Here is a 60,948-nt window from a genome sequence, read left to right as displayed (position 1 = left end):
CTGGTGTGTCGTGTCCGTGCAGAATCGGCCAGACGTGCTGCTTTCTCCTTCAGGTCCACGCCATAAAGGGTTAGCCAGTTTAGGGTCCCCCACTTCTGCCTCTTATCATAGGAAGGAGACTTTCCCCCTCTGTATCTCCTGTTATTCATTTCTTAGTTCAACAGATATGAACTGAGAAAAGAATGTATGTCATAGCTGGAAGGTCTAAAGGTCATGTTGGCATCGACATTTTTACATGAGATATTTGTTCTGATTAAAATAGTGAAGTGTATTTCATACAAATGAGCAAATAATAGATACTAACTTAAACTTAGGCTAATAATGGAGTCACCACCAAGTTTTTGCTTTACTCTGGTGAAGAGACACAACCATAGAGGTTTAGCTACTTCATCAAGAGAACATGAAAGACTGACCCATTTATTTTATATACGTACTACAGGGCAATAGCGCCTATGCATCATTTAAAAATCAGTGGTTTGCTTTTTTCCTTTCTCGTTTGGTTCTAGAGGAAAGAATTTAAAGTTGGCAAGGAAGGGCCAGCTCTGCTCACGGTGTTTGCTGGACACTCCAGACATCCACTCTGTGATGTGACATCTCCAGGCAAAAGCAGCCTGTGAGAGTGCCAAGGTCAGCGGGACAGAGGACCTGTGAACTCAGAAGCCTAGGTGGAAGGATTCTCTTTGAGACGTGACATCTTGGAGCCACACGGCCCAAAGGAGCTTGCCTGGTTAGAACTTCTTAGTTCTCTTAAGAATTCCCTCTCATTTTACAAGTGATCTTGTTTGTGACACCAAGGCAAACTCATTTGTATCCTCAGTTTCTCAAATTTGAAACAAGAATTACAAATACAAGCAGAAAATTGACTCCAAATGGACCTGGAGAATAAATACATAGACACACACGCACACACACACACACACAACGCTGTTTATATGTAAAACGTTTGACTCAAGACAACACACAGCTGCATACAAACATACACAGTGACTATGTACACTCGTGATCAGCAAAGTGCCATGGAATCTTCTTCCGGGTGATCACATGGAAAACTGAAACTTCAGGTAGGCAAAGATGTATGTGGCAGTGTATGTGTAAGTTTTTCCTTCTCTCTCTCTGCACATGACCCTTCCCTCCAACCCCATACTAGCGGCTTTCATATGTACAGCACAGACTTGGTACATCTTATAGGACCTCAAATACACTGCCAATCGAACTGAGAAGGCAGGAGGTGTTAAAAATTGGCAAGTCAGGGTAAAGCACGTTTTTGGTGGATCAGAAGAACCTCTATAGATAGAGCATCAGTTTGTGTTAATTCTGAATTGTGATGTCTCCAGGTTGAATAAAGAAACCACTCAACAAAGGATGCTCCTTCCCCAGCCTGAAGAAGCGGCTGGTGCCACCTACAGCCTGGAAACTGGCTCTACAATCCTCACCTGCCGCCCTGGCTGGTCTTCCGTGGAAGACACATTAGAATTGATGCAGGGGATGGAAAATGGGTAGTCAACTCTCAAGATGAATTTTCCCTGATAAATTGTCAACAACTAGAAACGTGTTTAAAAATTATTTTGACTAAAGAGCTTTTGAAGATTGTAGCAATTAGATCAAGATTTGTGAACTACATTTTCTATAAATATATTTCTTCTAGAGAGCACTTTATGGGATGTGGTCACATTTTTTTTTTTTTGCCCTATAGCAACCCAAAAACGTTCAACTCAGTGCTAGATTGGGTTAGTGGGTACACGCTTATTCACATTGTCTTATTTTAGGGGAAAAGAGATTACTGTGAAACCATCAGATAACATATACTTCTGAAAAGAAATGATATGTATCTTTATTGGTGGAGCCAAGATGGAGTACGTCTTGAAATGTGTTTTACACATAAGCTTGCTCATAAATTGTCCATTCACTGCTTCGAAACCTTTTTTCACATTTGAGGAGCTGTCAGAGGTCCCTAACAAACACGAGTCTTATTTAATTTACTGGATATGTAATTCTTCTTTTCTTTGAAAATAATTATTTTTCAAGCAAGTGCAGCAAAAATACAACCAATAAAAATCTCGCTATGGCAGCATAAACAACCTTTATAGCCAGCATATACATAGAGTTCTTCCAATAACAGCAGTTTCTGGTAAGGAAGGGAACAAAAAAATTGGCCAGACATTGCCAAGGTCAAGTGCGGGGCTCCTAAGGGTTGACAGAGGAAACATCACAGCCCATTCCCACTTCCCTATCCCAGACTAGTTCTTGGTTATCAGGGTGATAGTTGTAGCATCCCAGTTGCCAGGGAGGCCCTTGGGCCAAGGAGAACAGGGCTGGTCACTTGGTTGGACCCAGTGTCCAGTTTATCTCAATGTGGTTTGTGAGACAACCTTCCCAAGCCCCATTCTTGGGGCCGCCAAAGCTGATGGACAGCGGGGTGAAATTCCCTGGAGGGCTCCCGAGGGGCAGAACACAGACTGTCCACTTCTTAGTTACCCCACTCTCGGTCCAGGCCGGTGGTCCCTCAGCAGGACTGTGCCAGGGTGGGTGGCAGGGCTAGGGCGGGCCGATGGGGGTCGACTTCCGAGAATGTGGTCCAGGGATTCTTCTCTGGGGTTCTGGTCAACCCGTTGGGGCTCCCGGGAAGGGCGTTTGTTTCGGCCCTTCCAGACCTGCGCCCAGCCGTGGTCACGTGGCCACGACCCCTGCTCCGGGCCACCACGTGGACGGAGCCCGCAGCATTGGGACCCGGGGCCACCCCAGCTCCGCGCGGACTCCTCCCCAGGAGCTCTGTGTCGGCAGGTTCTCAGCAGACGTGCGGGTGCTCATTTATGCCATTTATAGTAGCTCGAGAAGATGTTATCGCAGCTTGAGAACGGAAATTAAAATATGTATCCTTCAGGTGCAAATCTACTGTACTTACAGTTTTACTGTTTCTCAGCAGGGGGCTCCATTAATCTTGTAACAGTGAAATTCCTAAGGAAATTAATTCCCTCCAGTTGGGGTTATTCTCAACCGGCCTTCGGAGGCAGAGTGACTGGGATTTAGGAGTCTCTCTTAAAAGAGAGGGCGCATTGGCCATTTTCCTTGAGTAACAACACTTCTTAATGCCATGCTTTGCCCATTAAAAACCCTGTGTGTGTCTTGGCTCCTCGAGGGAGTGTTTACAAAAACCTAGCCAGGCGGGAATTCAATTCCAAATCCTCCCCTGTAACGACCAGGTGTTTTTCTCCACCTGGGTTATCTGTGCCCACCTAGTACTCAGCACTGTGCCCTGTTGGGGAGTAACACTGGGGCCCAGGAGGGAATGATGTGTCACCAAACGTGGGATGGCTAAAATATTTCCTCACCCATTCAGGAGCGGTGAAATGTTAGCTGTCGTTAAAAATAATTACACCTCAGCCACACAAACACATCCCTTTTGAACTGAGGTCCATTCACAGACACAGGGTGCGGCACCTTTGCCGCCAGGAAGGCCCCCTGCAGCCCTCTCTGAAGCTTGTGCTCTGCCAGGCCAGGACTTCAGCCGCCAGGACCCAGAGCCTCAGCTTCCTGGTCCCCATGGTCCCAGCCCCTGAGGTGCCACACAGCCTTCTCAGCAAAACCTAATTGCCCCATCCTTTGCAGGGCTGTGCTGCTTGGAGAGCTGTCCCTGGTTCCTGACCAAGTGGGCCGGAGAGCCCGGAGAGGCCCCTGCCCAGGGCCACGAAGTGTCACTGGGTTCCCTAGGGGGAGCCCTCTGCCCCAAGAGGGTATAGGATGTAGCTAAATGATGCTTATATATGGGTCAGCAGAATGTCAGTGTCTGGGATTAACCCACACTGGGGACAAAGGCCAAAATCAGCCCCAGCATCTTGCTTTCCTGTGGTTTTGAGTCTTCATGCACTAAGTTCTGTATGACAATGATGAGTTTTCCCCTCTGTGCCTGAACACGCTCAGAGAAACAGAGGACTGGGCTCTCCAAAGAATGAGCAGCGTGCAGGATGGGGTGCAGTGGGGGCAGGACAGGGAAGGCCATGGAATGAGTCCCGGCACTGCCTCTTCCCTGCTGTGGCTTTGGGCAATTTCCTTAGCTATAAAGTGGGGCAGGTGTAACTGAACAGGGCCCTATGGGGCCTTCCCAGGACAGAACTGCACCCTGCCTCCCATGTCCTCTGCCTGACTCTCGTCTGCAGAAAAACTTTAGCCTCCTAGGCCTTGCCCGAGTTCCAAAGAATAAATTTAATCAGAGAAGTGAGAAAATGCGGAGAGAAAGGAAAGTGGTCAGCAAGACAAAATACTAGTTTAAACAAAGTCCAGGGCCTTTAGTTCCTCCTCAAGGGCTATAGATAATATTCTGAGCCATGTCCTTGGAGCTGTTTTGCAGATACTGAAGCCGCTACCAGGTGGAAGAAGTTAACTGCATGCTGCCCACAAGCACGCAGAGCCCAGACCAGCTGGAACCAGAAGGTTGATGATGTTGACTCTCGATGACCTCACCACCAAGCAATCAGAAGTATGTCCACGAGCTGATCACGCACCCCACAACCCTCCTCCCTTACCTGTCTTTAAAAAGCTTTTCCTGAAAGCCTTCCGGGAGTTTGGGCCTTTTAAGCACTAGCTGCCTGGACTCCTTGCTTGGCTCCTGCAATGAATGCTGCACTTTCCTTCACCACAACCTGGGGTCAGTAGATTGGCTTTACTGTGGGTGGGTGAGAGGACCTAAGTTTGGTTTGGTAACACAGGCAGTGATGTCTTTGCATCATGATCTGGAAGCAGCAAGGACTTTGGAAAGCTGAAAAGCACTATATAGCTGTGTACACCCTTATCTACCTGTAACTCAGATGTGACAGCCCCCCAAAATGTGGCTTGGGCTCAGGGCTGAGTGGAATGGTCTTTGTTGTGAAATCAGAGCATTTTAAAGCTCAGAGATTCACTTGCTGAACATTAGGCCTGTTGATATGAATAGTGATAACAGCAAAAAGGGCAGGAGGCAGAACTGGAAAGATTTTTAGGGAGTTTTCCCAACTTTATTTTTAAGGTAGGGAGCATGCTCTCTAGCTGGTATATCCTGCTTTCAGCAAATTCCATTTAAAGAAGGAAAAATCAGGATTTTTAACAGTTACATTAGATGGGTGATTCTTGCATTTTTTGAAAAAGATTCACTATTGCACATTTCCCTAGTGCATTACAATTTCATTATTTTTAAATTACAAAGCCCATCCATGTTCTTTGAAAAAAATGCAAGTGAAATGTTTTTAGTATTGATGTGTAAGCTTCCTTCAAATTAGAGATATAATTCTTGTACAACATTTGGTGCAGATGTGTTTCCAAACATACTAACATTTCAATGAATGACTCCAAAGAAGTTTAAAAAACAAAAAAAGAAAAAGAAAAAATGCAGGTGACACTAGGAAGCATATAATGTAAAAGGTGTAGGTCCTCCCTTTAAAACTTCCCTATTTTCACTCTCTGGGCACAAGTTCTTCTAACACTTTGGAGAACATCCTTCTGAAGACCTTTTGCTATGCTACATTTAGCTATACGGAGTTACGTGTTTTATTTACATATAATTCTGTTTAAAAATGGTCATCAGAGCATACATCTTGTTTTGCAACATGCTGTTTTCTCCCTTCCCGGTGCATTTTTTCATAGTAGTCTCTAGATTTTACTTACGGTTTTTAAAAAAACTAACCTTTTTATTTTAAAATGATTGTAGGGTCACATGCAGTCATAAGAAATAACAGAGAGAGATTCTGCCTATGCTTTTCCCCAAAGATAGCATCTTGAAACACTGTAGTACAATACCACAACTAGGATGATGATATTCATACGATCTGTCCATCTTCTTCCATTTCTCCAGTTTTACTTGTACTCTTTGTGTGTATTTCGTGCGTTTAGGTTTGTGTACCTACCACCAAAGTCAGGATACAAAACAGTTCCTCACCACTCTCTTATTGCATTTTAGATAATGGAATTTACCATCTTCAGGAACACCCACTTCTCAGGATGAGGCACATATGTAACTAAAGACCACTTTCAATCACTGGAGCAGAGTTGCCCAAGAGAAAATACAAAGTGAGCCACAAATGAAAGTCACCTATGTAATTTAAACATTTCTAGTAACCACATTTAAAAGGTAGAAAGAGGTAAATTTAATTTTAATAATGTTTCACAAAACCCAGTATATCAGAAGTAGTATTTCAACATGCAATCAATGTAAACATTATTAATGAAATATATTACATAATTTTTTTTTTTTTTTTTTGTAATAAGTCTTTGAAACTCCACAAGCCCACTTCTCCACCAGCTGCAGGTAGAGAGCATGTACTGAGCACCTGCCACGTTCTTGGCTCTAACTTAGGCACTGGGACAGAGACTCAGTTCCCTCCCTTGATGAGAACCGGGACTGGTGGAGACTACAGGTGCAGTTCTAACCCGGTGAGATGTGCACGTGGTAGAAGGCACATAGGTGCCCTAACACCCACGGGAGGATCCATGGGGCCTGCCCTCAAACTCAGTGCAGAGCCCGAGGACCCCCAGGAGGAGCCTCACGTGTCTGGGTGGAAGCGATGGCTTCAGTAAGATGGGAGCTCCAGGAGTGGCTCTTTGGAGAGCAGGCGGGGTGCAGTTTGGGGAGAACCAAAAAGACTCCCCCGGCCCCAGGGCAGATGGATGCTGGGCTCCGGAGGCAGGGGAGGGCGCTTGGCTGGCGGCTGAGGTTTCCCTGGTTATTGAGGATACTAGGACCATGGACAATTTTACCCAGGCCGGAGAGTGTGTGGGAGTTATAAGCAGGGGAGGGGGAAAGGTGGTGAGCGGACACTATCTGGGGCGTCAACATTAGGCGATGCCAAGGAGAGCCAGGGAAGACCCGAGGTTAGAGGAGCGTGGGGCCTGCGGGCCTGAGTGAGAGGGTCCTGGGGCTGGGCCCGTGGTGCCGGAGGCGGCCCAGCTGCCCAGGCCGTGCTGCTCGGAGGTCACAGTGGGTGATGGGCTGTGCCCTGGCTGCGCCCAGGGATGGCCCCGCCGGCGGGTAGGTGGCGGGCCACGCGGTGGCGCGGGTTCGGGCTCTTCAGGACCGAGTTCGAAGCCCCTTGTCAGTGTTGAGGTTCGGAGAGGGCGCAACCTCCCTTTCCCTAACCTCCCATTCCATCCCCACCTTTACGTAATTTCCTTTTAGCTTAAAATTTCACTTTGTTAAACATACACTCACATCACACACACACTCACATCACACACACCATTCACCCAGCTGCCGTAGGAGTTGCGAGGAACGTACGGCGCCCCGACATCCAGGAACCCCAGAGGCCAGGATTCCTGAGAGTCCGGAGCCCCAGGGGTCAGGAGCCTGGGGCTCTCACTTGGCCCGCCGGTAAGCCCCAACCTCCCGCGTTTCACCGGCTCCCGGCTTCCGCGCGGGCCTACAGGGCGGGGCGGGCGCGGGGGGCGGGGCTTCCGCGCGGGCCGGAGGCGGGGCGGGGCTTCCGCGTGCAGCCGCCCGAGCCCCTCCCCCATCGACCGCCCGCGCTCGATTGCTCTTGTCTGGCGGCGGCAGCATGGCGGCGGGGGCGGTTGAGGTGGCGGCTGCTGTTGTGGAGGTCGGCTCAGCCGGGCAGTTTGAGGAGCTGCTGCGCCTCAGAGCCAAGTGAGCGGGGCGGCGGGCGGCAGGGATGAGGGGAGGCGGCGGGGGCCGGCCGCGACGGCTGTCCGGCTCCCTCGCACCCGGCCCGGCCTGGGCGGAGCGGCCGGCGCGGCCCGGACCCCGAGGCCAGGTCCCCGCCCCGGAAGGGGAGCGGGGTCCACCGCAGACCCCCGGCCCTCCGGGCGCCCCGAGGCCCGGGTCCCGCCCTGCAGCCCGGCCCGGCCTCCCGGGGCGCGGCGACGCGGGGACTCAGCCGCGGGTCGGGGGTGGGCACGGAGACCCCGGCCCCCGCCCGGTTCGTCACGGGCGGGAGGCGGAGGAAGGCCTAGCTGGGTTGGCGGTCCTGCCTCCTTTCCGAGGGACGTTTAAGGGTGTTGGTGATGGGGCAGAGCGCACTGTGTGGCGCTGTCCGGGCCGAGGACGCGGGTCTCCTGTTTCCTGGATGGGCTCAGCCGCGGTCCGTTCTGGCTTGGCCCACGTGCCCCTCGCCCTTGGGACGGCGTCTGAAGGAGACCCACCGGGATGCAGAGGCCGGGCCTGGGGGAACACATGGAAACCCGGAGCTTGCGAGTCGGCGCCGGCGGGCGGGCACGGGGCCTCCGCAGCGGTCTCGCGGCTTCCGCTGGCCGAGCTCTCGGGGACTGGGCGGTGTCTCGGGGCATGGCCGGTGGGGGCGGCGGAGCGCCAGCCGATTGCCCGGGAGCCAGCCCCAGAGCCGCTGCGCACGTTTCTTAACCAGGTCTCAGGAGTGTCCTCTGCGGTGAGAGGGGTAGGACAGTGCCCACCCGGGGGTGTGGGAGCGGACACGCGTGCTGCCTGTCCTCGCGGCGCCTTCGCGCCCGGGCTCTTCTGCGTGCGGCGGCGCGGCTGCGCGGGCTCGCTGGCAGTGGAAGCGTATCGGCGCGAGTGCAGGAGCGGATCGCGGTTGGAAGCGGGTAGTGAGTACGCTGGCGTGCGGCTGAGCTGCGGAGTGCGGGTGCGATGGGAGAGTTCCCGTCTGGCTTCGCCGCCGTGCTGAAGTTAAAGGTGTTCACCAGAGCCGCTCTTGCGGCATTTCCGGTCTTGCTGGGAAACTGCCAGAAACGGGCGAGTGGGGCGGGGGGGGGGGGGCGCGAAGGGAATGACGTGGACTCATTGATGAAAGGTGATTCATCCAGCGCTCCCCCCATCTTACGGCGGCCCACTTATGGAGTGCCCCAGAGGCGGCGTCTTGAAAGGAGCAGGACTCGGTTGGACCTGCCCTTCGTAAGTGTTCACGATCACCTGGAGGACTATTTTGCTTTTTGTGTGTTTCACATTTTTGATTTTATGTATCGTTTTTTAAAGAAAAAAGTCATTAAGACATCACGGTTGAAAAAGTTTAAATGTTAATTCTTGCCATGGGCCCGTACTTGAAATGATCCGGAAACCAATATACCTTTTTCGTGGTGATGAGTTTAAATGGGCACATGGGAAGGAAGTGATGCCTGGCATGTGCGGAAGGAACAAATCTCTGCTATTTTTGGTGAAATTGGCAGCATTTCAGAACATTAAATAGTACTTGTTAATGTAGTTACTTAACGTCTACTTTACAAATCTTCATATCCCAGTATTAAAATTTCATGTGAATTGAAAATTTTTTTGCTTAAGTCAAATAATCAGATGTTTATATGTTACTGAGACCTCAGTTGGTCTATACAGTGGGGATATTAATACCCATTTACAGAGTAATTAAGGTTTTTACCCATTTGTAAAATATTTAACAGAGTCTAATATTATATGATCTTAATAGATGGTAGCTGGTGTTACCTGCAGAGGAATAACTATAAGAGAACACCTGTAATAACAGAGAAACAACCATTTATCAATCACTAATTATCTTACTGAAAAAGAACCAAGGTTCATTACATTGTTTAACATCACAGTAGTTAGGATTTGAATCTCGTCTTTCTCTAAAGGTTTTCCTTCAACAATGCACCCTGCATATTGGGCTGTCCATGAAGGTGGAGAGAATACTTACGTATAATCCAAGAGAGGGTGACAGCGTTTGTTTGTTTCAGGTTTATGTCCTTATGATGTTAGGCATCGTGTACCTAATTGGAAAGTGGAAGTTAAGCATCTAAATATGAGAATATTGTGGATAATGTAAAATAACAACGTTAATATCATTCTTTAATGTTTTCAAAGTGCGTGCATAGTTTTGTTTGATCTTCCCAACCTCCCAGGGTGTTACTGCTGCTTAACAGATGTGGAAGTTAAGTTACTCTTCCAAGCCACATTAGGAGTAATGGAAGTTAAGTTGTGTACGTGTACTTTTTTCTTTTCTTTTTTACTTACGTTGGCACATACTGTTACAAAGTTTGGTAACTTATTTTAATTTTTTAAAAATGTACTCATTGTGAGCATTTTCCCACGTCATTAAACATTCTTTGACACACGATTTTTAATGGCTTTATGATATTTTATTGTATGACCATTAAGAAAACTATCTTGTTGAACAATAGATTTTTACAGTTATTTGCTGTGTAAAATACCGGGAAAATATTCATATACGTACATTTTTGTCTCTTTAATGACTTCTGTAGGATAGATACTTGGAAGTGTGTAAGTATCTTGAAATTTCAGGAAGGTTCCAATTTAGTTTTTACTGGTAGGATATGAAAGTGCCATCTCACTTTATCCTTTTTTCATTGAATATTATGATTTTAAAAATCTTTTTTCAGTTTGGTAAAAAGTGGTATCTAACTTTTAAGAGATTGAGGTATTAACTTATATACTGTAGTAAAATGCACAGATCTTAATTGCTGGGTGTGATGAATTTTGGCATTTGTATTAACACAAGTATCCATCATTCAGGACAAGAATGTAGAGCCCCAGAATGCTCTTCAGGCTCTTTCCAGTAATCCCCCACCAGTGATCTGCCTTCTGTCACTGTAGATGAGTTGTGCCTCTTCTTTTACTTTATGTAAATGGAGTCGCAGAACTCCTGGTCTTTCATGTCTGGGTTGTTGTGCTCAGTGTGTTTTTGGGATTCATCCATGCTGCTGCGTATCTGTAGTTGGTTCCTTTTTTATTGCTGAGTGGTATTCTGTTGTGTTAATATACAGCAGTTTCTCCAGTTTGTGGACATTGGGTTACTTGCAGGTGTCGGCTGTTATGCGCCAGGCTGCTGTGAACATTCCTGTGCAGTCGTTTCGTGGGCCTGTCTTCCTTCCCGCCATCCCTTAGGCCCCAGAGGCCCCCTGCCACGCTGTGCAGAAGCTCTGAGAGAGGAGGCTGGAGTAGGCCGAGGCTCACGCGGGAGGCTTTGCAGGGCCAGGTAGCTCACTTCTGCCCTGCGTCCCACTGGCCACAGCTCAGTTCCAGGGCCCCAGCCCGGGACACAAGCGAGACTGAGAGGTGTAGTCTAGCTGCATGCCCGAGAGGAAGAGGCAGCAGGGATTGGTGAAATACTTCCTCCATAGTCTCTACCCACCTACCCACGTGTTGAAGCTCCTGCCTTCTGCTGCTGCACTTGGTACCCATGGAGTAGGGGCCCTGCCATGTGTCCTTTCCCACCTTAGGCGGCTCTGCCTTTAGAGCCTCCTGCTTTACTCTTGTGTGCCCCTGGGCAGCCCTCCCGTCTTCCTCGGTCCTGTCTGTGACCCCTGTCCTCCATTTTCCTTCGTTTCAGCACATGACCTTGCTTCCTACCTGGAAAACAGGACTTCCAGAAGCATCTTCCAGAGCTCTTCTTCGACTTGCCCCTCCCCCGACACCTACACATTTACTTGTAGCTTCACCCATTCTTGAATCCTTTGCTCTTGACCCGGAGGAGATTGTCCCTCTTCTCAAGGCGAATTCTTCTCTGCTCTCAGTTTCCCTCTCCTGCCACCTTTGAGACCTTGAATCCTTAGCTGTCTCTCGTGTCTTCAGCCTCTCCCTCCCCATTTGCACTCTGTTCCCTCACAAGATAAACGATGAAAATTCTCTTGTATTGAAAAAAGCCCATTCCTTGATCCTGTCTTCATCCTTGCTGTCTCTCTGTTTACAGCCCAGTCTCTTACAGAGTAGGTTTCTAGCCGTCTCTGCTCCTCATCCTCAGTCCAGTGGTCTACACGCTGCTTCTGTCGTCCACTGGACTTAACTCTCACTGTTGCTGGTTGCCCTTCCTGCTGCATTTGATAATTGTCTCTCCTTCCTTCTTGACTTCTGGGAGACCCTAGAACCTTGCTGTGTGCCTTTTAGGTCCCTTCTCTGGTCTACCACCAGGGCTCCTTTACCGCCATCTGTCCTAACTTAGTGTTGATGAGCCCCAGAGGCTCTGCCCTCGGCCTCCTCTTTATCCTCCTGCATGGGTGAGCATGCTGCCGGCGCTGTTTCTTGATTCCCAGATCTGCAGATCAGGCATGGACTTCTTTCCTGAGCTCCAGACTATCACAGCCCACTAGACTTCCCTTCCTCTCAGGTTGGCAGCTTCTGTACTGTGATTCGTGGCTAGTGCTATCACTAGCCATCAGTCACTAAGCCAGGAACTTGCAGGTACTGAAATTTAGACTGTGCTCCAGTGCCACCAAATCCTGCCCCCAGCTCTCTGAAGTCCCCAGTGCCTCCCTCGGCTTCCGGCCCCCAACACTGCATGGTAGGCTCCTCCTCCTCTCAATACTTAGCTCACATGAGCCAAGTATTCTATTCCTTTCCTTGCCCAAGGTTAGTTGTCCTTTGTTTCCTTCCTCCGTGTAACATATTTTTCAATGTATTTTCTTCCTGGGTTTTCAGATTTTTTTGTAGTCAAGGGGGATTATATTTGAATTTGGAATTCTGTAAAACTGAAGGGTTTTTCAGTTGGGTATGAGGATAGAATTAAATATATCTTTGCCAAGATAATTTTATATGAAAATAGTTGATAGATACATACTGAGATTCTTGAGAATTTCATTGACAATTTATTAATCGCTATTCTGTCTGTTCATACTGTCAATTTTTAGAAAATCTTCTGTAGCATAATAAAAGTATGTGAAAAACAGCTCCCTTTTTTTCCCTTTGTTTTCTGCTTACATACCTTCATTTGCAACATTTTTTTTTTTTTTTTGCGCTAGGCGAGCCTCTCACTGTTGTGGCCTCTCCCATTGCGGAGCACAGGCTCCGGACGCGCAGGCTCAGCGGCCATGGCTCACGGGCCCAGCCGCTCCGCGGCATGTGGGATCTTCCCAGACCGGGGCACGAACCCGCGTCCCCTGCATCGGCAGGCGGACTCTCAACCACTGTGCCACCAGGGAAGCCCTGCAACATTTTATTTCTATTCCTATGGTCACTTCATCACAGTACCATGTCTAAAAAGTAAATACTACCATGAGTAGTAGTAACGCATATGCAGTCATTTTTCACAAACGTTGTGCCTTGACTACAGAAACCTAGTTTCCATCTTTCTTTCCTAAGGGTCTCAAAATAGAGTTAATTTACGTGGCTAGTAGTTGAGGTGGATGAATATTCAGAACCACTTCATGTGAGCTAAGTATTGACTCAAGAAATATCATTAACTTGGAAATTCATCCAAAAGATTCTCAAGACCTTGCAAGTTGTTATATTTCTGTCTGTGTTTAATATAACAAGATTCTAGCAGTACAAAAACAATTCAGGCGGTCCTTGTACAGGTTTCTTTGCTAATGGAATTTGATCGGCATCAGTATTTGCTTATTTCTAAAGCTACTGTATTTTTAAAAACTGCATTTTATGGATTTACAGGTCCCTCCTTGTAGTCCATTTCTGGGCACCATGGGCTCCACAGTGTGGTCAGATGAACGACGTCATGGCAGAGCTAGCCAGAGAACACCCCCAGGTTTCATTTGTGAAGGTACTGTATTTTCAGTGTCATGTCTTTTAAGAATTTAATTCTGATTTATGGGTTAGACTACATTTTATTAACATATAAGGGAGGACTGGTGTGGGATTCCTCATGTTCATAGCTGGTGTTGGGATCACAGTAGATTATTCTTAAACATCTTAAAATGTTTTTGCATTTTTCAAGTACCAAGTGGTGTAAAACTCACCACACTTTCCCTGACACATGCTTGGTTGGGAGGACAGGATGGCAGTCGGGGGAGTGTCTACGTGGGCAAAAAGCAGATGAGATCATTCATTTTGGGGAATTGTGGTTGTAGTATAGTAAAGATAGTAAGAAGACTTACTTCATTGAAAAGCTAGGTGTGACATGGAAAGTGATTCAAGAAAGAGTGTGTGAAGGCCGCTGTAGGGACCGGGGCAGTAGGAAGAGGTTGCTGTCGGGACCGGGGAGGTGCAGACCTGCAGGAGAAACTGAGTTCTTCTGACCTGCCAGGAAGCAGAGGAAAAGGAAGCCAGTCTCTCCCTTGCTGCCTTTGTTTTTTTACCCTGTTGTGCATGCTCTGCATTCCTGGTATCTTTCTTGGGTAGAGGCAGTACTAGGAAAGTGAGAGTTGTGACTGGATTAGCTCACTAGGTTTAAGCACATTTAACGTTATCAATCAGGACTTAGTACTCATTTAAGCAGCAGGGCCCAAATAAGAGCTGAATATCTTAGAAATGAAATTTTGGGAAGGGAGAAAGCTGAATCCTTAGTATTTAAAAAAGCAGACAGGAAACCAAAGCTTTATTTTTATTTTTTAAAAATAAATTTATTTATTTATTTTTGGCTGCATTGGGTCTTTGCTGCTACGTGCAGGCTTTCCTCTCGTTGTGGTGAGCAGGGGCTACTCTTCATTGCGGTGTGTAGGCTTCTCGTTGCGGTGGCTTCTCTTGTTGCGGAGCACGGGCTCTAGGCGTGTGGGCTTCGGTAGTTGTGGCACGCGGGGCTCGGTAGTTGTGGCACACGGGGCTCAGTAGTTGTGGCTTGTGGGCTCTAGAGCGTAGGCTCAGTAGTTGTGGCGCGTGGGCTTAGTTGCTCCGCGGCATGTGGGATCTTCCCGGACCAGGGCTCGAACCAGTGTCCCCTGGATTGGCAGGCGGATTCTTAATCACTGTGCCACCAGGGAAGCCCAAAGCCTTATTTTTTAAAACCAGGGTTTGTGAGTTCAGAGGATATGTTGGCAAGTATACCTGTATATGGGGTTAAAAGTGACATCAACTGTATTGCTTGTATGCCGCTTTTTATGTAAACTGAAGACCCAGAATTCCGACATACTAATCCATTTGTATAGTGAGTGATACAATTTTCAGACAGTTTCTATATAAATAAGTGTGCTTTGAATAGGTATTGCACTTAGATGGTTCAGAAATCAAAACAGTATACAAAGATGTACTTTGAGAAGGTCCGCCCCACTCCTTCCCCTGTCAGCCCTGTTGTCCCATCCCGTAAGTAGCTGCTTGTATTAATTTTGCATGAATCCTTCCAGTGTTTCTTTATGCAGATAGAGCAAGTATGAATGTAACGGTTAGCTTTTTAAAATTTAAGGACTTATTTAAAATTCCAGTGAAATGTGTAATGAAACCTTAGAATGTAACCCTAAAATGTTCAATATAAATAATGGAAGGGAACATTAAAACTGCATGTTTGGTCAGTGATAAAAGATAATGATTACAAGTGAAATGAATGATTAAACATTCAATCATAAGATTAATCAAGATGATGGTAATTGTTGTAAGTCTGCTTTTATGTGTATAATGTTACTGGTTTAAGTAGCACATTGTTCTTAGCTGCCATTTGAATGATTTATTTAAAGTGACTATAGAATTACTTCTCACATTGGTACCAAACTTGGCAGTGAGACTTTAAGTTGTTCAAGTGCTTAAGTGTCTCAGCACGCCAAGGGTTGGGAAGCCCTTATCTGTTGGGGATACCTGAACCCAACTGCACCTGCCATTCACGGAGAGGGTGACAGGGCTAGGTGGGTAGTTTGCCCAGGTCGTTACTTTCTGCAAATTCATTCTGTGGCATAGTTTTTCTTGCTTAGACATCCTCAAAGGTAAAGATCATGTGCGTGGAATTTGGAAGGTAGGTACTTTTAAAGGCCGCAGTACTGAACAGTAGTCAGCCCAGGAGAGGTAAAATATTTGAGAGCTCTCTTGGCATTTCCCAGTAAGAGAGGCATGTGGTTCATTTCAAAACAGCTTTCTCAGTGAGAGCTTTGTGAAACTTCTAGGGTATAGAATTGATGTTCTACCACCCTCTGTTTCTTTTGATTTCTTGGTCTTTTTTTTTTTTTTTAAATGACAGCCATCATTCAGCATTTTTGACTTTGACGTATAAGAGGTTAGTTCATTCTATGACTTAGATTTACAGAATCATTATATAGATGGTTTTAATCACAGTTTGTGATCATCAACAATTCCTTATTTTGTAGAAGATGGTAAAATAATACCGGAGAAAAGCTAGCATACATTTTTGGTCCCAGTAGTTTGTGCTCATTGGAATAGGTTGCTGAAAGGCAAGATTTTCACATGTATTGCATCTGAATCCCTTCACTTCCTGGACTGATGATATGGTAATAAAGTACTTGTGCTCCTTCCTGGTGCCATGTTTAGGCCGTGTGCTGGTTGCACTCACCTGCATCGGCTGCCATGTCCAGTCAGGTCCTGGGGCTGTGTCCCACCCTGATGTTCTCACACCTTCAGGGGCATGGAGGAGATCCATGAGTTATTTCTGTTGCTGGAAGTCTCACAGAAACCTTCGTTTGTTCAGAATAAAATTAACCAGCTAATTAAAATATCAAGTGCCTTTGCTTTTCAAATTATGTAAAGTCAGTTTGTTAGCATTTAAAATGGGAATACATGTTTATCGTTAAATCAAATTGTTTGGTAGATAGACTATTTCAGGATAGTTTCTGGTAGGGGGTGAGAAGGAGGAAGAATAGTATTGGGTCATGAAATTGGGTACCACTAGTCATATTCATGGTCCAAGTCAAATCCATCTTTTTTTTTTTTTTTTTTTTTTGTGGTACGTGGGCCTCTCACTGTTGTGGCCTCTCCCGTTGCGGAGCACAGGCTCCGGACGCGCAGGCTTAGCGGCCATGGCTCACGGGCCAAGCCGCTCCGCAGCCTGTGGGATTTCCCAGACCAGGGCACGAACCCGTGTCCCCTGCATCAGCAGGCGGACTCTCAACCACTGCGCCACCAGGGAAGCCCTCAAATCCATCTTTTAATAGGAGTGGCAATTTATTTTAAAAATTTTGTAGTTGATTTTACTATTTTATTTTTTAAGTAAAGATTTTGTGTATTTAAGGTGTACAGCATGATGATTTAAATCAAATCCATTTTGTGTGAAGTCTTTCTTGTGTACCTCCGTGGCTTTTTTTTTTCCCCCCTCTTTCCTGTCTCTCCGAACTTAGTCTGTGCCATTGTTTGGACTGTTAGTCGGGGAATATCTTATCTGCTCTGTCGTTTTATTCCCGTTTTGTTGGCTTCTTGACTAGATGGTGGGATACTTGAGGTAGGGACCTTTACCTTACCATGTTTTTTTTTGTTATTGTTGTTTGTTCATTTTTGTTTTTGTTTTAAATTGCTTTCCTTTGTGCAGGTGGGAGCAGAGACTACTGATCAGTTTATTCGGCATCTTAGAGAGCATGTGTAGGATTCCATTTTTTAGGAACTCTAAGATGTCTCTCAGATAATTCTAGTAGAATTGTTACATCTTAAAAATAACCTAGTTTTAATCGATGCTGTCTTGGTAATAAAATAATACCACAATTAACATAGTTTATTAGCTGTTACTGGGCTAAGTTTGGTAAAGTGTTAAAAAAAGTTATCAAAAATGTTAATTTAAATACTATTTTGAAATTTATATTTGACTATCTGACAAATAAAGAATTTGATTTTGAAAATTTTTCCTTTTGTATCTTGTCACAGGGCAGAAAGAAGCCCTGTAGGAGGTATGACAGAATGTCCCGGAATGTCAGGTGGTTTTGTTTGTTTGCCTGTTTTATTGAAATATAGCTGATTTATACTGGAATGTCGAGTTTCATCATTCTGGCCTTAACCTTGGAGGCTCATTGCCACCACTGGCAAGTAGTCATTCCCATTTTGGCTTAGGAATAGTGACCACTGTTAGTTCAATATTCTGTTCAAAATTTATTTCTTGAACACTTAATTATATGCCACACAGTATGCTAGTTGCTGGGAATGTGGAACAGTAAAGGTACAGACAGTAAATGGGTAACACATAGTACCAAGGTAATTTCAGGTGGTAGTAAGTTCAGCAAAAGAAATGGATAGGCAGGTTATGAAAGGTGGGGACTTGGGTGGGTGGGGTGCTTTATTTAGGTTGGGCTGAAAAGGTGTATCTAATAAGTGAGAGTTAAAAAAATGAGAAGGTGGCAGTCATTGGAAGAGCTGGGAGAGAGCTTTTAGGTAGAGGCTTAGCAAGTGCAGACTTCAGAGGATCAGCAGTTGGCCAGTGGGGCTGGAGGATAGTGAAGGAGGAGAGGCTCTGACATGAAGTTGAGAGGTAGGCAAGGACCGAGTGGCCTTGTGGGCAGTGGTCAAGTTTTGGTTTTATTCCAACTACAGTGGAAGTGACATAGTCTGATTCCTAAGTCGATTACTGTGGCTGCCATGTGGAGAATGGTTTGAAGGGGGTAAGGGTGCAGCCTAGAAGCAGGTATACTAGTTAGGAGGCTATTTCACTGGGCCAGGTGAGAGATGCCTTGGACACTAGTGGGGAGAATGTTGAAGTAATGTCGTGGTCTGAGTCGGCTTGTATTTTGGAGGGGGCCACCCAGGAGACCTGTTGATGGATTGGATGTCAGGAGTGAAGGAAATAAAATTCGTCAAGGTTGTCTCCTTTTTGATTCGAGCAAGTAGATGGCTTAAATGAGATAGGGATGCCCTGGGGAGGAACAGGTTTAGTGGGAGATATCCAGTAGGGATCTGAGTGCAGATGTCGAGTGTGTGGCTTGGAGGCGAGAGGAGCGGTCTGGCCTGGAGAGAACTTGGGTGGCAGTACCATATTGGTGCTCCTTAGAGCAGGGGGTTGTATGAGACCGCTCTAGAAAAATGAGTGTAGGTGAGAGAAGCGGACTCAGAACCAAGTCCTGGGATGTGCAGCCATGTAGTGGTTGGCCAGAGGTGAAGGAAGAAGCCAGGGATTCAGTCTGAGAGTTGGAGGAAAAGAAACCACAGAAAGCCAAGGGAAGGGTATCAGAGAAAGTGGGTGTGGTCATCCTTACTGAATGATACTGAAAGGTCAGTAAAGTGAAGAAAAAAGGCATAACCATTGGATCTGGTGAAGTGGCAGCAGGGCCGCGGAGAGTGGAGTGAGGCTGGAGCCAGACTGCCTTGCTCCACCGCCCAACGGTGGTGTGCTCTTGACGGTGTTACCTAGCCTCTTGAAGTTCCAGTTTCTTCCTTAAGACGGTACCTACTGTGACGGTTAAGTGAACTCAGTGCCTGAACGTACTTAGAACGGTGTTAGCCATTATCATCACGATGGTCAGTGGTGACCCTGGTAAATTGAAGGAGATGATGCAGAATTCCCTTCCTCTGGACTCATCTTGCTTTAGTAACACCTCCCTGCCCTCCTCCCCCTTCTCCACAGACACAAAGCACGCTGCGTGGGGAGGGGCCACGTTTGAGATTCACGGTATAGGAAGCACGTGGTTCCCCCAAAGGCCTTCCGGCTGGGAATCCATTCTGGAAGTATTCGTGTCTGTTTTGTCCTGAAGTCATGTATAAGTCCTATCTTTGAAATTTGACTATTTCTTGTTTGATTGCTGTAGTAGAAAAGTTAACCTAGTATAGTGAAAAAAGCACAGGCTTTGTAGTCAAACAAACATGGGTTTGTTTCTCAGTCCTGCTGCTTATTAACTGTGTCTGGAGTGACCTTTTTACCTGGCTCCCTGTGAAGCTGAGATGATTACATGCCCCATACTTCCCAGGCTGTGACAGGTCTAGGTGCTCTCATGTAAAGGCATGTCGTGGTTTATGGCACAGAGCAGGCCTCCAAGGAAGGTATTAGCTCTTATTGGCCATCTTTGGTCTCTTCGGAATGCAGAAGAAAATTAAAATTAAAAATTTTCAGTATTTATACATTTATCTTCTGCTTCCATTGTTATTAACGGTTATGTTGTCTTACATCCAACGGAAGTATTTCTAAAGAGTTTTAGTGTTGTGAAGGTTTCGGACTTCAGGTGCCCTTGATATTCTGGGGAACGGCTTTGCCTTTAATGGTGCTCCTGGCCCAGGCTCAGGAGGATTTGCCTGTCACCGTTGCCTGTGTCTTATTAAGATCTCGTCTTCTGGGAGCTCATTTAAGGGAGGCACGTGTAGCGATCCTCCTGGCTTCAGCAGGAATTTCAAGAGCATCATTTGCTTCCCGAAAGAGTTGTCAGTAAGGGACCCTACTGGAAACCAGCGGGAATGTGAGAAGAGATCAAGTTTCAAAAGCATATAGGAATTTGATTGTATGAGTCAGGATGCTGCTTGTTTTGTTCTGGTTTAAAACTCTATTATCTGGTTTCTACTTAGTGTTACCTGGTTTTTGATTTGTATTACTTTTCTGTTAGAATCCAGGAGTGCCAGCGATGGGGATCTTCACTGAGCCTGGCCCAGTCAGTGCCCAGTGTGTGGTGGGCACTCACCAGATGTTAGCCGAAAGACAGACAGTGATGCGCTGCCTTTGTCATCACCTTTGTGCTCTTCTTTGGTCTGAGTGTGGAACTGTATGAAGGAATATGGCACAGAAGTTTCTTATATCTTAGAAAGAGTCTCTTCTAAATAGCTGTCTCCAAGTGCTTTACTTTCTCTTTGTTCTTTTTTCAGTTTTATTGTACGTTTGACATCGACTTTAGAATGTATATAATTTTTCACAATGGAGAATGAAAATAATTTAAAATATTGTTTCAAAAGGGCGTTGTAAAGAAACGAGAATTAAGGTGATAAGAGAGCACCCAAGGGTGCATGGGCTGGAGACACACGCCAAAGACAGACGGCTGCTTCCCGCTTTGTCACTGCCGCCCGTTTGATGGGCTAGGGCTCCAGACAAAAATAGTGTCTCCAGCCCGGTGGGGATCTTTCACTCCTGAAAGAATGCAGTGTATATAGTTTAAACTCTTTAGCAGTAGAATTTATCAATAAATTTTATTTCCTACAGGTGTAGTGTGAATTTAGATTTTTATTGGTTTTCAGAGTTTATATTACATTGACAGTCCCCTGAGGGAAAGATACAATGTATCTCAGTCTTTCTCAAAGTATACAGTTTAGAAAGTCCAAGTAAAAAGCTTGAGGTAATTGTGTTTTAATTGTTTAGAAAGGGCGTTACTAAATACTGTTTAAGCTTATGTATCAGATACCACATCAGATCTTGTTGAAGGGCTTCAAGGAAATTGTCGAATACAATGTGGTCATCTTATTTAAAATGCATTTAAATGTATGAATAGACCCAGAAGCAAGTAACCTAGCAAGGTATCTGCTTTGGGTCCAACAGCCTTGCAGGAGTTAAAAGTAAAATTTATCAGACATCAATAGTTTATTGAAGAAATACTCCTTTTTGCTTCATAATTTGCAGAAGGCTGCAACTGTCAGTCATGATGTACTGCCTCTTGAAATTAGTCAATAGAGCAAACAGCAAGAATTGCTGTGGGCAGAAAATAAGCACTGTAATCATGACATAACTGGGGTCAGTGATTTATGGATTTCAATATAGTCGTAGCTGCATATGATTGAAAATTTACTAGGTCACTAGTGCACCAAAAATTTTATTCACAGCCTCCAGGCATCTTTTGAAATGTGCAACAAAATAAAAACCTCTGAACCTGTTTTGATACTGCAGACTCAGTGGATGACATGCCAGCCCAGTGGGTCTCATTTAAATGTAAATGTGTCATAAACTTTTGTAGCATACTCTTTAAAAACATCAACTACTTGAAGGGATAATGCATGTGAAACTGATTTACATATTGAAGTAGTAAAAAAGGATCTTTTTATAATCACGCTTAAATTCTTTTATTTTAAAGTTGGAAGCTGAAGCTGTTCCTGAAGTATCTGAAAAATATGAAATTAGTTCTGTTCCCACCTTTCTGTTTTTCAAGGTAAGGATAAGATGGCAGAAGAGGTCGTCTGTCTGCAGTGGGCCACGGGCTGTCTGTGCTGGTTCCTTTGCCCTCTCCCCTGCTCCCTAAACATTAGGCATTTGCTTGCTCCTGGCTTTGCCCTTCTTGTAGTCTCATCGTTTACTTGGCCTTAGGGGTCCTGGAAAAGGGGCATGGACTGTGGAGGTCCAGCCACCGGGATTGGAGAAAAATTCTAGATACATGGTTGTAAACCCAGAATGTTCCCTGAGTTGGGTCAGAAGTTGGTTGTTTGGGGCATGTGCCTGGACGTAATGAAACATCTGGCTGGTTCTGGTTTGATTAATGACTCCTTTAGGGAGTGGGTGCAAATCAGTGCTTCAGGGTACCTCTGGGTGTTAGCATGGTCCCCCAGGTACCTCATTTATACTTAAGAGTAGATTTGATCCCAGCGAGGGTGGGGAAATCCTTTCTGACCTGGTTTGAGAGGTAGTGCCGTTTTCCTAGTATGTTCCTAAAAAGAAAGAAGAAAATTATTTATTTCTAAAATTGAGATGCATAGCAGGTAATCTGTAATCAGAGTTTAAAAAACTTTTCCAGTGGTAATGTTGACCTCTTTAAAAACTGGCTAGAGCTATGGATTTGTGCTCGTTGTAATCTTAGAGCCTGAAATATAGAGATGACGAAGAAATGCACACATACTCTAAATGACTTTTTTAACTTCAGAATTCTCAGAAAATGGACCGATTAGATGGTGCCCATGCCCCAGAGTTGACTAAAAAGGTTCAACGACATGCGTCTAGCGGCTCCTTCCCACCCAGTGGTAATGAGCACCCGAAGGAAGACCTCAGCCTTCGCCTGAAGAAGTTAACTCACGCTGCCCGCTGCATGTTGTTCATGAAGGGAACTCCTCAGGAGCCGCGCTGCGGTAAGGGGCCGCTCGGAGGATACTCACCGGGAGGGGCGCAGCTGAGGCGGTGCGCTCTGTGCAGGCTGCGCCATATATCTGAGACTTGTGTCCAGACACCCTTAGGAGAGCGGGACACGCTATAACTCCCAGGAGAGTCTGTAATTAGGTGTGAGAACTCGTTTGCAGTGTAGACTCGGAGAATGTTGGCACCAAAAGGCATCTTGGAAATCATCTGATTCAAAATCTTTGTTGTCTACTACCCAAGTCCCAGTGAAGGTGACTTGCTCGGGTCGCTGGGTAGCAGAGTTGGGATTAGGTTCCGGCTGCCAGACTGCTGTCTCCATTAATGGGCTTTTGGGCTGTTCAGTTAATTTTGCTCTTAACACTTACCTCTCTTTCTTGGCAGCCTCCTTTTATTCACATAGTCCAGATTCAGCAGTTTGAAAATGTACAGAATTGCAGTAGTGTTCCTGTGTCTACCCGGTGTACTTCTGTTTTCTCTCAACGTCTCATGACTGTATTATTCACCATTGATGTCAATTCCAATTTGTAGCTGCTCATAATTTAAAGATTCCCACTTCTGTGGCTTATAGTCACTCTTATTGTCTTACCACAGGTATGCTTGGAATTTTGTCCTTGAGTAAGTCTCAGAGTTATTTGGCCCCTCTGGTATTGGGGTTACGTTGTTTTCTTTTTACTGTGCCTTGTACAACATTATTATGCTGCATAATGGAGCATTTAATGCCTTTTGGTGATGCATGTTTGTTTCAACTGCACAGGAGGGATTTATTAAGACAGGTGGCAGGAAAGTTGAGTGTGTTATTGATGTGATTACTGCATGGCCAGTGTGACTTTATAATATAGCCAAGCTTCCAATATAAAGTTAATTGTAAATTCTTCCCTGTATAGTTAGCAAATTACATATTAAAGTATGAAACAGTCCAGTTTTAAACGTAAAGTTTCATGATGAATTCTGTCTTAGGAAGATAAAGAAATGGTTCCTTTTTCTCTCAGTTATGCTTGAAAATTTTCCTTGCCAGTATTTCCATGTCAGATGCCTGCTGTTTGTGTATTGAAAGGCTAACTTAGTCTATACTAGAGTTAACCAAAGATAGCAACAGATAGTCTCTGTGTTTTGGATGTTGGTTTTTAATGGATGTTGCAGCTGGTTCAATTTCTCCCATCAGGCATGAAAATCACTTCTGGTACTTTATGTGGTGACCTAATAACAGGGACTTAAATCAGTCCACTGGATTTTATTTAATGCCTTCATTGAAGCCTGAAGTGCTGTAGAACTGGTTGTAAGATGTGGAGGAACCGGTGGGACAGGTTATACACAGGAAACCTACAGTAAAACCAGTAGAGTATTATTTCCTTTGGGAATGAACAGTAGTGTTCTCTTAATCGTTTCTGAATAATAACCTAATGAAATTGGCAGGTGGTAAAAACTGAAGCTTAGGGAAGGTATTCTGAGGCAGCAGAGGGGAAGGTGGTAGATATACTGGAAAGCCTAGCAGACTAGATGTCACGACAGGTGAGCTGCAGTCCTAACTGCCCCTATGCCTGCCACCTGCCTTGATAACTTGAGGTACAAATCAGTTACCTTCCGTGTGACTTCACTTCTTCTTTGGGTGTTGGGGGTTGGAGCCAGTCTTGGAGAGCCTTTTCAATTCAGATGTGATATGATTATTCAAATAAATTAGAATTATACTTAGAAATAATCATTTTTCTGCTTACCTTTTCATTAGACTGGATTTATGATGTATTTCTAGCCATTTTTATATTAACCGTATGAGTGACATTTGGAAGACTGTACAAATAACGAGGTAGAATAAAAAGAAACTTTGAAACATTTCAGAGCAATAGGAAAAAACGCTGTATTATAGACATTTAGATAAATACTTGGGGAATTAAAAAAATATTTTGATACCTATTATAAACAGAGTTTCATTCCATACAAGTACTTATTTTATTGTTTATAATTTTTATAACTACACTTTAATAGGCTTTTCTGTTTCCCAGTATTTTGGTTTCTGTTACATCATGTCTTTCTATCGCATATAGGAAATAGATTATTTTAGAGTTTTGGTATTCTTTGAAAAAACATCTACTTAAGGATTAATTGGGAGTCTTTTATTGTGACTGTGCCCTGCTGCTTCCTTCACTGATGCTGCTCTGATTCTGTTTGTCCTTTTCTGTGTGCACTGCTACACAAACTGCCTTTATCTTCAAACTGTTCTTTTACAGGAATGTACACGACTTTCACCCTCTTCCTTTCTGAGCCTGTTTAGTGGACAATTGTTTTTGCTTTTCTGGTGGTATGTTAGAGATGAGGCGTAGGCAGAGCCTCCTTTATAAAAGAATGGCCATCAGTGCTTACGAGCTCAAGTGGCTGGTATTTCCATATTTTGCACAGCATTCACTTTGAAAGCACTACCGTCAGTAACACGCATTACTCCCTTTGGACGCCCGTTGTGGAGTAGAGCTACACTTGATTTTTCATTAGTGGGCCCCCACCTTGCTTTCAGTTAATCAGAAAAACATGAATGAATAACATTTAAATTTTGCATCAAGGAGACCTTGAAAGCCGTTTCGGGGTCTGCCCTGGAATCTACTTGGACTCAGCCCAGCCCCTGCACATTGCACATCTCTGTCTTCTCGACCTTCACTTTTGGGCTCTACCTAGAGAATGGTATGGTGTATTAGGAGCCTGACATGTTGATAGGGTCTCAGTCGTCAAAGAATTAGATTATCCTTATTCTGTGCTGCTCAGGAGGACAGGAAAGAGAGGGCTCTCATGTTTTAGGATGATTTTCAAGAAGAGCTGACATGTACATCTTTTTAAACAGAATGATAAATCCTTCAACATGCAGGTTAATCACGTTATTTGGGAATTCTTGTATCTATTTCTACTAACAAAGCTTTTAGCAAAGCAAAAGGTATTTGAACCACAGTGCAAAAATTTCTCTTGCAGTGAGAGTCATCTAACTGTTTTACTTTTTAAATCAGACACAAAAACATTGCAGGTTCCACAGTGTTCTTTAGGGTCTCGTTGTTGTTACGTAGTGGGACAGTTAGGCTCCTTATTCATGTCTTCTGTCATGAGCAGAAATGATTGTGGGTAGAAATGGTGGTTCTGGGACAGTTAAACGTGGTTTTTCTACTTTTAAATATTTTTATTGCATGCATGCATTTTTCCTAAAAAAAAGTGGGTATAAACATTTTGTTATTAGAATAAAGCCTTCTCACTATTTTATCCTTAAGCCTCTTTTATCCAGTCTGCCTCTTTAACCCTTAAAAATGCAACTCTACCAATCAATCTTTCTAGTCTGCATGTAATTGCCTAAAGCAAAAATAAAGCTTTTTCTCAGCCAGTTACAGTAGAAGTGAGTTAATATATTGGCAACAGAATAACTACCAGCAATCAGCCGTTAGCTGTTTACTAATGAACTCCCAGATGAATGAAAAATTTCAGAATCAGTGTTTTACTTCGGGCTGTACATGAACTTAACACTTCAGTTGTAGGAAAAGCAACTTATGTGCTATACAAATAAATACTGGTACTTCATCTCAATGAACGGCAGATCTAAAAATGTCTGGAGCCAGTAATAGATCCGTGTTTTAATAGTAAAAGTGCTTTTTGCATGACATCAGGTAAAGCCTCTTCATACAGTTAATTTTATACTGAATTTCATGGTTTGATTTTATTTAAAAATAATTGCAGATGCTGTTAAATCTTCCAGGAATTTTGAATCTGAAGGTTATTTTCCAGCGGATTACGACTGTTTGAAAACAAGAATGATGGAATGTGAAAGAGTAGAGTACAGAGTATTGAAAAACAATGGGGAAGAATGAGCTTATAGAAAGAAAAATACTCTCTTTTCAGACAAGACTAATAGGTTTATAAAAGACTGATATTCACACTCTTATTCTTCAGTACTAATGTCATAATAAGAAAATGATGTCAAAAAAGTACAGAACAAAAAAAAGTATAATCAAATCATGGAACATAAGATTGTCACTACAGTGAGGTAAAAAAAAAAATCACATTACATACTTTGGGGAATATAAATAGTTTTAGAAAAGAAACTGTCAAGTTATGACACCAGATGAGAAAGGATACCAGCAGTCTACTGACAGTTCATGTATAACAACAGAGAAGATAGCTCTGAAATCCAATGTGCTATATCCATTCTAGACTAAAAGAGAACACACTGCTTCTTGATTTTTAATTTATTCTGTTTAGGGATGATGAAAATTGAGAACTATTGAAATGGGTACGCAGGAAGTAGTAAAAGGGCAGTAGAAAGCAAACAGAATTGGGTTTCCAAGTATGGTCAAGTACTAGTTAAAAATAACAATTGTAGAGTTTTTTCCTCCACCTAGTGTTGATTCTCATAGATTCACAGAACAGCAGAGCTGGGAGGGACTGTCTGGGCATCCATGTCAGTCCCCTGATTGATGGGAAAGTGCAGGGGGGCAGAGGTGGCTGTCCAGGCCTGAACTGTGCCTCCCCTTGGTGAATGGAGCTGGTGCTGGGGCTTGAGGTCTCTGCTTTTTGGCCAGTACTGTTTTTCCTACAACAAAAATACCTAATATTGAAGAGGAACTTCGATAAATAAACATACTTTGTTTTTTTTTGTTTGTTTAAACTCATGATACTTTAAAAAGGTAAGCCATACCTGAGCATGTGATGTGGTTCAACGTCAGAGAAGGGGTTCTTGGACTTTGCTTCCTCATTACATACTACTCAGCCATGCTAATTAAATCATTGGTAAAATAGAGGCAGGCATCTATGTTCAGTAGATAACATGTAATCTGAATTAATTTAAAATTGTGTGTATTTGAGAGAGAAGTTAAGTTCTTGATTTTCTTTTTCTGTATGCAGGTTTCAGCAAGCAGATGGTGGAAATTCTTAACAAACATAATATTCAGTTTAGCAGCTTCGATGTCTTCTCAGATGAAGAAGTTCGTCAGGGCCTCAAAACCTATTCCAATTGGCCCACCTATCCCCAGCTCTATGTTTCTGGAGAGCTCATAGGAGGACTTGATATAATTAAGGTTAGACTTGAGAAGACTAGACCTTATAAAGAATTTTCATATTTAAGCATGCTTTTATAAGTGCTGTATTAAATCTAAAGATAAATTTCTTAAGGTTCTACCTTTATGAATATGAATCTGAAATACAGAGTATTTCTGATGAGGTGATTCATTAATATTTTATATTATGGCATGACCAAGGAGATTTATGTTATAATAAATGTTTCTTAAACTTACATGTATGTTTATTTTAGGAGCTAGAAGCATCTAAAGAACTAGATACAATTTGCCCCAAAGCCCCCAAGTTAGAGGAAAGGTAAGCGTTTTAAAAGTTTCAGTCTGCTATTATTTTAAAAACATTTTTAAATTTTCAGTTTTTGCATTACTCTTTCTATGTAGAAATCAGAGATTTGCTTTTGTATGCCAAAGTCATAATTGTGTCATTTGCAAACTAGTCATGCAGACTTGGGAAGGTCTGATTTGGATGGAGAAAATTTTGTACCGATTTAATGATTATGTGGAGGATAGTCTTTGTTTGATAGAAATGTCATTGTCACCATGGAACGACCAAATTTTAGTTCTCTCCATTTCGGAGCTGGGATCCAGTTGTCTTGGCGTTCAGGTTTTAGTAGCGGTTCCAGCTCACAGCCTAAAGCTGGCTTACTTGTGTTTTCTTCTGTTGCTGTCACTATCCTGGTAGAACGCTGTGAAAAGTGGTTGAGTGTGGAAAGCAGATGCTGTGCATGGAGTTCGTGTGTAAACACTTGGGGGATTTCTCACTGCCTTTCGAAGAACTGTGGTAATTTAAAAATTTGAGGAGATTTTAGAGCTGTAAAATCTCTCTTAGTTTTATGAAGGATCTCAATCTGCTTTCAGAGACTTTATCTTATAGAAAGTTTGGGCTTTGGCCAGTAGGAAGACTTAAAGTTAGGATTTTAAATGTAATAAATATTAATTAATGTAGAGGATTAAAAAGCAATTTATTTTGAAATACAGCAGCATATCAGCCATTCCTAGTAGGGGCTTGACTTTGTAAGGTAAAACTTCCTGTTGTAATTTTCTTATCATTTAACATTTTGAGATTTTCCAAAAGTGTTTAATAATAAACACCTCATTTATCTGTTTCTGATTGATGAAGTAGTCCTCATAGTTTGCATATATGTCGAGCTGACCTTTAAGTGCCACATTTTCTCACATGATTGGCGCCTTTACTGCCTTGTGGGTAGAAAGTGCTGCCCCTGGTTCCTTTGATGCTCTGGTGTCTCCAGTTGGGTTTCTGCTGTGCGGCCTGGCGGCCATGGAGGCTGTGTGGCCTCAGAAGACTGCTGTGCTTTTTCTAATTTCTTTTTACAGATACACTTGTATTTGCTTTCCGTTTATTTTCCTCTGTGTTGAATACACTTTTGCTGTTGTTTTTGTCCCTGTCTTCATCAGACCTTCTCTCTCTTTTCCTCATGTGCTGCATTTGTGTCTCCTGTGGTTTCAGACACCAGAAGATAACTGGCTAGAATTGCATAGAAAGTAATATCCAGTATATTTTGAGTAAAAATTTAAAGGGCTCCTGGAAAGCAGAGTGCAGGAGCCTGAGTTCCTGGGCTTGGCCATGTCTCTGTGGGTGGGACAGAGGGACCTGTTTGGTTCCCTGGATCCCGGTAGTTGGGTCTCCAGGTGCGTGATTGCGGTCTTTCTGAGAATTAGCTGATTGTACCACATGAACATGTATGTGACGTAGCTTTGTGCATGATTGGTGTGTCTCGTTTGTGATACCTTTTTTCTCTGAGGAGATTTGGAGCCATGAATGATCCAGAGCACGTGGAAGGAGGAGAACACGGTGCTGTGACCACCATTGTCCACTGGGGCCTAGAGGCCCTTCAGCAGCCCGTTGTCCTGCTGCGGGCTGTTGCTGAGAGTCGTTACTGGGCTCTAGGCTGCATGTAGATGGTTAGCATTCCTGACAGCAGTTAGATCATGAGGTTTGAAAGATGGTATAAAGTACCAAACATAAAGTCAAGACGAGAGCATTTGATTTTAGCAGCTGGTGTTGGTTGGTGCTCCAAGATTTAGCGCTTCTCCCTCCAGGTGGGACCTTGTGGGCGTGAAGAGTGTAGAGCCATGCGGGCCTCATGATGGGAAAGGGACACACACGTGTAGTTCTGGAAATTCTGGGTGGGCTCAGTGTGTAGCTCCCTTACTGAACAATTCCTTATTGAGTTGGTTATTATGTTTTTAGTTCTGTGAGTTGATGGGCTTAACTTGCAACTTGAAGGCACACTCATTGCCTTAAAAAGCCATATTGTGTTTTACAGTGGCTCAGGGAGACAGTGAAATAAAGGAAAATGTCAGTGCATTTGCTTGTTTAATGCCACTCAAAGCTGTGGACCCTCATCCTGCTCTCCCTCAAAGATGTTCGCTGCTCATGAAGCAGAGTGACAGTGCTGTTTAGTAATTTAGCTGAGCCGTTTTATATCCATTTTCTCTCTTCAGGCTCAAAGTACTGACAAATAAAGCTTCTGTGATGCTCTTTATGAAAGGAAACAAACAGGTAAAGAACTCCAAAATGGTTTTATTTTAAATTTCTTTTGATGTTATCTGCAGCAAGGGGACACTTAAATCTTTTTTTCCTGGCTTTAGCTAATGAAGCTGTAGTGGTAGCAGGAAGTTATCCAGGCCTCAGTTGGTGCTTATGGAGATCAAACAAAGTGATCTACATTTTGCTTGACTTTATCATCAAATCTCAGTGGGGTGCATTTCTTCCTGCTGCCAAACTTTGTGAGCTAACGTGGTCAGCACTGTTAACACTGGACTGGTTCTGTTAGCTGCTGTCGACTCCTGGAGTGTGCAGTTTGGTTCTCTACTTCCCGCGTTATACCTTTTTTTTTTCTTCTTGGTGGTTATTTAAAGCAGATTTTTATCCTTTTTTTCCTGGAAGCCCAGGAAGTATGCATAAATTCTGGGAACAGAATCATTAGTGCAGTTAAGGTGTTTATGTGGTGCCAGGTCTTTCCCAAAGGATTGGGAGTTGGAATCCTGGGGCGTGAAAAAAACTGTAAGATTTTCCCATAACCTCAGAAAAGTTTGGTGCTCTATAGTGTAAAGATTTAAAAAGTGGGAGTAGAAGTCCAGTTGGGAGTAGGAAAACAATGACCCTAATCATTGCAGAAAGGTGGAGTTGAGGCCGTCTGAGTGAAATAGAGAAGGGGCAAGAGAAGCCTCAGGGTTTAACTCAGGACCTTTCTGACCACAAAGGTTATAATGTTAGAGCACGGGTCATCTCCAGTGGCTACAAACCGAGGTAAGTCTAGGGGCTGTGCGTCTCGGACGACGTCTGGATGGGTCAGTCCTGAAGGTGCAGGTCTTATTCCTCTGACGGCTCTTGATGTGAAGAGGCCCTGGGAGGTGGCTGCCTTCTGCAGGTGCTGTCCCCCTTGACAGAGCATGAGATACAACCATGCTAGTGGGCTGTGCGGGAAATGCAGTTCATCCTAAAATTGGTTTTTTTCTAAATTTAGGAAGCTAAGTGTGGCTTCAGCAGACAGATTCTGGAAATACTAAATAGTACTGGGTAAGTAAATCTTGTTTTCAAATGGTATGTTTTAAGAAATGCTAACTTTTCAGTTCTGCCACTGATGCTTTTCAGTTGTTATATCTGTTCATATATTTTTATCTATTTATTTTTGCTCTGACGTTTTGCGAATGCTTTAGCTTAGACCACAATAGAATTTTCTGGCCAGTGTCCAACCTATCGGTAACATAGAGGAGGTATTCTGGCAGTCATCAGAATAACTCTTTGTCTACTTTCCCAGAGGAAACTTGACAACTGAGTTCTTACCATGCATAAAGATATTTTAGGGAAAGTGTATTATAGGTTTTTAATTTTCTTTAAAAAAATATTCTAGTTTCCAAATAGTTCATGAAACTGATAGGATACATATTAAGATCCATTGTCTGGATCTGAGAAATAGGGTAAACTAAATTGCAGAGCTCATGCTTTTGCTCTCCTTAGTGATGGAGCTGCCGGGTAAGAAGATTGTAGTTGAGTTTTGTGGTTAAAAACCAAACCACTTGGGACTTCCCTGGTGGCGCAGTGGTTAAGAATCCGCCTGCCGGTGCAGGGGACACGGGTTCGAGCCCTGGTCTGGGAAGGTCTCACAGGCCGCGGAGCAGCTAAGCCCGTGAACCACAACTACTGAGCCTGCGCTCTAGAGCCCGCCGTGTGCCACAACTACTGAGCCCACGTGCCACAACTACTGAAGCCCACACGCCTAGAGCCTGTGCTCTGCAACAAGAGAAGCCACAGCAATGAGAAGCCCGCACACCGCAACGAAGAGTAGCCCCTGCTCCCTGCAGCTAGAGAAAGCCCGTGCGCAGCAACGAAGACCCAACGCAGCCAGAAATAAATAAATAAAATAAATAAATTTATTAAAAGAAAAACGAAAACAAAGAAAACACCAAACCACTTGTTTGGAGATACTTAGCACATGTTCTATGGGGTTGTCAAATGTTTCTGCTTATCTTTCTTCCTTATTATTTCTCAACTGCTTCTTTTCAATATTGTAAGGATTCTAACCGTAGTTGTTTTTTTTTTTTTTTTTTTTTTTTTTTTTTTTGCGGTACCCGGGCCTCTCACTGCTGTGGCCTCTCCCGTTGCGGAGCACAGGCTCCGGACGCGCAGGCTCAGCGGCCATGGCTCACGGGCCCAGCCGCTCCGCGGCACGTGGGATCCTCCTGGACCGGGGCACGAACCCGCATCCCCTCCATCAGCAGGCGGACCCCCAACCACTGTGCCACCAGGGAAGCCCCTAACCGTAGCTTTAAATAGACTAGCCGACCCTGTGAAGTGACACGGAAAGTCATCTCTGAAGCATTTGGGCATTCTTGGGCAGGGTAGAGTAGCACAGGTTCAAATACAACTTTAGGGACCAAAGAAGAAACACAGTTGTTCTCTTCAAATGATTGTGACATTTCACAGAGGAGAGTCTAGTTGCTTTTGTCCTGTGGCCTCCAGCTGCCTCGTTTTCACCCCGCCCCAGGATGTAGGAGAGGCCGGCTTGGCTTTGGTTGTTTTTTTATGCCCCCTTTCTCTGTCTTCCCTCTGCCACAGATCCCAGCCAGTTGCCCTCAGGCCACCTCTCCCTAGTGCCAGTGTGTCCCCTCAGGTCCTGAGGCCAGGGTAGGACAACCCTGGGCCCATCACCGCTCAAGTATTTGGTGGAAAGTCTCCATAACTTGACTTTCTGTCCCATGTCTGTCTAATTCTCATTGGATTGGAAGCACCAGTTAACCCCCAGTGGAGCGCCTTCGTTGGGAGAGAGTGCCCTCCCGGCTCGAGACTGGCTAAACGCCTCCCAGGGTCTGTTAACTTGAGTGGCCCGCGGTCTTGCTGAGAGCCATTAGAATGTGGAGGAAGCTCCTGGCGCTTTATTCCTTTCCTCCATTCTTTTTTTTTTTTTTTTTTTTTTTGCGGTACGCGGGCCTCTCACTGCTGTGGCCTCTCCCGTTGCGGAGCACAGGCTCCGGACGCGCAGGCTCAGCAGCCTTGGCTCACGGGCCCAGCCGCTCTGCGGCATCTGGGATCTTCCCGGACTGGGGCACGAACCATGGTCTCCTGCATCGGCAGGCGGACTCTCAAGCACTGCGCCACCAGGGAAGCCCCTTTCCTCCATTCTTGCACTTGTCTGTTCCTTCCCTAGCCAAAATATGTGTGCCTTGAGGGGCTGAGTACCTAGTGTGTATTGGGTGTGAAAAGCACCCTTTACAGTGAACTTCTAGGAGACATATGGGCTGCTGTGACTCTGTGTACCTATGTACCTTTAGGCCCAGCACTTCTTAGATCCTTTATAGATAGTTCCAGAACTCATATTTGTATTGTACTGTGTCAATTAGGAGATCTGCGTCCTTAGTTAAACTTGAAGGGAGACTTACATTGGGTGACTCTTTTTTTTTTTTAAATCTTTTTTGCTCTTCTTTCAAACATTCCTTTTTTGGTACTTGGTGCTGATTATCCTGTCAGGTTATGTTTTTGACTGTTTCCTGCATTGTGGACAGTCTTCTTTGGAATGTGTTCACTCAGTAAACAAGATTTCCCTATGAAGATGGTTTTGGTTTTATGGAAGACAAAATTTGTTTCTTTATATGTGGCATTTTCTTTGGCCAATTTTTGGAATTGCACGTGTACCCACAATCTCCCTGCAGGAATTCAATCTTACATTCTTACTAATTCTTTGACCACCTTGTAATGAAATCCTCCCCGAGTAGATGTGGTTGAATTTTCATTAATTTATACAAGTAGTGTTCATTACATGGCATAAAGCCACAACACTTTCACTGGTTTCGTGCATATTGAAAATAGCACGTGGGACTGCCCTGGTGGCGCAGTGGTTAGGAATCCGCCTGCCAGTGCAGGAGGCATGGGTTTGATCCCTGGTCCGGGAAGATCCCACGTGCCACGGAGCAACTAAGCCCGTGTGCCACAACTACTGAGCCTGCGCTCTAGAGCCCGTGAGCCACAACTGCTGAGCCCATGAGTCACAACTACTGAAGCCTGTGCACCTAGAGCCTATGGTCCGCGGCAAGAGAAGCCACTGCAATGAGAAGCCTGTGCACCGCAACTAAGAGTAGCCCCTGCTTGCCGCAGCTAGAGAAAGCCTGCGCGCAACAACGAAGACCCAACGCAGCCAAAAATAAATAATTAAAAAGAAAGTATAGCGTGTGTGTTCTGTGATAAAGTTTATTGCTGTGTGGAAAGCACGTCTGCTTTGGTTGGCAATGTCTTTTCCCAGCTGGTGAGCCCCCAGCCTCCATCCATGGGCACCAGCAGGGCTGCTCCCTCCTGCACCCTAAGCAGCTGCCAGTAGGTTAGGAAGCAGCAGTGCCGAGGGGGCTGGAAATGGAGCGAGGGTGTTAACGACAGGCCTGCATGAACGCTGAGTCTAGCCTGAACTTGGCAAACTGCAACTGGCCGCCTACTTACGTAAATCGAGTTTTATTGAAACACTGTCCATTCATCTCTGCCTTGTCTGGCTGCTTCTGTGTTTCACAGCAGAGGTGAGTGGTTGGAGCAGAGGCTGTATGGCTCGCAGGGCCTAGATGTTTACTGCCTCACCCTTTACAGAAAGGTCGCCGACCCCTGTCTGACCTGACACTGTAGAGAAAACTCCAGATAAATTCGTTTCTTGGGATGACTTACTCTGTGTAGTACCTGACAGATTAAGAAGTAAAATCATTTCTATGTTTCCACAGTAAATTTTGTTAGCAACAAAATAGTTTTACTTTTCTTGACCTTTTGGAACACCAAATAGTTCTTATAATTTTTGTCTAAAACTGTATTTCTTGTTAAAATGTTTTCTCCTTTTTTGTAGTGTTGAATATGAGACATTTGATATCTTGGAGGATGAAGAAGTAAGTTCTATGTTTTATGTTTTGTCCTTTATCTTAGTTTTAATCGTTAGGATTATCATTTAATCCTAATCTGACAGGAAGGTTTCAGGGTCCCTGTTGTTTCCGTAGGTTCGGCAAGGATTAAAAACTTACTCCAATTGGCCGACATACCCTCAGCTGTATGTGAAAGGGGAGCTTGTTGGAGGATTGGACATCGTTAAGGTGAGGTTGGGATTCGTTCGTCTGGGAGCCCAGAGAACTGAAAACCCGGGCGCGTTTGAAAATTATTTCATTGGGGTTGTCCTCGATGTTCTTTCCTGGCCTCATATCTAATCACTTCTAGACCAGCATTACCATCTTTACGACCATAATATCTGTCGTTCTCTCAGCTCTCACCTCATCCGGGCAAATCAGCCCCCTTACTGTGTGGCCTTTCCTGCCACGCTGGGTCCTTTCACAACCTCCTCCAGCTCTTGAGGGACTGCTGACCAGGGTCTGAAGTGTGACTGGGCATTCAGAGCGGCTCCGGGTGTGGCCGAGCTCAGAACTTGTTTTATTCACACTGTACTAAGTTCTTCCATGTTTTCAGCTTTCCTTCACCCTGTCTCTGCTTTGGATTTCCTTGCATATCTCATACTGAAGTATGCTTTCTGTACCCTTCAGGGCCTTTCTCTGTGAGTCACTTACAGAGTCTTTCCGGCCAGAAGTGTTCGCTCTGCCCTTGCTCCTGAAGTTCTCCTGTCCTTTTCTATTTATATTATCGTAATTATGTTGTTTTCTGGTGTCATTTTATTTTGCTTTACTCACATGCACTTTGGTGATGGCGTGAAGAGCACTGGGCTAAGGGCCCGAGGGCCTGAGACCTAGTGTCGGCCTGGACCTGCTGGCTGTGTCCCCGAGACCTGAGGTCATCTCCAAGTCCCCCTTTGATTCTCAGATGCTAGAACACTGGAGAGCTCTGTCAGATCGTAAGCGTGTTTCAAGGACGCTGTTTCTTACATGTCTTTAATGATGAATTTCCTTCTTTGGTTTGCTTTAAGTAAATTCTAACTGAATTTTAAATGAACATGATTTTTCTTATAGAATTTCAAGTCCAGAACTTAGGGCACCCTTACCTGGTAGCACCTGTGTGCTCCGGTGCTCTCCTGATTAGCCCAGGACCCCAGAAGGCAGCTGCAGCTTTCACGTCCTCAAACCCTACCCCCGACCCAGGCCCACCCTGGGCGTCATGGTGTGGGAGGAGGGTGGCAGTGGGTGGGCACAGGAGGGCCTGGGCAGGAATGCAGGGCTCTGCTCCAGAAGCGCCAGCCTTCACGAAAGGCGGGTGGTGGAGCTGCCGGGGCTCAGGCCCTCCTCGGCCTCGCCGGTTAGAGGATTTTCCCTGAGGTCAGATCCCTGGTATCTTAAGTGGAAAGCAAGTGGTAAGTACTGCTGTCTCTAGTTATAAAATGAAAGTTTTTAACTCATGCTTTCGTACCGTGAAAGACCTCTGGCCCAGCCCTGAGTGCTGGTAGGTTTTCTGAACACAGGGCCACGGTTTCATCTGCCCAGATTTTGTCTCCTGTCCAGTTCCAGGTTTGACATCACACTTCTTGAGCAAGCCAGTGAGGCATTTCCCCAATAAACTGTCTCATTCCTGGAGGGAAAAAAAAGGTTCAACACAGTGGCTTTTGAATAGCCCTGAGGCAACAAAAATAGATCTGCATTCGTTATCTTATATCTATTTTTTATTTTTGTAAGACACAAACTGTCTTCCGACCAGAATACCCTTGAGCCTGTTCTTGTCTGAATGTTTGATGGCCTGTACCTCAGCCACTGGTAGCTCTTGGGGAGATACAATCAATAAATCTCATTTAATTCTAAAGCTGAGCTGCACGGGCAACTTCTTCTTAGGTATATAACAGGGTGTTCGTTATATGACTTTCTGTGTTCACCTGAAGAACTTACACATTTGGAAACGTGCGATAGTGTTAACATTTTTCTTTGAGAAGATAACTGGGAATAGTTGTTAGGTTGCCACTTTGGTCTGTTTCTGGCAGAGGGCAGTTCTTCACCTTTAGGTCACTTAAAGCAGCGGTCTCCAACCTTTTTGGCACCAGGGGCTGGTTTCGTGGAAGACAGTTTTTCCACGGACGGGGGGCGGGGCTGGGTGGCTCAGGCGGTGACGTGAGCGATGGGGAGTGGCAGGTGAGGCTTCGCTCGCTCATCCGCCGCTCGCCTCCTGCTGTGCGGCCCGGTTCCTAACAGGCCTCGTACCGGTCCGTGGCCCAGGGGTTGGAGACCCCCAACTTCAAGCCTCAGCTGTGTTGCCAGCGGGTTAATCCTGACTGCGCTCAGCAGGAGCCGTGAACGCCGTTTTGGTGGTTGAGTGGCTACTGAAAGAATGAACGGCTCGGAGACTCAGTGACTCCACAGGCCAGTGTCCTGAGGAAAACATCTGCTGGTTAACATGCACACAGTGTGTTACCGTTACCTCCAAAGGGCGAATGGTTCATCACCGCAGACTGTTTGGATGCAGAAACAGTTGAGAGGCAGAATATTTAGATCCGTTGCTGTTTAACCCACTGGCTCACAGTCACAGCGGCATCCGAAGGGCCTGCGCCACGCCAGGCAGGCCCCTCTGGCTCTTCGTGTAGGCCGCCGCGTCTCCTCCTCCAGCGGGTGAGGAAATGGACAGAAGTTAGGGGAGCTGTCTGCCCTGTCGCAGCCAGGGAGCCGTGGCCAGATTCCACCTGAGGGCCACCCGGCCCACCCACCTTGCCGCGTGGCCTGCTGCTGCTTCTGAGTTGTGTGCTCTGAGAGGCCCTGTTTGGCCTTTTGGTGTAGCTGGACGTCTGCTTGTTAAATGGGTAGAAGATCCCAAGACCTTGCTGTCTGAGTTTGTGTGACAGGATCATGCCTGTTTGGGTTCAATCCAGAGAGCAGTGAGTGGATTTTAGTGGTTTTATTCATTGATGTTCATGCAGCTTAGGAAGAACCTGAAATGTTCTATCAAATTAAGTGTTTACCTTAAACTAGAAAATCTTATTTATCCTCCATGGTCATGTTTTAAACTTGATGGCTGTATTCCATATTTTAGATCTGAAAGATAGGCACAAAAAACTTTCTGAATTACTTCATCTCTTTAACAGTTTCTGGCCTTTACATTTACGTACTAGTACCATGGCATTTCCAAGTTTGGTTGAAATAGTGAAGCCTGTTTACCACCTGTAGGGCCGCAGGTGTCATGTGCATTGTATCTGAGTGGACCTTAATATCACAGCGTTTCATTTTTCAGTCACTCAAAGTTCGTTTTCCCTGTTTATTGCTATTGTTTAAATAGGAAGCTTCATCATGTTGCTCTCATTGCTGTATTCGCTAATGCTAAAAAATCTGTTGGTGTTCGTTTTAGAATGCCTTTTAACTTTAATTTTGTACTGTGATAGTGTACCCAGTTTTTATGGCATGATCCTTTGTTCAGGTGTGTTGATGGACTGGAGTTTTCATCCAATAAGGTGTTTCTTTGGGTTCTCTGATACAGATGCGATCTTTCATTGTTTAGATGTTTTCATCTTTTATATATACGTATGCATGATATTATTGTTTCCTTTTTTATTTTTAGGAACTGAAAGAAAATGGTGAGTTGCTGCCTATACTGAAAGGAGAAAATTAATAAACGTTAGACTTGGTGCCCGGCTGCTGCAAGAAAGACTTCACTCCAGTGGAGCAGTTCACGACTGAGTCCTCAGGAGAGGACTAGCTGTAGAAAGTGCTCGTCCCCAGCTGCACTTTGTGTATTTCACAAGGTTGGGCTAAACACACGTATGTGACGTTTTTTCCACCAAAAATAGAATGCAATAAACACCTTCAAGTTCAGTTAAAAATAATTGTGTAAAAAAGTGTGTCTTTACAGTGGTGTTAGACATATAGTTACTATAATTAACCCACTTTTCATCTCTTTTTCATCACATGTGGGCATCTTGAAGCAGTTAAGAAATAGACAGGCTTCAGAGAGTGAAGAACTGTGAGAGTCTGAACCACAGCAGTATTTAGAGCCACTCATAGACCAAACCAGTGGCTCCCCTCACTGGCCGAAGATCTCTTTACAGCTCAGAAAATTCCGCTGCAGACCTTGTCCTGACAGCATCACTGAGCTGGGCCTGGTGAAGTCGCAGTGGCAGTGTCAGGCGTCTGCAGATTGAGGACCCGTCTCAGAAAGCCCCAGCAGCGTAATACCAAGAAACGTTTGAGAGGAAGGTGACTTCTCAGTGGGTGTGTCAGTAAGGCTTCTTTCATAACTTGTACAAGGATGGTAGCCTGGCAGCAGAATGGTGTTGTCGAGTTGTGCGTTACACATCACAACTTATTTTAATCATTGTATTGAAAGTATTGATTTAGCCCTTAAGTATGTGGAGAACGTCCAGAATTCCATGAAAATTTCAATAGTTTTTTTTTTTTTTTTTTTTTTTGGTGGTACGCGGGCCTCTCACTGTTGTGGTCTCTCCTGCCGCGGAGCACAGGCTCCGGACGTGCAGGCTCAGCGGCCATGGCTCACGGGCTCAGCTGCTCCGTGGCTTGTGGGATCCTCCCGGACCGGGGCACGAACCCGCGTCCCGTGCATCGGCAGGCGGACTCTCAACCACTGCACCACCAGGGAAGCCCTCAGTAGTATTTTTGATCCTGCATCCAACGTATTGAAAAAAACAGTTGCTCCAGTAGGCCTGTGCTGTGCATGCCTTAAACAGACGGTTGAATCCACTGTCATGGTTCTTAGACTTTTCTGGTACCCGTGGCACATGTTAACCTCACTGAGTTTTCCCAGCCTGTCCATCTGAAAACTGTCTGGTGGTTGTAAGGAAAGGGGTGCAGAGGCCAGCAATTTAGGTAAGAGAAACAGTAGGAAACGCAGGTTAGCCCTTCACCAGGGCGCTGGCTTTTCCTGTCTCTTGAGCGGCAGGCCATTTCTCTGCTTTTTGGTTGTGTGGAGAGGAGGGAGCTGATGCCCTGGTTTGTGTTACAGAGACATCTGCACGAGATCATAAAGGTGGATGTGGCCTTGCTTCCTGCCGGGAGGAGGACACCCATCATGGTGGGTATTCCTGCCACTGTGTGTAATCAGGTGGGTCTCTTCTGGGCATTAGTCTATGAACTACATTTTTCCACTTAAAATGAAAATAACTGTATAAGCAAACCTTTAAAATGCAGATGGAAATGGAATTTTGACTGAAATTTTATTAAGCCATTGGCTTCAGGGATGTGTGTGGCTCACAGAGGGGTCCCTAATTTCCTTGTGTGCTTTTATCCTAAACCTAAATTGCCTGCACGCCGCTTTCATGATTTCTGCTCTCTCCACGAGTGCTACCTGTCCTGGTATATTTTCTACTAAGTCAAATTTTAACCTCACCTTATCCCAGGCAACAGTGTCTTTGCAATCACAACAGTACATTTACTAGTTTGTTTTCTTTTTCCCTCTTGCCCATTCAGGTAAACAAAAAATATATATATAATATATAATATATATATAATATATATGTAACAAAATATATAACAAATATATAACAAACACGCTGACCTCCAATTTGGGAACCACCCTTCTGGCCAGAGGTGTTGCTCTGATAATGTAAGATGCTATGTGCGTTTTAGGACAGCCTTCCCTTCCTTCAGGTGACTCTTGCATGATGAAAAACTTTGACTGTATCTTCCTTGTTTGAGCATCACGGTTTGGGTTGGGATGAGTGTTCAGAGTTTTTGGGGAGTTGTCCCTGTGTTGAACGTGAGGTTGTCCTCTTGAATTCTGTTAGTTTTTGGGTCCGTTGGCTCTAGGTATATTGGAGTGACAGTGGCGCAGGTTTCTGTTTTGCAGGTGTTTCCAGCTAGACGTTGGGAAGGCCAAGATGCCTCCATGCAAACTGATAGCCATTCCTCATTGACTTTTCTGGGTATATTGTAGGAGTAAGGCAGGTGATTCTTGTGCCTGGTGGAATGTCACATTCCATAGGTAATCCCCGATCAGATTTCCTAACCAGCAAGCCTGTCCTAGTCATAACGTTCTGTCAAAATTGTCATCTTCTCTGGGATCCACAAATCCTGGAGACAAAGTAGTTCTCAGCACCCGAGAGACCGTTGGCAGGGAAGGTGACAGGGTGTCGTTTGGATGTTGCAAGTTTGAACTTTGTTGGGAGCAGACTTGGGGCAGGGGCTGTGTGAGGGTTTTAGCGAGTTTGTCTGGTTTGGGGGAGTAGGGGCGTGCCTGTGGATAGAAGGGCTGGGAAGCGCTGTTGTCTGCTGGGGGGCCAGGGGCCTCTGCACGGCCCAGCCCTGCCAGCTCCTCGCCTCCGTGGTTCCCTGTGCTTGAGTTCGCTTGTGACATGGGGCTCGTGGTGGGCCTGGGGCTGGGGAGCGGCAGGTCACCGTGCAGGGTGCTGGGGATGCTGGCACTGGCTGCCATTACGACTTCGTCTTTTAACCCCCAGGTTGCCCTTCAAGAAAGTGACTGTTCCATGGGAACCAGGAGGGCTCACTGAGGAAGCAGGCAGCTCCCCAAGGCTCGTGTGTCGAGCCTGGAGGCAACTTCCTAGCGAGGGAAGGGTTTTTCGGGAATTGGTATCCACTTGGGGAAATAGCTTGCAGGAAGGGACTAAAAAAAACAAAACAAAAAGACTCTGATTTTGCTTTGTAACCAGAAGTGGAAAGAAAAAATAAAACCCGTGAAAGGAGTTGGGAATTTGGGTGAGGGACTTAGGGAGATAAGTGAGTTGTTAGCACAAAGGCTCAGCTGCAGGCTTGGGCTGAGATTTCCGTCCGGGATTATATGACTCCCTAGACCTGAGGCTCGCCACCTCCACGTGGCCACCCCATCACGGTGTATGGAATTAAGTTGCCTTTGTACCTGTAATGGGAAATGCTGGGTGACTGGCCGGGACTCTGGGCTCTGGCGGAAGTCTGTCCCTCTCCTGAGCACTGGGTAGGGCAGTTCATCCTTCCTCTTTCTTACCACCTGTTACTTTGTAGTCCAAGGATTGATTTGAAGAAGGCCTAGGAGGTAAATGTGCTGAGACTTGGTAAAATAATGTAAATGGCCCTTGGGGCGCAAAAGGATGGGGGGGTGGTTGGCCTTGCCCTGGTGATGACGGGGACCTTGTGTCATCCTGTGGGACAGCTGAGCCTTGCAGGGCAGCCGTGCTGTTCCTGGCCTCGGTCAGGAACTTCAGGCTGTCCATCTTGACTGATCAGTAACTTGCTCAAGAAGGAAGAAAAAAATGATTTTCCCTTTGCAAACTTTACAGAAAACCTCCTGATGAGTTTGAGATAGAGACAAATTTTTAAAAATAGGAAGCATATGTTTATAATTAGAAAATCTCATTGTATTAACTTATTTTTAAAGAAAGCTACGTTTCTAGTCATGCTACGAAGTTTAATTGAGCTCTGAAACAGCTGTAATACATTTGAATGACTTGATGTAGGTAATCATTACCTGCCTCATTGGAAGGAATTACAAAAATAAGACCTATCCAGTGGCCAAATCAGAAGTTCAAAGCTTAAGACTGAAATATGAAGCATGATTTTCGATTTAGGTTTTAATTAAAGTCAATTTTTGTTTTTGTTTTTTTTGCGGTACGCGGGCCTCTCACTGCTGTGGCCTCTCCCATTGCGGAGCACAGGCTCCGGACGCGCAGGCCCAGCGGCCATGGCTCACGGGCCCAGCCACTCCGCGGTGTGTGGGATCCTCTCGGACCGGGGCATGAACCCATGTCCCCTTGCATCGGCAGGCGGACTCTCAACCACTGTGCCACCAGGGAAGCCCCTAAAGTCAGTTTTCTTAAATGTGACAATAGGTACTTGTTACCACAATTCACATATTTTTTTTCCAAAATAAAAGTAATTTGGTTCTTTGCAGATAAATTCATTTTTTTTATACCCCATTTCAGTTGTAGGAATGGATAGAAGTTGGTGCCTCATTCACCAAAATGGGTAATTTCAAAGACGGGGTTTTATAGTTAGTAACCCCACTCTGGTTTCAGAATGCTAGGGGCTTTGTCTGATGTTCACAGACGTTCAGATCCGGAAGACGTGAGTTCGGCCAGCTTCAGGGCATTCAGGCCCAACAGGGAGGGCGTGTGTCGGGTGTGTGTCCGGGCTCCCCACGCGCCGCCTCGCTGAGGCAGCAGCATCCCCCGAGGAAGGCTCCGGTGCATCTAAGTTACTTCGCAGGGGTCCAGGGAGGGGGTCTGAGCCAGGAGGGACACAAACTCCAGCCCTGAGCACTGTGCTTTGGGCATCGCGGCACAACGGCTACAGCCAGAGGTCTTGGGCTTCCGAAATCCGTCAGGAGTACCGTGGCTGTGTAAAAATTAGGTGACCAAAAAGGCCTTTCGTGTGCTCCCCCACCTTCATCTAAATGGTTTTCTCTTGTAGATAATTTTTAACCATCTCCTAAAACAACGTGTTTTGTTTAAGTTTCCTGTATGAACACCTAGAGGGAGGGCCTGACCCTTTGTGGGGTCGCCGGGGGCATGCCTGCCATGTGGCCTGGAGTTAGGGGGTTAGGGTTCCCGTCTCCAGGAACCAAGTACAGCCCAGCCTTCAAACCCAGGCCTGGAACCTGGATATGGAGTCTATTCAGGAAGAAGAGAAGCTTGGTATTTTTACCGGCGTTTACATAGTTTTTTATGCTATTGCTCTGTGTTTTGTGTTTTAAAAAAGGGCCATGGTGACAGGAGCTTGGATGCCCTCAGAGAGCCCCTCCCTCCCTCCCTCCTCCCTCTAGAGGAAGGTTCCAGGCCATCTGGTGCAGGCAGGGAAGAGGCCCCAGCTGTTTCTGGGCCCACAGTGGAGATCTGGCCAGGATTGATGCAGTCCAGGGCACTTGTCCCTCGTGTGTCCTGAGGGTCTCACTCCAGTGTCATTGCGTCCTGCTGGGCAGGGTGTGTGGGTCTGGCTGTCAGGCTCTGGAGGCGGGGCAGCCGAGCAGGTGGCTCACAAGCACCGCGCCGGGCTCTGTGTCGGGCCCTCCGTTCCCTAAGTGTGTCCTGTTCCGGAAGAGTGCTCCTCAGGGCACTTGCCTCTCCTGGGAAGCAGCCTCCTGCATCACCTCGGTGGGGCCTGAGTGCTGGGCCCAGTGCAAAATGAAAACTCCGGCCCTTTGTTCATAGAGCAGGAACAAGTGCCCTTAGAGGTGCTAAAACACAAAGCTTTTCCTTCCACATTCTCTATGTCACGGCGTTAAAGTGTTGCTGTTTAATGCCCTAGTAAAGGAAAATTTAAATTATTAGCCGGAGTCCGCTTTTCTTTGTATCGTGCAATGGCAACTTTAAATGCAAATACGGGAGCATTTACCGGTACATGGAGGATGTGAAATGACAGTTTTTATAGTTTGGGCGTGCATGTGTATTTTGTTACCAGACGTTGGAAATGCTGCACAAAACTCTACCTTTTATTCCCCTTCTTGATGGGTGCGCATTCTCTCAACACTGCCCTGGCTGATGCAGGAGGAAGGGCCCGGGGTGGTGGTGAGGGGGTGTCTGGGTACCATCTTTGCCTCCTGTCAGTTCACCGTGAGTGGTCGGCCAGCACGAGGGATACCGGGCAGAGGGACAGACAGGGTTCCTGGTCATGCGTGGCTCTTGGAACGCTGTTGCCTTCTTTCTGTGTACGAAGCAAGTTGTGGTTTGAACGGAAAGCATGGCCTTTCAGGACTGCGGGCTCCCTGCTGCGGGCTCATAGATGTAACAGGCTCACCTGTACTTGCTCTGAGGCTCAGGGACCTCCCATGCACAGGGGCACTGGGACTCCACGCTGTGTGAACGGGGTGGCGGGGGACAGGTGGGCACGCACGTCGTCCCCTGAGACTTCACCTAGCAAACACAAGTCCAAAGATACAATGATGCATTTCAAGGTGACAGCAGAGTGTTGAACAGCGTGGGTTCCCTGAGTGAGGGCCCTGCCAGTGGGACTCCGCAGGCCCATGAAGCCTTGGGGGTGTGGTCTGAGGGGGGACGGGGGGACCTCTTTGCTAGAGGTCCTGTTGAAGAGCCACTTAGTGTAACTGCTGTCCCGCTAATGAGTCTTCTCTTTGAACTTGACCAAAACTGTTCACTAGGGAAATGTGCACATTACCCTCAACACAATCAGTGTCCTGAGTCCTTGCTCTTCATGCATTCCTGTGTTAGTGACGTGGTGTAACAACAGCAACACCTGCCTACCTGGTGCTGATGACGTGTCAAGTACTGTCCTGTATATTTGACACAGTGAATCGCTTACTTCTCACAACAATCTATAAGGTGGGCATTATCAACCCCATTTTATAGATGGGGAAACTGAGCACAGAGAGGTTAAGCCACTTGCTCCAGGTCACACAGTACCAGGTGGAGCTGGGATTTGGTCCTGGGTCACCTGGCTCTAGAGTTCCTTCCCTGGTGACTTGGAGGGAGGCCATTCAAGGTCCCGGTGGCCAGAGGGCACTGAGCACAGGGCGGAGGGCTGGCTTGTGGATGGGGCCCCAACTGGCCCTAATGGGGCAGAAGGCTGGTGCAGGAGCTGGGGTGGGGAGAAGACTGACGATCACGGGAGCTGCCCTCTGCTGAAGGCCAGGCTCTGCTGGAAGCTCCGTGCTTGTTAGGTAGAAACTGCCAAGGACCCAAGCACAGTGGGTGTCACAGGGGCCATTTTTTGGCGTGGGGGGAACAGGTTCAGAAATTTTCTGGTCACTCGCCTAAGGGGGTGGTTGAGCTCCCAATCACTGCACCTTCTGGACGCGGCGAATGGTCATTCTCAGCAAGCGCTGTGCTCTGGCTGGGGTGGAGGACAGCAGCCACTCGGTGCGGTCGGCAGGGCAGCCCCTCTGCTCGGGGCGAGCCCCTTCCCGCCCCGTGGGTCCCGGGTGGTTGCTGTCACCCCGGGGCATCCTGGGGGACAGCCCGGCGCTCACGGAGCAAGCCTCTCACCCTCTGTGCAAACAATGAAGTTCTAAATCAAGCGAACAAAACGTTACAATGTGTGCTGTCCTCTTATGACAAATACACCCTGCTAATGACCCGGAGGACTGCATTTGAATTGAGCACGGTCAGCCCATGGAGGGCTGTTCTGGGTGGCTGCAGATCGCCCGCCCGCCCGGCCGGCCCCTCTCTCCCCACCCTCAGTTTCCCTCGCCCTCCGCGAGGGCCCGGGTGCCGGGCAGGACGTGCGCAGGCCCGGCCGGCGCCACCGCGGGAGCAGGTGTGCGCCCTCGGGGCCGGGCTGGGGGAGGGGCGCGCCGGGCACTTGCGGGGAGGGGCTGCGCAGGCTCTGCGTCTTTCCCCTCCTGGAAGCCTCGGTCCCTGCGCGCAACTTTCTGGAGGGGTCGACCCCAGTGAACCCGCTTCTGGAGAGGTAAGTCCCGGTGCGCCCCCTTTCTGGAAGGGCCGGCTTGGGCGCGTCTGCGCTGGCGCGGGGTCGCCTTGCCCCGGGAGACGTGCAGCCTGTGAGCCTGTCCAGGGGCCGCACTGCTGTGGAGGACGCGCGCAGATACCAGCCCCGGAACTGGTGGTCGGAGCCGGTGGCCAGCTCTGACTGGCTGGGTTACACCGTGTGCCGCGGTCGTGGGATCTACAGGGGCGCCCCTCTACCCCCAGCCACAGGGCCGGGTGACGGCAGGCGACGCCCAGGGCCCCGCGTGACGCTGAGCTTTCCACCCCCCACGGCTGTCATAAACGGAAAGAGGTCCCCCAGGGGTTCTCAAGCGTCAGTTCTGTCGAATGTAGAACGGCCCAGGCCTGTGCGCTCGTTTTCCGGCCCATGCTGGATTGTAGAGGTCCGCTCGGACTTGGCGCGCGGCCAGCCTCCACGCGGGCCGCGGACCTCCGGGCGGGCGGAGACGGCGCGTGTCCACGCGAGGGCGCTGCTCACCGCGCTGGCGGCCGGCCCGTACCGCCTGCAGGGGCGGCCGCCGGGCGCCAGGGGGCGCGCGAGGACCGAGGAGCGCGCGGGAGCCGGCCTGCGGGTCCCGGAGCGCGCGTCCTGCCGTGTGCGCGCGCGGGGGGAGGAACCAGAAGCCGGAAACTTCCCCAGAGGGTGCCCGGCGCACCTGTGCAGGTGCCGCTTGGCCGCGTTACCCGCGTTCAGGTTCCGCCCTGGGCCCGACCGTGGGCCTCATTTTCCCGCCCGGGACACGGAGGCCCCGGTGCCGAGGGAGTCGGGATTGAGACCCAGAGCCTGGCTCGGGGCGCTCCCCACCCCCGCGGCCCCCGTGGCAAGGCGGCCCTTCGGGGATCTGGGCCCTCGAAGGCCGCTGTGGTCCGGGCGGCAGTGTCTGGGGAGCAGGGGACCCCAGCAGGGCGGGCATCCCGAGACCTTCGCCCTGCCCGGTCCTCGGGGGGCCCGGATGTGGTGCGGAGCCCGCGCCCCGGTGTCTGCGGTTCTGCGAGGGGGGACGCCTGCGACCCCTCCTGGCCTCGCTACCAGCGAGGAGCAGCAGCCGGCACCCCCATCGCGCTTGCGTGCATCTCGCAGCCCACCCGGGTGATGCTGACGACTCCCGGGGGTGAGGGTCGAGCCCCGCTCTTCCCGAGCGGGTGTCCCCGCGCGCCCCTCCCCGTGCGCAGAGGGGACCGTACCTGGTGCTAAGGACGCAAAGACAGGTCCGCCCGGGCCTCAGCACACACAGGCCTCTGGCCTCTTTGGGGCCAGCTTCCCCTCCTGAGTCTTGTTTTTTAGCCCCAATAAACCTTCAGTGTCCTCCAAAGAAGGAGCTGAGGGACCTTGGGGGACACTGGGGACAATCAGGGGTTAGTTTTTTTTAAAAAACTAATAGACTTGAGTTTTTAGACTAGTTTTAGATTTACAGAAAAATGGGGTACAAAGTCCAGAGGGTTCCGTATCCCCCTCAACGCCCTGTTTCCAGTATTATTAACCACTTACGCCAGTACGGCTGATTTGCCATAATTAGTGAACCAATGTCGATACATTGTCATGAGCCAAAGTCCATACTTCATTGAGATTTCCGTAGTTTTTGCCTAATGTCCTTTTTCTGTCCCAGGGTCCTACCCAGGACGCCACATGACACTTACGGGTAGTGTCTCCTGAGGCTCCTCCTGGCTGGGGCAGTTTCTCAGACTCTCCTTGTTTTCCATCCACTTGGCAGTTTGAGGAGTACCGGTCAGGCGTTTTGTAAGACGTGTGTCTGTTGGGATTCAGCTGAGGTTTTTGTCGTGATTAGACAAGGGCACAGTGGTTTTCGGAAAAGAAACCGCAGAGGAAAGTGCCCTTCTCATCACGTCCTACCCAGGGTGTGGGCCGTACTTGCCACATGACTTCTGGCTGCTGATGGTGACCTTGATCACCTGCCTGGGGTCTGTCAGGTGCCTCCCCTGTCAGGTCATTGTTTTCCCCCTGTTCATAGTGTCCTCTGGGAGGAAGTCACTGTGCACGGCCCATACTTAAGGGACATCGTTAGGGAGAGTATCTAACTAACTACTTGGGGTTCTTCTACACGGAAGTTTTGGGAGATTTGTCTCTTTTTCCCATGTATTTATTTTTTGCAATAACATTTGCATCAGCGTGGAGTCATGACACTGGTATTTATTTTATACTTAAAGGGTAGGAGGGAGTATGGTTTCACATTGGGTAAGGCTGGTGGTCTGTACATGGCTTTTGTTATATGGGTCCCTATTCTTGTCTGTTTGGAATGTTTCAAATGAAATGAAAAGAATATGAATTTAGGGCCGATATCCAGGCCCTGAGCCAGGCTGGTGGACAGTCACTGCCCCCGTGGTGCCCCCATGGCAGGGTGGCCGTACCTGCCCCTTCTCCCTGTCTGTGGTCACAGCCAGGGCTCCTGGGGCACAGGCCAGACATCCCTTGGCGTCCAGAACCTGTCGTACTCAGGGTCTGGTCAGATGTGATTTCTGCCCCAGATGGGACCCCTACCCTGGGTTTGGGCCATGCCTACAGCCCAGTGAGGCGAGTCTGTGGTGGCCTGGCCTCTCTCCTGAGTCCACCCCGCCTGCTTGGACGGCTGCCCGCCTGGGCTGAAGGATGTGGGCTCATTATCTTGTCTGTCTTGGGGGAAGGTATTAGTTTGGCAGTTAATAAAGGATTTTAATTAAAGAGGGAAGAATCATTCTGGCAAACTAGCCTCGTTCCCAAACTCAAGTGACCTGTCAAAGTTATAAGTTTGGTTCCTTTCCATCTGAGCCTCTGCTGTCTGTTTGGGGGGCACCTGGGGGAACTGGTCCCTCTCCTCCCTTTGAAGCCCCAGCAGCCATCCCACCCTCGCTTCTCCCGGTCAGCCCCTCCTGCGGCCCCCGACCCCCAGCAGGTCATCCCTCATGGGGTTCCACCTCCTTCTAGCCTCTTCTCCAAGCGCCAGCCAGCGGGACTTTGACAAAACTTGAGATAATTGTAGGCTCACATGCAGTTGTAAGAAATAACAGAGGAGTCCTGGCCACCCTCACCCGGTTTCCCCCAGGGAGCGTCGTGCAGGGTATTGACAGCAGCGACACTGTCCCCGACCTCCATCAGATCCCACCAGTCTGTGTGCCCTCGTGTGCGTTCTCGCGCATGTGCATGCCCCGTGTGCGTGCATGTGTGTGCGTGTGGGAGCGTGTGTGTCTAGTTCTCTGCAGCTTTACCACATGTATAAACTCACATACCCAGCTCCACTGTCAGGACACAGAACAGCCCATCCACCACAAGCCTCCCCCCTGCTGCTCTTCTGTGGCCCCAGCTGCCTCCGTCCCCCCACCTCGCCAGTGAGACCTTTTCTAACCAGATCCCTGCCACTCCCCGGTTCTCCCCTTGTCTCCTGACCCTCAACCTCCATGGCTCAGCCAGTGGGCTCTTGGTGATGGTGCCGGATGCGGCTCCTGGCTCCAGGCTGCCCGGCGGGTCTCTCTGGCCCTCCTTTGCCCCTGCACTTGCCCACAGGATGGGACAGGGAGGAGACGGGAGTCCTGGAGTCGGCCCCCTGCCCCTGTGCCTTTGCTGGAGTGGCACCCACTGCCCCCGCCAGCGTCCTCCCCTTCTCTCCCCGGGCCTCCCTTCCTTCACGGAGGCACAAGGCTCGTCCTGCCTGTCGGCATCTGGCATCCAGGTGGGTCCCTCGGCCACTCGGGGAGTCAGTGCAGCGGCTGAAGGCCCCCCTGTCATAAGTGTGGGGCTGGACCTCGGCCCACAGGGGGACGGGGAGCCCCAGCAGGCCCCCGGATGGTGGTGATGGGAACAAACACTCTGCTTGACAAAGCCTGGCCTGGGAGGGGAGGCAGGGAGAACTGTGCCGGGGGGGCTGGCCTCGAGGAGGCTATGGTGGGAGTCCAGGTGCAGGCGGGCTGGATGCGGCTGTGGACGGGCGACGGAAGAGGTAAAGGCCATGTTTAGGTGTGAGCCCAGGTCACCGGGGAGGCCCCAGGCGGCAGTCCTCACAGCCACGCAGGGCCAAGGGCGTGTCGCGCGCATCACTGTCAGGACCCCTGCCAGCCACCTCCCTGCCGGAAGTGGCGGGGGTCGGAGGGGGAGGAGTGTTGCAGGGTCTCCTTACCCATGTGATTCTCAGCAGGCCCGTGTGTGGTCTCCTCTGCCCTCTTGTTGCAAAGCTGCACCCGGACGGGCGGCCCTGACCTGACCATCTCAGCGGTACTCTGGTTTGCAGAGCGGGGGAGCTGGGCGACACCACTCTGGGCGGCCTGGCCATCTGATGAGACTCCTCCTTGCTGGGAGCTCCCGGTGTCGATCCTGCAGATGGGACAGTGCTGCTGTCACCTCCCGCACCGTAGCTGCAACCCGCCCCTCCTCGCCCCCGCGCTCAGTGCCTCTGGGCCCTTGGGTGCCTCTGTGGGGCGGGGGGCGGGGGCTCTCCCACAGGTGGGGTGCGCGGGGTCAGCCGGGGCTGGCTGGTGCGCCTTCACGGCTCAGCTGACCCCCAGGGGGCCCCCTCATCTCCCCCCCCGACCCCGGCCGGCCTGGGCCTGTCCTCACAGCGGTCACAGGGTCCAAGACAGTGGGCGGACACGTGCAGAGCTCAGGCTGGCGCTGGTGCCCTGTCCTTTCCTCTGCAGCTGCAAAGCCAGCCCGGGTCCCAGGGGCAGGGGGAAACTCTGCCTCTTAGTGGGGGCTGCAGAGGTGCGTTGAGAGGGGCCAGGCTGCAGGGGCAGAGCAGAGCTGGGGTCCAGCCCAGACCCGGGGCAGCTGAGCTGCAGGCGACGACTGGCCTGGTGTCCCAGGCAGAGCCTGGGGAGAGAGGTCTGTGTGTGTGTGTGTGCGTGTGTGCAGGCGTGTGTGGGTGTGCGCTGTGCACATGTGCATGTCCACATGCCGTGCACGTGCAAGCGCACGTGTGTGGGAAGATTCATCCCATTCTCGACACGTCTCTTTAGCATTCCCGCCTGCAACCCTGGGGCGTGTCTTGTGGAGCCAGCGTCTGTGTCCAGATGCCCAGGTGGGAGCTCCAGCCTGGGGTCCGCAGCCCCGGACAGCGCATGGTCCCTCTCTGCTGCCCACGGGAGCCCCGAGGATGCTCGCACACCCCCTCAGCTGCAGTGTCGCTGGGAGCACGTTCTCCATGACAGGACCCTATGAGGCCCCGTGGACTTAGCAGGCTACAAGGGGACACCAAGCGCCAACTTGTCTGACTTGGGCCAGGGCAGCATCCGCTGGCTCGTCCATCCCACTGGAGGCTCAGGGCGTCTGGGCTCTGCCTTCCTGACAGTGGTGGCCTGGTGTGGGCTGGGTACCAGCCAACGCTGACCAGGCCGCCCCTTCCCAAGTGGAGGGGCCCATGGGCCCTGACGTCGGGGGAGGCCCCCTGGCCCCTACAACCCCGTCCGCCCCGAATCCTCTGTGTCTGCTGGAATCAGTCGGGTTTGACGGAGCTTCCGTCTCCCGGCACAGAGAAGTAGTGTGAGCAGGGAGAATCTTTCTTCTATTAGGAAATAAGAACTGGGAACTGATTCGTTTTAGTGCTTACGGCTGAGACCCTCGACATGAAACAGGGAAAGGGATAACGATGCTACCAGCTTCTCCACAAACCCCAGCAACGGGGAGAGACCTTCTGAGTGTTGTGTGTTACTGAGCTGAGTGGAAGCTGGGGGAGCATCACCTGCGAAGGTACCAGGTGCTTGCTCCCTCTTTTAAGCCCCGCGTGGCAGGCATCCTTGTCCCTCAGCACCAAAGTCAACACAGTGACCAAGGCAAACGGCTGTTGACAAGTTGCTGGGGACACGTTTGGCTGCCTGTGCAGGTATGTGAATAATTGATTTCAAATATAGCTCCAAACAGAAAATGTAATAAAATTTTGGCTAATAGAAGCTTGTTCTTTTCTTGCTAGAAGCAGCCCTTAGGGTTCTCTGAGAACTGTGTTCTCTCTTATCCTCCATCTGGAGGTGGGGAAGGAAATTCCATCTGGGGTTGCAGGGCACACCTGGGTGCACTGTGACGAATCTCTCCCACAGAGATGCCTGCCAAGGTCAAGTTCCTATAAACACCTCACGGTTCCCACTGAGGTCCGAGTTGCAGAACATTGTGAAGGCATTTCGGTGTCACCACGTTGACGTAGACGACGCATCACAGATTTAGGTAGAAACAAGGTACCCTGTGTGCGTGCTTTCTCCCAGTTAGGGACACGTTCTGCACGCTCTTTTCATGAACATCGACATAAAAGCCTAATTCCGCTGCTTCTCCGTCAAAACGCCGAAGGGCGGATGACCCCGGTGCTGTGGGAGAGCCCAGCGCCCCAGGGGCCCCTGGGGTGAGAGGCTGCGGTGGCTTCCTCGGGGGCTTTGGCAGCGGCACCTGGGGCCGGGCTCAGGGCCGGGGCTGAGGCCCCGGAGCTTAAGGAGTGGCTCCCTGTCACCAAGCTGGGCCACCTGGTCAAGGACGTGAAGATCAGGTCCCTGGAGGAGATCTGTCTCTTCCTGCTGCCCATCAAGGAATCTGAGATCGTTGACTTTTTCCTGGGGGCATCTCTCAAGGACGAGGTTTTGAAGATTATTCCTGGTCAAAAGCAGACCCGTGCTGGCCAGTGGATCGGGTTCAAGGCATTCGCTTCCATCGGGGATTACAAGGGACATGTCGGTTTGGGTGTCAAGTGCTCTAAGGAGGTAGCCACTGCCCTCCATGGGGCCATAATTCTGGCCAAGCTCCCCATCGTGCCTGTGTGGCGAGGCTCCTGGGGGGAATGAGATCGGCAGGCCCCATACCGTCCCTTCCCAGGTGACTGGCCACTGTGGCTCTGTGCTTGTGCGCCTCGTCTCTGCCCCCGGGGCACTGGCGTCATCTCAGCCCCTGTGCCCAGGAAGCTACTGCTGATGTCTGGAATTGACGCCTGCCACATCCCGCCAGGGGCTGCACCACCAGCCTGGGTGACGTTGCCAAGGCCACCTGTGATGCCGTTTCCAAGACCTACAGGTGTCTCAGCCCTGATCTCTGGAAAGAGTCGGTACTCATCAAGTCTCTGTATCAGGAATTCACTGGCCATCTTGTAAAGGCCCATGGGAACCAGAGTCTCCGTGAAGCGGACCCAGGCTACAGCTGCAGCCACCATGTTGTTTTACATGAGAAAAACAAAGTAAGTGAAGCCAGTTAAAAAAATAAATAAAAAGAAAAGCCTAATTCCTCCTAAAACACCCTTTAACTTGCACTTGCACATGAGGCGACACCGCCCCAGGACCGGCTTCCAGGTGGGCCCTGGGTCGTGTGGTCTGGGTGACCCTGGCCCCCCACTCCCATCTCTGACCGCTGGACTGTGGCCCCGAAGGCCCCCCCCCCTCCTGACGGCTGCTTCCAGAGCTCTGGTGGCCTCGTTGTTGCTGTTTGCTTTGTAAACGCTCTGCTCTGCGGTTTGGATGTCACTTAGAAGTGAGACTTCAGAGGTCTTTTAACAGTCGCACGTGCCCTCAGAGGGGTTACCAGTCCCTGGAAGGTGGAAGTCAGTGACACTTGGCGCTAATCGCGCTTTAGTTGCGCTGTGCCCAGAGGGATGTCAGGTTTTGAGGTATTTGCGAGTCTGTGTGGCTGTTCTGAGCTGCATGTCGCTGTGGCTGTGGCTGTTCTGAGCTGCTGATTCCGGTGTTTATGTTCTCAGTGTCTCCCGGCGCCGTCCAGCAGGTGTCTGTCTTTAGTGGCCTCCGGGAATGTCTGTGCTTCTTGGGCTCTCGCCCTCCTTTAAGGATGGGGTCGGGGAGTCCGGGGTGCGTGGATGAGAAGGAGGACAGGGACGGGGAGAGGAGGAGACCTCCCCCTAAACGGGATCCTCCCTGGCTGGGGGAGCTGAGAGAACCTGGGACGTCTCCTGGGACGGTGGTGGGACCCCAAGGAGGGGATGGAGGGAGGTGGGAGCAGCTGGGCCCCGGACATGAGGCTCTCCTGGGGTGGGGCGGGCGGGAGGCCCCCAGTGGGGCTGTGACCCTGGGGGCTCCTTCCCCGACGTCTGGGCTTCATGCCACAGGGAGGCCCCAGGAGTGACAGAGGAGCTGTCCTGCCTCTGAACCAACGTTCCTACGATTCAAAGCAAAGACAAGCAGTGCTGTTTCTAGAATCTGGGAGACTTGCCCCCCATTCCCTCCGTCTATAGCAGCCCCATGCCACCCACCATCTCCAGCTACCCTCTGCACAGGTGAGTCCATACCTGTGCCACTCTGGTTATCCCTGATGGCCTTCTGCCTCGGTTTGCTCATCTGTAAATGGGGCTGGCTGGAAGGGGTGTGGTGGAGGCCCCACGCGAGGGCTTGGGGTGTTGAGATGGGCCTCTCAGGATCCAGTCCCCCGGTGTCACGTGCAGGGTGGCAGCGTGCTGGGCACCGAGCGAGGAATGTGGGCGGAGAGGTGTAGGCTGGAAGGGAGGAGGGTCCCAGGGGGGCGCTTGGGGCAGGCGGGGGCCTCCCGGGGAGAGCAAACAGCAGCGAAGCCATAGTGGGGGCTCTGGGGTTGAGGGTAGAGGGACCCAGGTCCCCGGGAGCAGCTGCCACAGGGTTTTGTCGGGTGGGGTAAGAGCTGCTGTTCGCCGAGAGGGCAGCCTGCAGGGGTCCCACCTGGAGGAGCAGGTGCCCCCACGCGGGTGAGGTGTGCGAGAGTCACTGGGCGGGCTGGTGCCGGCCGGGCAGAGCACAGGCCGCTCGCTCCCTGCGGCTGCCGTGTGTGCCGAGCCTCGGGGGGCCAGCTCTGCAGGGAGACTTGGGCAGCCCAGGTGGAGGGGCCCCTCCAGATTGCTCGGGAGTTGAGCAGAAAGCACAGGGCTTCCGAGCAGGTGGTGCGTGGGGTAGGACGCGCTCGGCCGCAGAGGACGGTGTCCCTGGGGGGATGATTCTCAGCCTGGGATGTGGGGGTGGCCATGCTCCTGCCTCTGAGGGGCTCGCTGCATCTCTGGGGACCCTTCCCAGAGCCGCTGTCGTCATCCTCCCCTGGGCAGGAAGAGGGGGTGGAGAAGCCCCCGTGTCCTTTCATTAGGGGAAACCTCTCTCCTGTGCACAGCGGCCTCCCTGTACATTGGCCAGACTGGCGCCCTGGCCCCAGAGTCCACCTCTGGCCGAGGGGAAGGGGTCCAGCGAAGGCGGTGGCCCGTCCTGGCTCAGCCCTGGAGGGGGGCCACCTTCCTGGTCTGACTCACCACCCAGTGGCCTGAGCTGGCCTGAGAGAAGGGGAGCGTCTGTGCACGGGGCTGCTGAGAGGAGAGGGTCTTGGATGTGACAGGGTCCGTAGGGGGAAACTGAGCCCAGGGGAGGAGAGCGGCTGGTCCAGGGCCTTCTGGGGAGCTGGTGGCAGAGCTGGGCAGGAACTGGACACCCTGCCCTGCGCTGCAGGATGGCATGGAGGTTGGGGGATGGGGATTATTGGTTCCAGCATGTCCACGTGGATTGGTGGAGTGAGGACGGGATGAGCAGGCCTGCCCTCGGAACGCTCCGTCTCCTTGAAGCCGAGAGCCTTGTCTACACACACGAAGAGCCGGAAGGGCAGCTAGCTTGAACATCAGGGGTTTGATGCAGGGGAGTCGTCCACACCCCATCCTGAACCCTCAGCCCCTTTCACTAACGATGTGCGTAGGATCGTGGCAGCACCTGTGTGGGGTTGGGATTCTGAGTTACCTGTGCACTTCAGGGTCAGTGTCTGTGTATGGATGGTTCCACTCAAGGGTTTCACACTCAGTGTGCCACAGGGGTCAGGGGGTCCTGGTTTATGGGGCTTTTTGAAATGTGAAAAACCCCAGGAATGGACAGTCCTCCCCGCATCCCCCAGGCTGCCTTTAGGCTGCCTCCCTCGTTGCCCCTCGCGTGCCTGCCTGCCTTCTGTTTGAGTGGGTGTCTTGCAGCCTTCTGCATCTGGGCAGCTCACCCCCAGAGGAGGTCCCGGGCCCTGGCAGTGGTCAGAGGGGCCAGCCAGTGAGAGCCAAGCGCCCGCAACCCCCCACCCATCAGCAGTGCCGGCCGGGGCCCCAGAGCTGCTCCATTCCCCTTGAAAGGATAACGGGAGATGCCCACCGTCTTTCAGCATTAACCTCTCGTCCAGTGAGCATCAGAAGTCCCATAACTTCGTTAGGAGCAATCAGAAACTCCATTTGCTTTTATTAGTTTGAACACTGCTCTCAGGGCCACGTGTGGAGTGGCCCCAGAAGACAGGGCAGCTCACAACCCAGGAAGAGGAGAGTCCATCTGAAGGTCGCAGCCGCCATGACCTGCGGCCTGGCCCGCAGAGCGGCCTCTCCCACCAGGCGCTTCTGGCCTCGAGGCAGCCTTGGGGGCTGAGGACAGCTTTCTGGTTGTTTTAAAGTCTACATGCGTAAATGCGATGGAATATTATTTAGTATTAAAAGGAAGGAAGTTCTGACACTGCTACCACGTGGATGAACCTTCAGGACATTATGCTGAGTGAAGTGAGCCAGTCACGAAAGGATAAGTACGAGATGATTCCGCTTCTGTGAAGTGTCTAGAATAGTCAAATGCATAGAGACGGGAAGTAGATGGTGGGTGCCGGGGCCTGGGGGAGGGGAATGGGGAGTTAGCGTTTAACGGGGGCAGAGTTTCAGGTTTGCAGGATGGGGGAGTTCTGGAGCTGGATGGTAGTGACGTTACTGAGTCCAAGCTTGTACTGCTCGCCGCACGACAGGCCAGTGAATCGAGGGATGAGGGTTGGTGCAAGGGACAGTGACTTTATTCGGGAACCAGAAGACCAAGAAGACGGTGGACTCTTGTCCCAAAGAACCATCTTCCCCAAGTTAGAATTCAGGCTTCTTTTATGCTAAAGACGGGGAGAGGAGGCCTGGTTCTGGTCAGACTGTGGAGGGGATGGGTTCACTCCTTCCTTCCTGCAGGCTTCACAGGTGGGCCTAGTCAGGATGTTTCCTGTGAGTTAAAGGTGTTTTAGCTTCATGATGATGACCTGGGAGGCAGGATCCCCAGAGACGGGCCATTATGTATAATTTAAGCTTATAGGCAATATGCCTTTAGTGATGAACTTGTAATAGGATACAGAGGTCTTTCCCTATTACAGTGGTGGTTACACAGCACCGTTAACTGTACTTCATACTGAACTGTGCACTTAAAAATGGTACATTTTATGTTCTGTGGATTTTACCACAATTAAAAAATAGGAAATAATAAATTCTCTTTAGCATTGACCCTTGAGATCCCAGTCCACCTGGAAACACATCAGCATACGTGATAAACCAGCATTAGATCTCAGGTCAAGCTGCAGTGTGTGGGCATGGAGGGCTTCTACCGCCAGCGTCTGGGTCTGCTGGTGCGCCGTGAGCTGGGGCATGTCACTCTGCCCTTAGCCTCTGATCTCCTCTGTGGTGGGGAGAAGCCGAGGGTGAGGATGGGCGCTAGGGAAAGGCCTGAGTAGTGAGTGTGTTTGCATCAGATGAGCGTTTGTTCTAGGTCCCCAGATACCAGAGTGGGACTGTAACTAGGGACCGCATGTCCCAGCTTGGCTGGCCCAGTGCACGCCTGCAGAATGATTGGTGGGGCCCTCTGGCCACCCTCCAAAGCCTCTCCTTGTGTGGGTGACGTTATAGGGCCATCCTAATAGAAGATGCAGGGATGTGCCCCAGCTCCTCTTGGGGTGCAAAGGTTTATGCCCCTAGCTGCTGGGAGACTGGGGTCGGGTCAGCCCTCTCTGGGAGCTGCCCTCTGCCAGCCCAAGGTCATGGCAAGAGGGACCCAGGTCTCCCTCACAAAGGGCTGCTCGCCCCATGTGACCTTGAGACCCTCCTAGATGAGCTGGAGAGTTTACAAAACCACCTCCTGGATGTTGGTGGAGACCTAATAGCCACTGGCGAGCTGGCTTTGTCCAGCTGAAGGGCACTTGGAGTCCCAGGGAGCAGGCAGGCCCCATGGCTGGGGACCAAGTTTGTCCTCTCTTAGCTGGGGACACCCATTCCAGGGTGGGGCAGAAGATGATCGAGGCACCAGCGTCCCACCCGGGCGCTTGGACATTAGCCCGCAGGCAGTGGCCCAGGAAAGTACTGTGTCAGCTAGGGTGAATTACCACCTGCCAGTGAGGGAGACGGCAGACCTCAGGAGGTGAGGGGGACAGTGAGGCAGTGACAAGGGTCAGCTTGACCTCTGCCTGCCCCAAATCTTTGGAAAAAATTGATTTATCATTTAAATCATGGTAACATGCACACAGCATAAATTTTATCTTCTTAAACCATTTTAAGTGTATAGTTCAGTAGTGTTAAGTATGTTAATATTGTTGTGCACCCTGTGCCCCCAAATCTTCAAGTTCCTGAGGTTCTTCAAGAGCCCCGAAGCCTCATTTTTCATGACTAATTGTTCCACTTTGCTGGTGGCTGAGGTCCGTCCCTGATGGTTGCAGAGAAAGCGCCTAGCCTCCTTCCGGTTTCTCCAAGTCTCCACGATTAACCTCTTTGCAACTGAGACTGAGAATGACCATTGTTCCTAGGTCTTATTCGGATTTTAATGCATGAAAGAATCTTACTGTGACCCTCCCCTGAGGAAGTCCTCAGCTTTTTAGAGGGTTTCCTGAAAGTCAAAGTAATTCCCACTGATTGTTTTTAATGCTCGTTATAGGAATCGCACAAGGGACAGTCAGCAGTTGGACGTAGTTTTTCTCCTTTAAGCTCTGAGGTTGTGTTAGCCTGGAGAGCCCTGCCCGCCCACCACTCCCTCCCCTTCTCCTCCCCTTCTTCCCCCCCCCCCCCCGCCCCCGCTCTTCCCTGTCTGGTGGCTCAGGGGGCTTGCAGATGTCAGCCTAATACACATGGCTCTTCACGTGCCTCCCTGTGTCTCCTGCCTGGTGCTCTGAACAGCAGAGGTCATTCAGTGCCCGCTGTGGTCTGAGCATTGGTTGGTGGGTGCCCACCATGAGGCCCAGGGGCAAACCCGTGTTTGAGTGCAGCTCTCAGCTGCTGTGACTGGTTTGGACCTGCCAGGTGATATCAGAGTTGGCGTCTGGTAAAGGGTGTCTGTCCAGCCTCAGCGTCCTAGGTCCGGCCCTGGGTTCAGGTGGTTTTCTGGACCATTGCCTCATTCATGGAAGCAGGGTCCTCCATGCCTCTGGACACAGTGGGTGATGGCCAGGGCAGGAGGTGTCCTCACTGTTATGGACACAGCCTGTTGACAGCCCTGGGCTCCCGGCCACGTTCTGTGTGCCTGCAGACCCCTAGCTGGGCGTGCACGGGGTCCTGCCCCAGCCTGCCCTCAGATGAAGGTGCTTGCCTGCGGGGCTCCTGGCTGCCTGTCTTTCTGACCTTGGCGGCCAACGCTACAAAAACCCGCTGAGACTCTAATAGTACCGGTTCCTTAAATACTGTTTTTTCATGTCGAAAATGCTGGCTAGGAGATTTAACCAGTCTTGAAGGTCACAAAGGTTTAAGAAGCCAATTTGGAAAGTCGCTTGTGATGAACACAAACTTGTGGACATTTTTCTGTTTCTTGTGGGTTTTCACTATTCAACAGGCAGTGAGATTTATCTCATACTTTTGTTCTTATTTTCCTCCAAAGATAATTATGTGTGATACACTGTGGCGTGCTGAGTTCCCCTTTCTGTGTTCCTTGACTTTGAAAATGTGACGGTGTTATAAATTGTGCAATAAAAAGCTGATTCTGTATCGAATGAAACAAAGACTCTATTTCTAATTGCGTCTGTTAATCTCGTACACGTCTTCATTAGGGGTTTTAGTATATTGGAAAGATGCATCACAGTTCGCAATTAAGGAGGCGTCCGTATCAATCATGGGTTAATACATTTTCTCTGTCAACAGCCGAGGGTTAGGGCTGCATCTGGGACATGGCTCAACTCTGCATGTGGGATGTGGCCTCTTCCACACTCTGGGCTGAGATGAGTGTCCGCTTCTCGGGGTGCACAGACTTGATGGTGATGCCGAATCTGGCCTCTGTATCCCAGCACCAAATTGAATCTCAGAGACAGTTTTGGGTGGAATAGAAAAGAATAACTTTATTGCTTTGCCAGGCAGAGGGGACCATGGTGGGCTAATGCCCTCAAAACTGTGTGTCCCATCCCGGGAGCCGTGTGTGAAGAGTCATAGTCGAGGGGTGGGGTTGCTGATAAGAATCAGGGTACCTGCAGGGCCCACATTCCTTCAATGCAGAGATCTTCTGGCTTCATGTGGTGATGGACGAATTGTGACCTTTTCTGGAATGAAGAGTGCTTCATCAAGTAGTTAACGTCTTGCATTTGGTAGAAGTTTCAGTTCTGCAAAAGAGCTCAAAGATACTGTTCTGTGCATCCCTTGAGGGGGAGCCAGGACCCCGCCCCATGGCTGCACTGTTGCTTCTTGACTGCTCCTACCTGGTCTCCACATCCCCTCCCTTCCCTGATCAGCAACTGTTGGAACCTGCCCTTTGGAACTAGGGGAGGGGACACAGGAAGGCTTTTGTGCCCAGGAGCCCCACTGGGTCCTGCTTGGTTTCAGGAGGGGCTCGGAGCCAGGCATTTTCCATGCACTTCTTCACCCAGCAAAACTGAGTGCTAACCATGACTCTCTTCTGCAGACAGGGAACAGGTTCAGAGAGGTAAGGAGAGGCACAGGGCAGAGGGCGGGGATCTGAGCCCAAACCCCAACTCTTTCCCTTCGGCCACAGGCCTCCCTGAGCCCGAGGGGCACGTGATCCCCAGGAACAATCAGGAGACGAGGGGTCTTGAGTTTGTTTGTCTACTTT

General features: G+C 49.0%; 2 protein-coding genes and 1 long non-coding RNA gene across 10 annotated transcripts; 2 read left to right on the top strand and 1 right to left on the bottom strand.

The window, feature by feature from the left end:
* Window positions 1-7,461: 7,461 nt before the first annotated feature.
* GLRX3 (glutaredoxin 3) lies at window positions 7,462-38,730 on the top strand. Of its 8 annotated transcripts, none has more exons than XM_073793796.1 (12): window positions 8,436-8,541; window positions 8,748-8,848; window positions 13,307-13,415; window positions 21,484-21,558; window positions 22,264-22,465; window positions 27,336-27,508; window positions 27,742-27,803; window positions 29,972-30,029; window positions 30,997-31,049; window positions 34,846-34,885; window positions 34,994-35,086; window positions 38,466-38,730. In XM_073793796.1, exons 2-12 carry the CDS (start codon window positions 8,790-8,792, stop codon window positions 38,514-38,516), a joined length of 975 nt encoding a protein of 324 aa, XP_073649897.1. In that variant the 5' UTR covers window positions 8,436-8,541; window positions 8,748-8,789; the 3' UTR covers window positions 38,517-38,730. The 8 variants fall into 8 exon arrangements, with proteins under 8 accessions (XP_019795826.1, XP_033697412.1, XP_019795827.1 ...); XM_073793795.1 differs by lacking the exon at window positions 8,436-8,541 and adding an exon at window positions 8,570-8,629; XM_019940267.3 differs by lacking the exons at window positions 8,436-8,541; window positions 8,748-8,848 and adding an exon at window positions 7,462-7,606.
* A 5,290-nt stretch (window positions 38,731-44,020) lies between these two features.
* Window positions 44,021-44,657, bottom strand: LOC141276772 (uncharacterized). Its single transcript, XR_012326777.1, has 3 exons — window positions 44,582-44,657; window positions 44,274-44,488; window positions 44,021-44,088 (listed from the first exon to the last, which is right to left on the bottom strand). It is a non-coding gene; the product is annotated as an uncharacterized lncRNA (long non-coding RNA).
* Window positions 44,658-45,603: 946 nt separating this feature from the next.
* Window positions 45,604-54,165, top strand: LOC101339004 (small ribosomal subunit protein uS5). The gene is given in 9 exon segments (XM_073793737.1): window positions 45,604-45,665; window positions 46,241-46,464; window positions 46,630-46,844; window positions 52,473-52,642; window positions 52,644-52,983; window positions 52,985-53,060; window positions 53,063-53,140; window positions 53,143-53,306; window positions 53,308-54,165. Coding segments are annotated over 9 exon segments (1,404 nt in total). The 3' UTR covers window positions 53,383-54,165.
* Window positions 54,166-60,948: the final 6,783 nt, after the last annotated feature.

Source organism: Tursiops truncatus, chromosome 16, assembly GCF_011762595.2.
Source record: "Tursiops truncatus isolate mTurTru1 chromosome 16, mTurTru1.mat.Y, whole genome shotgun sequence".
NCBI classification, from domain to species: domain Eukaryota; kingdom Metazoa; phylum Chordata; class Mammalia; order Artiodactyla; family Delphinidae; genus Tursiops; species Tursiops truncatus.
The sequence above is the reverse complement of the archived record's forward strand: the minus strand, read 5'-3'. Positions and strand labels throughout refer to the sequence as shown.

Coding starts and splice junctions, on each gene's coding strand:
- GLRX3 (XM_073793795.1), top strand. CDS start 8,585: ATGGGAGAGTTCCCGTCTGGCTTCGCCGCCGTGCTGAAGTTAAAG. Junction 22,466..27,335: donor TCCTCAGGAGCCGCGCTGCG/GTAAGGGGCCGC, acceptor TTCTGTATGCAG/GTTTCAGCAAGCAGATGGTG. Junction 27,804..29,971: donor GCCCCCAAGTTAGAGGAAAG/GTAAGCGTTTTA, acceptor TTCTCTCTTCAG/GCTCAAAGTACTGACAAATA.